We start from the raw sequence: 53,145 nt of genomic DNA, 5'->3' as shown, positions 1-53,145 counted from the left end.
GCCCCACTCGTGTCCTCCCCCGCACACACGCTGCGGCTTCCCCGCGCCCCTTCCCGCCGCGGCAGCGGGAGCGGCGCCTGGAATCAGCCTGCGAACGGCAAAATAATCCTGTTTCCTCAAGAACATACTCGCACATACGAGCGCGTGTATATATGTGCGTGGGCATGTACGCGGCTCGCCAGCTTCGGGGCCTGGCAGGCGATGCCGGGGGCCGCAAGGCTTTGGGGAAACGCCGCGACCCCGGCGCAGCACCCGGAGCGGCGGTGGGCGGGAGAACGGCGCTCGGCGAGGGGAGGGGGCGGCGGGGCCGCGCCGGCCCCTCGGTCCACGGCAGGAGGAGGAGATACCCCGAGCGGCAGCCCAATGGGAATTGTGGCGCTTCCCCTTCTCCCGTTTCCTCTCTCCACCCCCAGCCCCAGGCCGGGGAGGCGGGAGGCGGCAGCGCTGCAGCCCGGCCACCGGCGGGGCACGGGGCCAGCGGCAGCCCCGCACGGCCCCTTCTCCGCCTCCGCAGAAACACCTGCGGGGGGAAGGATGCCGGGAGGCGGCCGCCCCCCTCCGCGGCAGCGCGGGCTGGCTCCGGAGCCGCCCCAACCAGAAGGAGGAGGAAGAGGAGAGGAAGAGAAAGGAGCGGGAGGGAAGTGGGGAAGTTGTGCCTCGGCCGCCCCGCCGAGAGCCGGAGCCATGGGCCCGGCCGGGGGGGCGCGGGCCGCCCCCTCGCTGCTGCTCTCGCTGCTGCTCGGAGCCTCGGCCCCGCTCTGGCTGCGGGCGGAGACGCTGGGTGAGTGCGGGGCCGGGCGGGGAGGCTCGGCGGGCGCGGCCCCGGGGAGCGGGGGGCGAGCGGAGGGCTGCGGCGGGCTGCCCCCGCCGGCCTCGCCTCCTGCTCTGCCCGAGCGTAGCCTGAGCTGCTCTCGGGGCTGTATATAGCTGACCTGGTTAATCCTCGCCGGGTTTATCCCTGTGTCTGAGTAGCTGCGAGATTAAAGTGGTAACCAGCCTTACGGTAAACGTATACTACGACTTTCTTGGTATTTGTTGATTAGGACTTTTTTTTTTTCTTTTACAATAAGTCAGATAAGCGGCGAAAAAGTCTCGGGAAAGTTGCGTGCCGGGGAGGCCACCTGGGCGCCCGGCTGTGGCCGCGCCTCCGCAGCCCCGGCGGGAGCCCCGGGCGCGGCGGGCGGCACTGGGTCAGCGGCAGCTCCGCGTCTGCTCCGGCGGCGCCGGGGCCGGCAGTCCCGTCCCGCAGCCGCAAACGGGCAGCTCTGCTCTCCCGCCGCCTCGGGGAGAAAGTGTAGTGCCCGTACTCGTGTCGGGACAAAGTTTCGTAGGGATCTCGAGGGGATGTTCCGAGCCTTTTTGTGGTAGTGCAGTTTGTTGCGAATAGAGTGCGGGTACCGTTCTCTTTGCCCCGTGTTTCTAAGATTCCTGTGTAAATTACCAGTGCAGCTGACATCTCTGCCCGCGGAGTTGCAGCCCCTTGGCTGTTGCATTGCGTGGCCTGATGCATCCGTCTTAGAGGACTTCACTGGCAGCTACCGATAAAATACTGGCAACTAAGCATCATAATGAGCTTGACAGTGCATTCAGACAACTTAGAAATCCCGTACTAATGTTCCGAGTTGGCTGCAAATTCCAGAACCCCGCGCTGTGCATTAGCTCTATACCGGCATTGGCATTATATACAGGCGTTGGCAGAAAGTACTTCGGTTGATTTATACCTGTTCTTCCCATAACCTCCTATTAACAGAGGTTTCTGATACGGCTCTCCACAAAAGGGAGAAGTTGGTATGAGTCGTGTTGCCACTTGCCAGTTTCTTGGTAGCTTTGCTGTTTTGTCCTCCATGAGCTGGGATTCCAATTTGATATGTTCCATGAAACATACGTAGCAAGGAAAAAACCATTCTCTTAATCCCCTCTTTTCATCAGTATGTTGAGGGGAGGGTTTTTTTGTTTGTTTTCTCTTTCGCCAATGCTTATTCTTCACTCAATGGCACCAGGGAGAAGAAAGTCAAGTGAGTAATAGTAAGTCTGCTGGGATTTCAGGGGTTTTTTGTGCATACAGTGACACAGTAGTACGTATGAATGTCCCATCTTGTCCATATTCCCAAATTAATTGGTAAAAGCACTTTTGTTTTATTCATGTTAAAAATGTTTCTACTATCAAATCAACAGAATGGAAACACAAGTACTATTCTGCCTGGTTCTCTTTGGACCAAACTCAGATTTACAAGATAATCTGTTCAGTGTCTAGAAAGCAGGAAAGATGTTGCTTCTCCCCCACACACTTCATTTCTCCACGGGTGGAAGTTCTTCTGTGTTTGTTTATTAGTATTACCCTGTAAATTAAGGGCTAAGTGTTCTAAAGTCACACCAGTGGAGAAAGGAGATAAGGATAAGTGGATACAAACTTCCTGTTACACAAGCTTCTTGACTTGATTTAGAAGTTGTAATGGAGCAGGAGAAGAAGTGCCAGAGTGAATCAGGCTCGAGTTTCAGATAATTCTGTATCTCGTCACCGCTGGTGTTTCCCACCAGCTGGTTCAAAGAAAGGTTTAAGAATATTGAATTTAAAATATCCATTTTAAAAAATGAAGCATTATATTTTTCTGACACCTCATGAGCTGACTTTACCTTCCTCTTAACTTTTTCTTGAGGGGTGCTACAGAACAAGGATGAAAGGGCTGTTACTGCTTCTGTTCTTTTACTATGGTTTCAAATTAAGGAAAGACCTCTTTTTTTCACTGTGGCTTGGTTATTTCAGAGATTGACTTGTATCTGAGTGTGGCTGTGTAGAGTCCAGATATCAGAACTCTTTCTGTTCTTGAAAACATGTTAAATGTGTATGTTGTCCGAGGCATCTATGAATGTGGAATTTTGTTGTCCATAAAATGATAAGAGATGCTGTGGATCAAAGGAAACTATTTTAATTAAGAAATATTTATAGGCTTAGTAGGTCTCACCTGGGAACAAATATTCCATCTATGACTGTCCATGAGTAACATATAGCTTTGGGATTTATAATAAAAGGTGGTTCTTTTCTCTTTTTATTCTGCTGTACACCAATCTTTTGGGGTTTCAGTTGCCAGTTCTTTACTGACAAGTAAAAAATATACCTTTTTCCTTGTCTGCCAACCTCACACAGCCATCCCATATCCTGGTATCTCTTCTAAAAATCTCCCCCAGCAGTTAAATATCAAGGCAGAAGGGAGCCAAACTTGAACACGTTATCTTGGCCTCTCACCATTCCTTGTCTTTTCTTCTGGTGTTGTTGAGCAAGACCTTGAACCATGTAATTGTGAGCAGCAGAAATCAGAATTTTGACTCATTTTCTATCACATTTCTGGCCAGTAGGACTTAAAACTGACCCGAAGGTTGTTTGGTTGTAGGAAGGCATAAGAGGAACAGGGATTTTAATCTATTAAGTACAAGATTTAAGCCACTGCTCTTGCTGTACCTCATTTATTTTCACTTCAAATAAAACACAGCTATGAAAACTAGTTCATGTGGGATTTGCAGATCAGCATCCAGGAGTGAGCTTTGCTTGCTGTGTTCCTGGGTCTGTTGACAGTGGCACCCAATGCCCAGTTGGAAGGATCGATGGGGAGCAGACTTTTATATGTTTTGAGGGAAGGCTGTTATTCGAAGTGACAACAGTGTATCCAGTAATTACCAGAGATTATGCCTGTTCTCAGGGGCTTGCACAAAACCCTTGCTGAGGAATACTGGTGTGATCATGCTAATCCACTTTGTATGCCCATTTCCAGCAGTTTGAAATGCAGATCAAGATGAGTCTTTCTTGTACCCAAACCCCCGCCCCCCGCTTCAGTTTCTGAATATAAGTGATTGGTAAATTTTCAGTTTGTTTGCATTTTGTCCTTATGTCTGTTTCCTTCCTTGGCTCCCTCTCTCTTGCCTTGGGAATGCTGACTAGAATTGCTAAAGAGGGAGGCAACAGTTTTCCAGTTGCAGTTCATAAGCAATGCAAGTACCCACCACAAGAAAACTGCAATGTTTTCAGTCACACAGCCTTTGCTATAAATAGCTGTAAGCTCTTCATAAGTACTTCACTTTAGGTTATCAGGGGATGTATTTCAGACAAAATCAAAGACAGGGAGGGCAGCAGGAGTCTCTGACAACGCGGGGAGAAAAAGATGCTTTGGGAAAGTTGTTACCTGCATGGCTGTTGAGTCATATTTCATGCAAATTATTTGTTGATTTGCATATGCAAAAATATATTCATTTATATTTATCACATATCAGTGTCACCTTTAGTCCACCTGAGTTTCGTGGGTAGCACAGTAAAAAGCAGCTTGAAAAAATACCAATTTTGAGGACAGTCATACTACTGTATAGAGATGCCTGAGGTACCTTTTCAAAAGTATCTTAGATTCCAGGACTGGTATAGTTTTGAAAGCCCATCTGAGCTCTCACACCATGCTGAGAAGTGTGGTCCTGTGTGGTGGCAGGCACTGAAGTCCTCAGCACAGGCATCGCTGTAGTTTGGGGCTGGCTGTATCGGATCAGATGCTCTCCTGTGGCATGTACTCATCAACATATGGGTTTGCACCATCTGCTAAGAATAAAACAAGCCAGACAAAATCAAAATAAAATCCTTCTGACTGGGTTAAGTGGAATGGTGTTGGATCCCAACTAACTGCAATAAAATGTATTAATAGCAATGCATAAGAATGAGCGCACAACTTCCCCAAAAGGTTTAATTAGTGTTACAACTGGGAGTGGGAAACTTCAAACTGGGACAAGCTAATAGTGATGCTTAAATAAAAAAAGGATAGTGGTTTGACTAGTTTTAAGAGTATACAGATACCTTCATTTTTGCTTTCAAAAGAAATTACAAATTATCTAATTAAACTGATTTTGGCCTGTGAAAATTGTGTGAGTGCTAAAGCCACAACTTTGAGGTTGGCTGTATGCTCGTACATAGAGAGAGGCTGCCAGTAGTTTTGGTTAGGATTGTTGATGCTGTATAATTAGGCCTGGGAGCTGAGTGTTTTGAGGAGAGGAAGCATTTTGGTCTTTCATTGCCGCTCCCTGTCTCTCCTTTTGACAGAGCCAGGACTTGCCTCTCAGCAGTTTCCTTCCAAGACATGAAGGCTTAGTTTGGTGGTGGTGGTACTTTCTCATCCTCTTTGAGCAAGGTTTCCTGTCCCACTGGGACCATATTTGTGATTTCTGTTTCTCTGATGGGATGGGGCTGCTGTCTGATGGCAGCTCCATTCTGCTCCCCCACACAGGCACAAAGAAGGATGAGGGCACCCAAGCTGTGCAGCTTTTGCCCATCTCCAAATAGCTTCAGTGGCGGTGTTTTCCAGCCAACCATAACAGGGACAGGAGAATAAATGGGGAAAGCAGAGCAGGACAAGGCTAGAAACCCAGTCCCCAGGCCTCCTACAGGACCAGGGTGTTCATTTTTTATATTTAGTATCATGCATTTCAGCCTGAGCTGCATCTGTAATTACGTTAGTGTTCATCAGGCATTTAGTTAAGCTCTAAAACATTGTTTCTTCCTTCAGTTGCTGCAGAAACCTCATATCCATCACAGTTTTATTCCATGATGTTTGAGTTTCTGGCATTTCCACCACAAATTGTTGAACAATATTGGATTTCAGTCTAATGCTTTGACATTAAAGTTGAAGTCATGTTGATGTCATCTTCCAGATGTTCCTGTCCACTGAATAAAAATTTTGTTTGTTTGTTTTATTTCAAATTACAAAAACACATGGGGAATTCTGGATGTGATCCCTCATGCTATACAAAGGCCTGTGTGTGTCCTGTCAGAAATCAAACAAAACTTTTCTTCATGGAGTAGCAGGAGCGACTTCAAAAAGCTGGAAGCATAGGTGGATTTCTTCACCCACCCGAACAGAATGGCTTTGTTACGTGCCTGAGCCTTGTTGTTGCAGCTGCACTAACTGTGAAGAAAGGAGATGTGTGGCTTCTGCCTGAAATTCACTCGTGTTTTGCTCTGGTGCCACACCAGTTCTGTGTTGGTATGTTGTTTTGATCTTAATAGTCAGCAATGCTTCACTTGTAAAATGAACTCATAACAACAACAACAACAAAAGTCCGCACTTTGTCCTCCGGGTCTGCAAAAATCTATTTTAACTTGTAAAATAAATTCAGTTATCCTGTGGGTCTCCCTCTGCTGGGATGTTTGAGCAGCGAGGTTCGTGGCTCACATTTGAGCTGTTGCCTCCCCTGTTGTGTCAGCTTCCTCCCAAAGGCAGGGCTTTGTATTAGCCCATGTTTCTTATGTCAGCATGCTGCAGGGGCATTGAAGTTCAATTCCTCTGAGCTACCAAAGGCTTTTTGAGTGGTCATGTTAGCGTTTTCAAATCCAAGGAATTGGTACTTACTGATCCAGGATTTTAGCACAGACAGAAGAGACATGTTTAAACTCATGGTCTTGCTAATGCTTGTGTTTTGAAAATTAAGCCACTATTTTTTTAGATGAAACTAGTTGCTGTGTTTTGTAGGTGGAAAGCAAACTAAAACTATCAAACTAAGCAGTTACGCCGAGACATTCACTCTTGGGTTGAGTGAAAAACTGTTCAGATCTTTCTACATATCCTGTTTCAAAAGTTGAGAATGTGATTGTTTAATACTGCTGCTAATCAGAAAAATCTGGTCACAATGGAATTATGGAGTTTCAGTATAAGTGATGTACACAGGGTGGTAAAAAAATATACTCTGCCGTTTTCCACATCCATAATTTAATACCTTTTATGCAGTCTCATTGATGTGTCACAGAAAGCACAGAAGTGATGCTGTAGGTCACATGTGGTGCCACAACCAACACTGTAGTACTTAAGTAATGATGTAGCTGCTTTCCTTTCTTTTTTTTTTTTTCTTTTTAAATTTAAAACATCTTTCACAGCAACTATATGTAACCACAATGAATTGGGAAGATCACAAAAGCTTATGGAGCTTCTGCATGTACCATTTTGTTTAGTACCTTGAGGATGAGTATCAAAGAGGTTGGTTGTGGGACTATACTGATAAAAGGCATTTCTTGCTTTCAGTGCATCAGGCCAGAGTAGTTCTTTGATTGTTTCTTCATCTTAGTTCAGTAAAATTTTGCTTCCATTTCTCCTGGAGTCACAAAAAACCATTTGTTGTTAGTTAGCAGTAACCATGGAGGAAGTAGTTTCTTAGACATTGGGTTCACTGAGTCAAAAGACATGAATTTTTTTTTTTGTGCTGATAAATGACAATTATTGTTTCCATCACAAACCAGTTTGTTTTCTCTTGACATACTTGTTGATTTACACCTTGGGGATAATGGGGTGTTTGTATAATTCACTTTGAGAAAAGTAGCATCCTTTCTCTGGTCCTTTCTTATTAACAAATGACATATTCCACCTGGGTGTACAGGCATAAAAGGTGGATGTGTGATTTTTCAAGTAAGTCAGGGCAAGTTTGATTTCTAGAAAAAAAAGACCATCCTCCATCATTGATAACTCTCTGTCTTGCTCAACATGTATCACACTAACAAGGTAATTGCATATTAAAATGAGGGGGGTGTGTGGTTTCATTCTATCATGTTCAGCCATTTCCTCTTGCCCAAATTAAAACTGTTTTGAAATCTTGGCTTCCCACCTGCTACTGTAACTGGAACAGCTCTGCTTCAGCCTCTCCTTACCCTGGTGTCTCTGAATTTCCTGTCCCTGTGGGTTTGTCAGTCCTTAGCACTGCTGTGAATATTCCTATTCCTGTGCAACCCAATATTCGAGTCTGGCCTTGAGCTTGCAGCATATGTTTCCCACACAGTCCAAATTTGGTGCAATATACTGTAAGTTAATCTCCAGTAAAGCATAGCGCAGAGAAAAACCTGGGAAGAAAACAGATGGAGAAAGTAGAGCAAACAATTTGCATACATATGATATGACTCTTAGTTAAGATTAGCATTTCCTACTTTGCCTGAAAAGCCCTTAATAAAAATCCAAAATTCCAACTTCATGTTTGCCCCAAGTCAGCAGAACTGGAGGAGATGCCCTGATGGCAAAATGTCCCCCCAACCTAGGGACAGCCCAGCACAGGGTCGAAGGAGCTCCATCTCCTGCTCCAGCCCTGTGTTGTTTGCACATTTCTGGGATGCTGTGGGCAGAGGGGCAGGGAAGAAACTGCTGCCTGTGGGATATTTGCTCCTTATAGCCTTCATAGCTCTGAACCATCACCAGGGTCCTGAGTTACTCTGCACGAGTGGCTGATGGAGAACCGCGGCCATCCATTTATTTATAGTCCTTCACAATTCTTTCTGAACATGCAGCTACAAGAAGTGCTTGGCCGTGGACTCGGTGCCTTCTCTGCACTTGAGGTGTGCAATATGGACGTGTATCTCAGAGTAATCATTTATTTATTTAGAAAACAAAAAATCAGTTTCCCTTTTGCAAAAATGGAACTCTAAGATTCCTCTGAAATTTCCATGCATGTGTAGCTCCATTCTCCTATCTGTTCACACCTGAACAACAATAAGATGTTGAGGTGGTCAGTCACAGCAATATGCCACCTTCATAAAAGGAAAGCATTGAAAAATACTTAAATGAAGCCATGCAATAAATAAATAAATTACAAATCTCTTTTGTTTCAGCAGTTAAAAAGGCATAGAAGTTTTCTCACACCCACAAGCTCAAGAGTGCTGTATTTAGAGTGCTAAAAAGCAAATTCCAGCACTGAAGCTCGCTTCTCTGGCGGGCTACATTTGGGTATAGTGCCTAAGTCCTGGAAGCAGTGACTAAAACATGCTTATTTTTGACATGTGCTCTGGTACTGTCTGTCTTTCACAGATTGCAGTGGAACCAGATCGTGATTCACATTTGTGTTAGTGTAAGAAAGACTTTACTACTTGTTCAGGTTTCAAACCTGCACGCTGAGTGTAAAGTTCTGGCTTGGTGGATGTGTCTTCATGTTGATAGAAGAAGTTGCTTATAAGGAGATATCTGCTTTCTTTTGACCTTTTAGCAGCTAAATAAATAAAGTCTCAGATCTTGGTATGTATTTGTCTTTGAGAACTTCTGCAAAGGTGAGAGGTTTCTGGGGTAGTAAAGGCTGCCCAGTCAGTTGTAGCAATCCTGTGAAGTCACTGCCATGTAGCTGAAAGCATTTCCCTGGCTACTCCCAGATGGCTGTGCTGCAATGGCTAAAAAACTCAAACTTTGAAAAATGGTCATATATATGGATGTAAGCTACACTGCTAGATAAGAGTTCAAAAGGGTTGTCAGGGTTTGTTTTTTTCTTTACCTGATGATGGCAATCCAACTGGTTACCAAAATAACTTTTCATAGTTTGAGGCAGAGCATCTCGTGAGGCTGGCTGCAGGGGACATCCCGAGGAAAGGCAGTTCCCAGCTGAGCCTGAATGGCTGTGGGGTGACTGGGCACGTGGTGGGAATCTGTGATTTATGGAACCGCCGCAGAACCAATTGGAGGTCATTTGCTTCTTTCTCATTTCTGCTTTAAGAGGGACATTACAATAAATACTGCCTGTGAAGAGGAGGGGAAAACATGCTGTGGTTTGTTTGGCCTCCTTCTCCTTTTGCATCCCTTTGAAGTTGGTAAGTAAATAATTTGGGCAATAAAATCAGCACTCCACAGTGTTCCTTTGTTTCTTCTGCTGCTCTACCTTCCCTTCCTGCTCTTAGCCCTCCTGCCAGCCACCACTTGGTTAGCTTGGGCAGCAAAATAAGTGTCCTCAGGAGCTGCTGCAGCACAGAGGATAAAATGTTTTTTGACTTCTTAATGGAGTTAAATTAAAATGCAACTCAAAGAAAAATTTATGTGCTATTTGTTTTTCCTTTTGCAGTAGGGCATACTGTGATGTGGGAGACTTTTTCCCTTAAAAATATATTAATATTAATTTAAGGCCATGGAGGATGACAGTCACTTTGGGTTTTTTTTCATTATAGACTTGCCTTAAATTTTAGTGGCTTCTTTCATTATTTGAAAGTAGTTTTTTCTGCATCCACAAAATATTGTAAAGAACATAAAGCTGGACTTCCAAAAAAATCCTCCTGTGGGTTTATATACTTTTGAAGCAGGGCTCAGCCAGTTGCTTGGCTGGTGTAAATGGCATCTGCCCTGAATCCAGGGGTTTGTGAAATTCCCAAATGTGTGCCCATTTCTCCCTCTACCTTCCCTATGGTGCCTGTGGCTCTGAGCCCAGCATGGCTGGGAAGGAGGACTGGGGGTTCTCACCTGCCCAACAATGCATCAGGGCTGTGGTGTTGCCCTTTGTTTGAGGGCAAATACGAAAAGTATTCACTGTCAGGAAAAGTACAAAGCTCTGACATCTCACCATTCTCTGTGGAAGTGAAGGATTTAGGTCCTGCTTTTGTGGAGGTGTCTCTTCTGTTGTAATGGCACAGTAAAGAGCTGATGCTCTTGACCCAGGTTTGGCAGTGGAGAGGTTAGAGATGAAGCAATTAACTCTGCATTATACTCCACCTCAGAAAGCAGTGAAGATGTGAACCCATTTATGTTTGCAGCATTCATGATTCTGTTAGTGATGAAGGTTAGAGTTGCTGTATGAAAACCAAAGTGTTTTCAGACCACTGCAGTGGATTTGGATGGCATCTGGCAAGAAAACTTGGATTTTTTTCTCTTTTCTCCTATCCCACGTGAGCAGAGAGGGCACAGGTTTGACTGGAAAGAGTTGATTTCCTTCTTGGATACTTATCTGTTCTTATGCATAACTCAAATCTCATTTCAAGATGCAAAACTCCTTGACTCAGTTATTATTGTAGCTTTTAATAAGCTGGAGTTATTACTTCAAGCAAAAGCAATGTGGAAGATGGGAGAAATCTCTTTTCTCCTTGTGGGGCTTCTCATCAGAGCTCTCAGAGCCATAGTTTTGACTCCATGGCATTCTGCTCCCTTTGACTGTGCCCATTTGCTGCAGTGGCTCTTCAGAAAATGCTGATTTTTTGGGCTGGATTCAGAGTTTAGGTATTCAAACGCAGTTTTCTGCTCTCCTCTCAAACGAAGGTGTGGAAAAGGGAGAAGGACAGGCCATGAGCTCCCAATAGCTCTGTTCCCTGTCCTCCATGTGGAGTAGAGGAACTTGCCTTCTCCCAAGCACCACCATGAAGGTGACCTTCAAAAGGATGTCAAACTGGGCGAGAGGAGGACGGGAGGGAAATAAAGTCACTTTGGGGGTCTTCATCCCAGTGGAAAGAGTGGGCAGCCAAGGGACACCAGGCAGCAGCAATCTGTAACCAGGCAGAGCAAGTGGGAAAAGCTGGGGCCCCACGGGACTCCTGCGATGGAATGGAAGAGGGCTGGGAGCCGCGGGCTGGGTGCGTGATCACGCCTAGGTATAACATGTATTTAGCACTGGAGCGAGTCCAAGGCTGCTATGAGTTGCTGCATGAGGGTGAATCAGAAGGATGAAAAAGGCAGCTGTTTGCTGCCAGGATATTGTAGCAGTGCTTTTGAAAATGCTTGATATCATACACTGTAACTGTTTTGTGGTTGGCTGAATCAACATGTTTCTGAAAGGTGCAGCACATGGAAACTTCGTAGAGCACTTATTTGAAAAACTGCAGCCTTTTGCCTGTCACAGAAGGGAATGTGCTGAGTGCACATGAAGGCACTGTGTGCATCCACATGTGTGTGCAGCCAAGGGGTGGAAAAGCCCAGGGAGCAGGGGAGTGAGACACCATGGCTCAGATTTTGTGCTGGGCCTAGGAAGGGATGGCAGGAGAGGGTCAGTCCAGTCAGGTGGTTTTGGGTGACAGGAGGGTACCTGAAGGAACCCAGTACCTGTCAGGGGCTGTGTGCCAGGCAGTTCACAGTCTGGGGCCAGATCTTGTTTGTGGGCATTGATTTCATCACCTCTGTCCCTCCTGGGCAGGTTAGATGCTGCAGGGGCCCTCCTGCCTGTGGGCCAGCAGCCATGGTCAGACCCAGCCCAGACACAGATGCATCTTCACCTTGTCCCACATGCATCCATTACATGTGTGTCTGAGTGTGAGGATACCTGCCAGCCCCTTGGTGTCTCCTCTTGCCCTCTCCACAGCCACATGTGCTGGTGTCGTCTGGTGGGGTCCCAGGTTTGGGGTTACAGACATGCCCTGCTCTTGGCGAGCACCCTGTGAGAGAGGGCAAGGTGTGAGTGGCGTGCCTGCTGCTGTGGTTCTTTCTTCTTGGGGAGTTGTTTCCATCATCTGCCGTGGGAGATAATTTTTATCTCTGGTAAACAGCCTTAATTCCAGTGCTGTGTGATCCCTGGTACAACCTGCAGCTAGGCCAGCAGGTGGTCGCCCACGGCTCAGAGATCATGATCTTGGTCTGGATTCAAGTGCCGATGGGAACTTGTTCTACAAAGCACGTTTGTTGTGTTTTCAATAAGCCCTGGTGCTGGGGAGAGATTTTATTAAATCTGAGTAGGTTTACATTCTCTGGTTTTTTAGTACCTTGTGTCAAATGTGTTGCTTTGCTTCTGTCCAGTGAGAAGTGATGAAACCTGGATGTCTGAGGCAAGGCTGACAGCTTCTTGCCAAATGGGGTGATAGAAAACAGTTCTCAGAAGTAATGATAAGTGAAAATTTAGTGTCAGCAAGAAAGTCTGTGTCAAACTGACTGGTTAAATAAACATATTTCCATCCAGAAGAGCTGTGCCTATAGAAGAGAGTGTGATATCAGGTGTTTAAGCCATAGTTTTCATAAGGACAAGGAGTTGTGTTTTCAGCTCACTGTATTTTAAGTTTGGCCGACATATTTCTACTGAAAATCAAAATTTCCTGTGGAAAATAATAAGAGCAAAACTAATGGCAGTATTTTTCACATTTTACATTTGATAATGTGATTAGGGATATGCTTGAATTCCTTACAACTTGCCTCCTTTTCTGAGCCCTTGTTATATAGTGATGTTATATTTGTGAGTTTTTAACTAATATTTAGTCCTTAATTCACTCTTTGACTTGCTAGATCCTGAGCTTTATTCTACCTGCCCTCTGTACCTTCTGACTCCTTCTATTGGGTGTGTTTTCCAGCAAATTTCCGTGTACCAGAGCAAAGAAAAATCTTAATCTTGCTGAGAAACTCAGAATTCAGAGCTGCAGTCAGCTTTTTCTGTAAGAAGCAGTAGTTACTAGGACTTGGTCTGACTTTTTGAACATTGGAACTTTGGTTCTTGTGGCAAACAAGCTTATATCATTACCTTTTGCTTCATGGCAGGCAGGCAGAACTGAGGCAGCAAGGGATGTTATAGGTGCAGGCTGATAGGCTGATGCTGAGCCTTCCTCTTCTGAGCTTTGGAGTGTTTGGATGGCCACGCTCCACCAGTAAAAAGTCAGAAAATAGCATTGATGCTTTCTTAGCTCAAAAGATGTTCTGGTGTTAATGCTCTCTCTCAAAGACAGATTTAACAAAAAAAAAAGTTTTCCTGGGAACAAGACCTTGTATAACCTCAGCAGAGGAGGATGGCAAGCTGAGGTCTCTCATGCATGGCTTTGCCTGTACACTTCCTGCAGAAATACAAGGCTCTGTGACCTGGACAGTTGTCAGGGTCTTGTCATGATAGCAAGGTCTTTGCAGTTTTTTGAGCAGCATTTTGCACCACAATAGATCCTTGGCATTGTACAAAGGTGACAGAGGCCAGAACATAGCCCGGTAAGATGAAGTCTGTGACTTTCCATTTTAAGGAGTTCATCCCCATGTGATTCCGTAACTTTACCGCTGTTTTTCCCTTTCTTCCCTAATAAGGATATGTTGCAAACAAAGCTCAATATTGTAGTTTCTTTATTCCAGCTAAAATAAATACTCACAGTTAGAAACATGCCGTTTATATTAAAGGCCATGGGCAGTTCTTTTTATACTGTGCAGCAGTTGGCTACACAGGTATCCAGGTTGTCCTCTGTCCTGCTGGAAGTGATCTGGTTTTACACTGCTTAGACCTTTGTGGACCCCTCTCTCTTCAGAAAGTTGACAGCTCATTTACCATATTGTTCTTTATATCTTCGGTCATGTTGCCAATAGTTTCCATTAAAAGGTGATTTGCCCATGAAGCCAGCTTGCCTTTCATCCTGATTTTTTTCCTAGGCATCCTAAAGTCAACAGTGCTTGGTTAAAAACCCTGAACAGCAGATGCTTTTCAAAGCATATGAAAAAGGAGATCTGAAAAAAAAACATATTGAATATGTTCTATGGTGATATGATTTTGGATCTATATCTCCTATTCACCTCTATTTCCAGCATGAACCTATGACAAAAATAAATACTAGGCAACAAAGCTAGTAGTAATGCCAAAGCTTCAAAATAAATGTGATTGCTTGTGAAAGAGCAGTTGAGTGAGTTGGATGAAATGGCAGTGTAATTATATGGTAGCAAGTCAAAGTTTGATAGCTTGGAGCTTATCTTAGCACAGCATGCCACTTCCCCCCCTTCTTGGTATGGCAACACTTCTTTTTCAACACTTCATTCCTAGTTTTTCCTTTTTAAAAAATCCTATCAAACCTTAAGTTTGTTGTTTCTAATGATTTTGGAAGGAAATTCAGATAGTAATTAAAATGGCACAGACCAAAGCCATTTAACCAAAATATCCCCAAAAGGAAAATTTTGAGTAGTTAAAGTGAACATTATGAATTCTCATCTCCTGCAGGATTCTTTATTTTGTTAACACTTCTTGGATTAGCTTCAGTTTTGCCAAGATAAAGGATAACAGAATGCAAGGCTCCTATGGAATGTGTGCCTATGCCCTAAATGACCTGAAACTGAGGACTGACTGTATGTATGTGTATATGACACTAGTCCACTGCCACAAATATTTGCATTATTTGGAAGATTGGGCAGAACAAAATGGCTTAAGCTTTAGTATACAAATTTTAAGTTACTAGTATACTTTTAAATAGTTCAGTAAAAAATTGCTTCCTTTAGTAGTCAAGGTCCCTTATCTGAAACCTGCTTCCTTCCCCCTCTATGGATGCTTCCTGTTTTCCATGTCAGTCCACACATCCCCCTGTGGATTTCCATGTGCCTTTTCCTGTTGTCCTCTGATCAGCTGCAGCTGCTCCTCAGATGCCTCTCCACCAAGGAAAGGTTCCAGAGCTGAGCTGGCTCCTTACATTGCCATGAAGACACACTTTGAGGGCCCCTACCCTCACCTCTTGAGCAGAGAGGCAGCAGCTCGTGCTTTTCTGGGAATGCTGCTCCAAAGTAGCCTGTGTACCATTGACAGTGCACACCTCACTTTGGGAGTCCCTCTTGTGCCTTCACCCTGTGCTGTTAGTACTTTGCAAGTGGCACAAGAAAAACAAGAGGAAAGTAAGATGTGTCAGGTGTGTGATAGTAGGCAGTTAAGTCATGTCTGTGCTTTCATGTATGACTCAGTTACCCTCTCTGAGATGGCTATTGCTGTGGAAATAAAATGCTGACTCATAACTGGGCGAAAATTACTTAAGGAAGGATCCTGCTCTTTACATGTGGAATTGCATCTTCAGGGATTTATTAGGATTTGGCTACAAAGCAGAAAGCCAGAGAGACACTGTCTGTATCTTACTGTCAAATACACCCCAGTTTATGGGGGTTTCCAACCCTTCTTTCTACTGCTTTACAAGAGAAATGTGACTTTGTTTATTTCAGTTACCTCTGTTCCAACAACAGTAGAACTGAGGTGGAGTATTACAAAACACTTATTTAAAAGGGAAGAGTGCACAAGACATGATTATGTAGCAAGAATTTTCTTACATTTTTTTTTATGGAGGAATACATTCTGTTTCTCTTCCTTTCTGCAGGGGATGGATGTGGGCACACAGTGATGTATCAGGACAGTGGGACACTGGCATCCAAGAACTATCCTGGGACATACCCAAACTACACTCTTTGTGAGAAGAAAATCCAAGTGCCTCCAGGAAAACGCCTGATCTTGAAAATTGGAGACCTGGATATTGAATCACAGAAATGCGAGTCCAGCTACCTTAGCATCCAGAGCTCTTCAACACTGCATGGTATGTGAGAGACAAGGCCATGGTCAGTGAATGAACTGGTGAAAGTAAGAGTAAAAAGCAGCTTAGCAAAATGCAAGAAATGTCAGCCTTTGTGCGCTCCTCCTCCTTTCTGTATTCAGGTGTTTCATTCTCTGTGTGGGAAGCCACTGTCCCACCACGTGTGGTTCTGCCAAGGCTGAGGGTGCTGCTGTGCTGTGCTGCAGAGGGGCTGCTGGGGCTCGGGCGCAGCACTCCTGAGGGCTCTGCCTTCACACCTGCACAGCTGGACCATCACAGTTTCATACAGCAAGTCTGTAGATCTGTATCAGCCCTGCTCCCTTCTTGAGCAGGGGAAGAGCTTCCTCACAAACTAGACAAAGATGAGAAATTGGAGTCAGTGATCCTGTGTGTCTCTGTTCCTAGGCAGTCCATGGCTCAGAGAAGAGATAACCTTTACTATTGCTAGCTGTCAGCCACCTTACTAATGTACTTGCAGATATTAAATGCATACAGCCAGACTGCGCTCTTGTAAGAGATTTGCACAGGAAGATAAGCAAATAATCTGCTACAGCTGTGCACGTAAAACAATCATAATGGCAACAGGATTCTCCCCAGGGAGAACATGAGGCCTTCCTCAAAATGATTTTCCCAACCAGTTGTCACAGAAACTTTTGATCTGCACTTTCTAGAAGAGTCAAACTGATTTTCAAGTCATGCACCCTTTTTCAGAAATCCAGTTTAAATTCAAAGCTGCAAGGAGTTATGCAATGTAGGAATTACCTCATGAATTGACAGTTCATAAAATTTTGCCTGCTGGGAGTGGGCTGTGTAGCCCTTCAGTCAGCTGAGGCTAAATGTACTGTCCTGGGCTTAACAAGCAGAATGGATTCGAGGGAAATATGTGATGAAGAAATGAGCTGCACAGAGCCTCTGCACGTTTTCCACCTCACTGCTTGGCTCAGAAAAGTATGTGGTTCTCCAAAGATGAGATCTCATAGGATATCTTAGTAGTAAGGAGGTTTGATTGCCTTTCATTTATCAGCATGATGGGCTTATCACTCATCTGGTAAGAGAAGATCAAGTGAGGTATTAAAGGCTTGCTCACAAAGGAAGGTAAAGGTAATTATTGTTCTCATGGGGGAGGTATTACATTTTGAAACAGCCTTCAGTAAGAGTGGGCAGTGACATGCTGATATCTGAGCCTGCACAGAGCTTGATTTGAGGCATAAGGAGCATCTCTGTTCATGTCTGCTGGAATTCTTAGTGTTATTTATTTCTTTCTTCACTGAGAAGTGAGAAGGGATGCGGCACTGGAACAAGTTGCCCAGAGAAGCTGTGGAGCTCCATCCCTGCAAGTGTTCAAGGCCAGGCTGGATGGGGACCTGACCAACCTAATCTAGTGGAAGATCCCTGCCCATGCCAGGGAGGGTTGGAATTAGATGCTCTTTAAGATCCCTTACAACCCAAGCCATTCCATAGTTTTGTGATCTGTTTTGTAACTAAGTAATGAGTTGTGTTCACCTGAAGCAGTCTGTCTGTACTTGGCAGTAAGAAATAGGTGGTTATTATTGCATTAGCATATCTCTGAATAATTTTTATTGATACTCTCTTGACATTTCTAATCTAAATCTTCTCGGAAACAGGGATAAATCAACATACTGTTTTTTGAAGTGAAAAATGAAGCTTGGATGTTGATTGAAATTCTGGCTCCTTACAGATCAGCCTGAAGGCATCTTCACATCATTTATACTGCAGTTATTCAGCCTATAAGCACAGAATGGCTGTGTATTATGCAACCAAGTCCACATAATTAATTTTTTTAAAGTATTCCCACACCCATTTTTAGATCTGATTAGTAACGTCTGATGCATGTGGACTGTAATTTGCATTCTCAGTAGTGACCTGCACAATTAGCAGATTTTGGTCATATCTGATTAAACCAGTTTTACAGTTTAGGCAGACTTACCATCTGTAATGGTTTTTGTGGTCTGCAGCTCACTGTAGGCTTTCCCACCAGCATACCTACAGAGTGTCTGTTATATGTTCAGGCAAACCCATGCAGAATGGATGTGGAAATAGTTCTATAGGCATACATTCATTATGTTGCTTATGTTTTAAAAGACACGTGAATTCTTAGATGAGATTAGAGCTTCTCTAAGTCATTTTTTCCAACAGTCTTGCTATAGCTTTGGGTTTCAATATGCATTTATTCAAGTGAAAGAAGCCCTATGAATAAGCACTGCTACATTCATTCAGTCTGTTAAGTGTCCTTTTAGACAGCTGTTTCTGAACTCAGATCTCCTCTTTGCAACCCTTCCCTCTTCATGAACATCTACAGGCAGGTCAACATCCTCCCTCTGGCTGAGGAGATACTGACCTTAGACATCAAAATTCTTTCATGGGATGATGGAGTCCTGAAAATATTTTGCAAGCGCTGAAAACATCTGAGCAATTAAAAACTAATCTTGGTGTGTTTTCTGTATTTGACCTGGGTTTAAAAAGGAAAACCTAAAAAGTAAAGTATGAAAGATGACAATGGGAATGCTGCTCATGTTTCAAATTAGTCTGAGCAGCCTTTGCTCTTTATTTGGGAGGTTTGCAATTACAAGACAATGAGGTCCAAAGGGAAATATGTTTTAAATATCATGCTGATTTCTTCAGCTCTACAGAAAACAACAGCATGAATGTCAGTATGAATAAAAACATCTGTTGAGGAGTATATCTAAAGCTTGGAAAATTGGTCAGAGGCAAAATACTAGACTATGTATACAAATATAAAATTAGTGTGAAGAAGGCTCCAGATGATAAAGTATTGTTTTCCTTTCAGATTTCTTCCAGTCTTTACATATAACTGTGATTCATTCATCATTATAACCATCTGCAGGGATTCTTGCAATACAGCAAGGAGTAACTCAATTTGTCTTTGGGGTATTTATGTTCCATGCAGCAAAGGGAATCTGTTAACTACAAATGAAGGAATTAATTGATTTATGTTAGCAGGAATATTGATGCTACTTCAGTAAGGTGGTGACTACAGATTAGAACACCTACCTGCAGATTTTATAGACGTTCTGGACATTCCTTGAATTTTGCAGATGGATAGAAGAGTATGATTCATTCCTAGAGAAGCATGCAGTGGTTCTGTGTGCTGATCTACTGAAGCCTTTCTCAGTCTCAACTCAAACACAAATGTGACACTACAGTTCTTCTCACCTTTGGTACTTCTCAGCTTTGATGGACCTGTGAAAGCAGCTATTGAATTAATATTTCTCCAATATTGCAATTAAAAGATGATAGTTAAATAATTTTAATGAAGCTCTGAAACTGAAGTCATACAGGGTCTTGACAGTATATCTCTGAGTTATTACTCTGCAAATTATTTTCTTTAGTGTTCACTGGAGAAAGGAACCTGTAGCAAGCCTTTTCTTTCAAGCTGTTAGCTCTGTGTTCAGACATAGCTGTGAAAATATTAATCATCAGTCAGCAAAGGGAGTCTAACACCCATTTTGGTGAAACTGAGTCACCTTTGTCTGACAAACATTTAAATATTAGCACAGCTTTGCACACGTTGTGTCTGTGAGAAATAAATAGATGATCGTGGTCTGTTTCAAAGGCACAGTTTTTGACTGGATTAGAATATGGTGTTTTTTTGTCCCACAGAAAATTAATATGAGCATAATCTCACAGTGCAGACAAGGTGCAGCCTTCACCGAAATGCTTTTCTTCTCGAGTTAATTGCATTATCTGAGCATATTAAAAATACTGAGCTCTGAAGTAGAGCTTCTGATTTTTTAATTAGTTAAAGGGATATGTGAAAACAAGATTAACCATGTCAGCCCTGTAGTTCTCAGGAACAAAATTTGCACTACTTATGAAGGTGGATCATAGATGTTTTAAAAGTTTGACAGGAACTGCTTTTAGTCTGCTTCTTTTAATGTCTCTATCAAATTTCTGTACCTCTTTTGACCCCTTTTTTTGCTTTTTTTCTATCTCTTCCCCATCTAATGGCTTGGTATTTTTTCCCTTAATTTTGTGAGATGATCATCAGTCTTGACTGGAGAGAAAGCCAAAAGAAGAGATAAGTGCCTACTTACTTCCTCATTCACTTGCAGTCAGTAGGAGGTTGATGTGTTCCTCTGGGGTGGATGTCAGAGCTGCTGAGTGACTAGTTATAATTTGGAGAGTTAGTGCAGTTGACTTGTTCTTGCATAATTTACAGCTGGTAACTAACGTGAAATAGAGAATTTACTGAAAATGCTTTCTTCTCCCCACACCCCATCACTAAAGGTACAGAGCGCCTTCGGATGCCTCCTGCCTGTCATTATGGCTTGAGGGGATTCACCAAACCAGTTGCTCCTTATTATGTATTGAAATAAATATCTTGCTTGAATAAAGGGTGTGTCCAGATTTCTTTTTCATCCCTCAAAGGAAACTTGTTATTACTGTATTGTTTCTGGTATTTCAGGAAACCCAGAGAAATGCCCAGACAAGTTCTTGCTGAAGATCAAGTTGAGCAGTTTCTTAACAGTCAAAACACTTTTAACAGATGGGTTTCACCTGAGTGGTTGCAGTATCCTGAGTTTCCAGCTTTGGAAGGATTGATGCAACAAAGAATGTCAGCATTTTTTTTATCAAACGCACCTTTTTTCCTGTTAGCTGCATACAGTGTGTTAACCTCTGGTTTCTTTGGTAAAGTACGGTTCTTCACTCGTGATTCCTAGTTGTTGCTGTGTTTCTGTGTTTGGATTTGGCTAAAACCACAACCATGGTAAAAGAGGCAATCTCACCTGAGGTCAAGCAGGCAGACCAGCCTGTGCAGGTGGTGCAGATGCTCCATTTTAAAGTTGTGATTACTTCCCCAACCTAACTCAGATGCCTTTTCCTTTCCTTTGTTGCAGTCTTTGGCAACCCTTTGGAAACTTTAACCGAAAGTTGTGTTTGTTTTTCCTGAAACAAGAAATGCTCACCACTCAGCCTGAGGTCAGACTGTGTTGCAGAGAGTTAAATGTTGAATAACCAGGCTGTCTCATCCTGACTGCTCTGTCATGTCGTATCTGCAGTGTTAAATTGCTAGGAAAGACATAGAGCAGCACTTTCTGTGTCCTTGCAGGGTCCTGCTGGTTCCTACTGCACCATGTGTGTGTCAGGGCTGGAGCAAAGAGAACCTCTCTTAGTAAGGGGGAGAGGAAGAGTTACTGCTTATCAAAGTATTTGTGTGAATGCGGGATGAAGATGGATTTTGAGACTGAAGGTGTTTTCATACAACAGATCCTTGCTGGTTTTGTGAACTATTTGTGAAAGACTTGTACTCTGGATGAGTTTTTAGGTCTGAAGTGAAACAAGTGTAATCCCTGTTCATCTCATCCCCTGTCCTTTCCCAGCTACTGAGGTAGTTCCAAATTGACTAATTTGAGAAAAGGCTACAATTTAAAACATTGTTTTCCCCAAACAAATACATTAAGACATGATAATCGTTTAGAGGCACATCCATGAATTGTTGCTGCCTCTTGCCTGCCAACCATGGCTTACTCTGCAAGTAAAGACTGAAAAAAGGGAGAAGGTTCTCTGTTGAACACAGGACATAATTATTTAATATCCAAACCAAGTTTCTTAAAGACTTGACTTAAAGCAAATGCCAAGCTGCAGATTTCAAATGAAGTTGAGGAATATGAAAGCAGAATGAGCATAGTGAACTGGCCATTCAATAGCTGAAGAGGGAAATAATTGCTTCTAAAAGGAAGCAAAAGCCTTACAGAAGAGGCAGAAAGTATTAAGAATTAGAGAAATAAGCAGCATGTAGGCATTGCCAGCTGGTGTGAAAGAAGAGAGTCCTCTGGGCACAGTACTTCTCAAGGGAAGTGGAAAAAATAAAGGAACATAATTCAACAAGGAAAGCTCAGGAGCTGTGCCAGAGCCTGCTTGACAGTAGAAGTAAACTAGACCTCATAAAACCAGACAATGCTGTAAAGATCATCAGATTTGCAAAACAACACTGTTATGAAAAAGACAAAAGCAGTAGGCTATTGCTAACATTGAAAAAATAAACAAAGTGTAAAATAGTTTCTTCAGTCTCCAGAGGGGCCAGCCAAAGGATATCCACAAGACAATTTACTGTGTGTCTTGCAGGATGTTAATACTGCTTGGAGACAGAAGTGTTTTATTTAAGCCACCTAAACCATACCAACAGATCAGATATTCTATATGAAAGGCATTAAAAGTTAGTTTAATTATGGAGAATATTAAAATGAGTGTGGTTAAAATCCTTAGACCCCTAATATGTCTCCTGCAGAATTTTTATAAATATGTATAAAAGGAATCTGGAGTGAACAGACGGAACCACAGTTGGGTCAAATTCTTAATGAGACACAGGAAGAAGGAAAGGCCCTGGCATCTAGATACAGTAATATTGAAATATGGAGAACACCTACTCAGCTTCATCACATGTAACACATCTGTTTATTAAATCAAACTCTTTCCTTTGTTCTTATAAACAAACCAGATAATCCTGCCTACTTACCCCAGCAGGGCTCCAGCCAAGTCACTTTAACAGGAAGCTGAGAGAGATCAGCATTCATGACTCGTTTTTCAAGCCGAATATGCAAAACAGCCCACCTCACAACTAACATTAGAAGATGAAAAACTGATAACGTGATCTGGCAGTTCTCAAAAGGGATCTTAAAACACTTCTGGCTAAGTCCCAGGTTTAGGAATTAAATATTTATCCAGAGTCAAGTCCAAGTGCTGCAGTAAAAATTAACAGGACCCTATAAGCAAGTTTCTCCTTTTCATACTGGGGCTTTCTCCATCATCTCTCATCTTCACTGTGGTTGTACAGTATTCATGTGGACAGCCCAGGCAAGTCTGAGGACCTGACAGTGTAGTGCTGATAAGGTTTAATTCAATTATCTGAATTGTTGAGAAGAAATATATTGAAATGTTTTGCAAGGCGTCCTCAGTTTGCAACAAAAGAACAAGGGAATATTTCATAGTATTAATAAATTCTACCTGCCCACCCCCCCTTTTTTTTTTGTTACAAATCGTTGCAGAAAACTTATAAACCTTTGGAAAATATTCCTCCCTTAAGTATATATTCTTTCTTACTTCTATATCCTTTAAGGAATTAATCCTAGGCTCCCTTTTTTCTGAGCTACCTATGGGAATCTCGTGGTATGCCAGAACTGCTCTTGGCAGAGGATAACCATAGCCTGGTAACCTTTTTAGATTTATTACTTCATAGTGGACACTTGTCTTTAGACTGAATGTTGGTTTCTTACGCTGATCACTTCTGAATTTCTTGCTTTAATTTGGATTATACAGCTCTGTGTGTCTAGACTATTTTATATTTTATTTTATTTTATTGGTTTTGTCATGATGTAGGATTTGTTTGTATAATTACCTGGAACGCATGTAGACTTGCTACTGGAGGAGACACTCATCCCTGATCCGGCTGATGTGTGGTTGTGTGAATCAGCCATCTAAATTATACCTCCAGAGTAGACAGGTCACTGCCAATGGCTGCGAGGGAGAAATCCAAAGAACACTTGTGAGAAAATATGTAGAGACAGTCCTTGAGAGAAGAAAAGGACTAAAGCTTTCTCAGGTGCTTTATTTTGAAGACGTGCAATGCTCCTTGTCTTTCCCCCATTTCTCTCTCTCTCAGAAAAATATCTAAGTTAGCACTTCTCCCACTGCAACCTGACACAAAAGACCTTCTCAAATAAATCACTCGTGCAGTTGACTGGTATGACATAGTGTCAGATGCTGTCTTTTTGATAAGTTCATTTCCTAAGCAATTTATTTAACCCTTTTTATAGACATTGTTTTCTCTGACTAAGTCGTGAGTCATTTTTCAACACATGAGTACTCCAGGGAAATGTCACACTCGTCGCTTGTTTCTCTGCTTGCCTGCCTGCCTTCACCATACGATTTTTAAGCCAAAAGGACAAGAGTTCCTCCTTTTGTTTGTCCCTTCTGCTGACAGCTGGCTCTGATTGGGCCACTCTATAGGCTGACCTTAAAGTTGTTATAAGGCAAATGAAGCATTTGGAAAAGAGCCCCTTCCCTAACCCAGAGCACCAAGCAAAATGAAGAAGCTTTTAGGAGCCTGTTATGATGGGTATCACTCCTCAGATTTGTGTCATGATGTGAGTGTAATTACTTGTGTCTCAGAAGTCACTTCCAAGTTGCCCTAAAGTAGCCACCACCACCACCAAGATGAGGTTGTCTAGGAAAAATCAAAATGGTTGTTTTTTGTCCCAAAGGCTTGCTTTAGGACACAAAAGCTGTCATTCACCTCAGCAGAACAGATGGGCTGAGGGCTTGTAAAGGGTCATTTGGATTTTTTTTTTCCTCTGGGGAAAAAGTCTCTTTGCCATGTTAAAAAAAACTCTTCTTTGCAGTTTATATTGTACATAGACTCATAAATTTGAACAAGTATATCCAAACTGCTTTGAATTTTCTGTATTATCTGTGCCTGAGGGCAGCTAGGGACAAATGTTTGCACCCAGGTATGGTGACAGAAGGCAAATGCAAAGACTGGCAGTCTCAGAGGAACACTCCCCTTGGGAACTGACTTTCTGAGAAGCAAATGTAATTACTATGAGTCCTGGGCATGCCTGCTGTCACAAGAAAGGAGTGTCCCAAAGACTGTTCCAAGATACTGCAGTTGGTAGCTATAAAACTCTCATCTAATTCACTGTAAGCACAAGGCTGTTGTCTCCCTGTCCCACTCCCTTCACCTTCCCCTTTCTCTCCCTCTCTTTTTTGTTTAAAACTCTAGAGACTTGAACTGTATATTACCATGTGCTTTTACATGGAAAAAGCTTAGGAAATTTTCTAAGGGAAGTGTTACTGCCTTGGAGCACAATCTGGCTTGTGGCATGCAGGTCCTTGAAAACCAGGTGCTCTATATCTGATCTTAATCCTTTCTGACTGGCTGCTGTGCCACAATGGCATGAGCTGTGTGTGTTTGGAGGGTTTATCTCAGGGACCCTGCCTAGATCCCTTGGATTGCTTTTGAATGTAGTGTCATTTTCTCTAATGAGTTACTGCTGGTTGTGAGCGCATTGTACTTCAAAGGTTGAAGGGCATTAATCCTTCTCTTCAGGCTTATGTGAAGAGAAATGTGGATGCTGGAATTGCTGCCATGCAGAGACAACTGGATCCTGGCCACTGCTTGTCAGGGTAGCTTTAGAGCTCATACCCATAAAGAACTGAAGCCAAAACCCTTTTGTCAACATTTGGGTTGATACTGAAAGAGAATGAGTGTGTTATGAAATTCTCTGCTAATCATGAGACTTTCCCAGCCTAATTACGTCATCTAAACTTTTGAAACCTTCTTTGTTCTGTCTCTAGGGCCCTACTGTGGTAATGTGATGCCTGTCCCCAAAGAAATCATTCTAGATAGCAACGAGGCAACTATTCACTTTGAGAGTGGATCCCACGTGTCAGGACGAGGATTTTTGTTGTCCTATGCCAGCAGTGATCATCCAGGTAAGGTGATGTCCAAAAACAGTAGATTAGTGGCATGGCTCCCCCTATTTAATTGCAATCTTTACAGACATAAAGCTTTAGCCTTAAAGTTTGTACCTAAATATTTCCAGATTAGCATGAGCCATGGTATTTTTAATAGCATGTGTGTAAAAAACAGTTGTAACATTAACCAGATACAATAGCTGCTGAAATCCTACCTAGACTATTTGCAATACAGGGCCAGTAGAGGGGAAAATAGTGCCTTCTCCTTGCAGCTCAACTGTGTTTTGAGCTCCAGCACCCAGCACACTGTGATAGAAGGGAGCAGTAAGAGGGATTAAAGTTTTCATTCCCACATTTAATGTTCTGGAGGTCTGTTCAACTTTGAAGAAGGTGTAAAGCATAAGAATAGAAGGGGAAGTTGAAAAGAATGAAAGAAAACCATAGCTATTGCTTCCAGTCTAATAAAATTGCTAAAGTATTATACAAAGAGGTCTTTAAATGTAATTTCATGTTCTGGCAAATATTTGTCTGTAATTTTATATCCCACAATTGGAATTGACATTTGTAAATTTTCACAGATCTGATCACGTGTTTGGAACGAGCAAACCACTACACAAAGGCTGAATTCAGGTAAAGAGGGTTTCCAGCTCTGCATTCTGGCTTGCTTTGCAGTATCTGTCAACTTATTCAATTGTTAGAAAATGTTAAAGTGTTTTGGTTTTCTGGAGAAGTGAATTTTTTTGAGTAATAGTCTAATGGCTGGTTGTGAGAAGCACTAGTGCAGAATGGAAGACTGTGGCCCAGAAAAATGATGGAATGGAGTTGCAGAGCTCTCAGGAATTCTCATTAAGTCCATACATATACATGGTATATGTAAAAACAGTTTCCACTTTGAAATTCAAAGTAGCCTCAAATTCCAGTGCTTCCTCTGGGAGCAGATCACGTCCCAGCTGATACAAGATTATCTGAGGACAAGCTAGAATTTCTCGGTTCCTTGAACTTTGTGATAGGTTTGAAATGGTAATAAATTGTGCTCTTTTGGCTGCTGTCTGGATGTGCATATAGGCTTCTTATCTTACTCTGAAAACTTGTGTGGTAGCATTTCTAGAACAAGAGAATTAAATAGAAATAAATGCCCTTGCTAAACTGCTTTTCTAGGTCTTTGTGTGCTACTGTGTTCAGTCCACCTATGAACTCAAAGGCCCATTTATTTAGGTCCTAGACTCACTAACAGAGCATCAGTAATTTAGAGAAATTACTGCTAAAATATTTATTGGTTTGAGAGCATCTCTTTTATAGGAGTTTGTTTGTGTGTATTGTCACTACAGTTCATGCCTTAAACAAGCCTTTCTTCTCTCACTGCAGTAGATACTGTCCTGCTGGCTGCAGAGACATAGCAGGTGACATTTCTGGGAATATTGGAGAAGGATACAGAGATGTAAGTACACAGGGTAATGGGGGCAAATTTATAAAGACAAAAGAAACAAGAATAGAACAACTCGGTTTCAACTTTTGCTGCTTGACTTTTGTTAGTAATTCTTCTGGGCTGTTTTGCTATACCTTTTATTATCAGTATATAAGTTAAGTTATCAGTATATAAGCACACAGAGACGCTTTTCAAACAGACAAATCAATTGTGTGAGAACAAAGTCCACTGATCGTCAAATATACCTACTGACTTGTGGTTTCTGGCTTTCTGGAAAAAGCCTGCCCCAGTGTTTGTCCTTCTTGAGGCAGTGCTCATCCATGTATGAAATATTTCTATGATTTTAGCCTTTACTTGTTTGGTGTCCACATGTGAAAAAGATACATTTCAGTAACATGTGGGCTTTCTTTAAGATCATGCCTGCACTATTCCTAGCATATGCTCTGAGATGAAATAAATATTAAACACTGCCTAACCACATCCCACTGGTAACTACCAACCTCCTGGGTTGTTTTAACTTCTTGTTCTTCAAACTGAGAAAGTTGAAGTGGTTGCATTTATCTGCAGTTCATATGGCTCAGAGCTCTGCCCTCTCTGTGTCCCTCACCCTGGACTCTTCTCCTGTCATGTCTGTGAAATCTTTACCTCTCTCACAGAGGAGTAAGCCTAATCACACCACTGAAGAAAAATCCCACCCTATCACAGTCACTGAGTTTCTGAAAAGTCAGTGCTCATGTTTAACCTGTTCATCCAGTTATTCAAGCGTGCTGGCTCCAGCCTGGAAAGTGGCAGAGCTGAAGAAACAAAGAAATGCCACATTACATTCTCATTAGCTGAAGTTATTCTGCCCTTGGTTCCAATGATTAGGGCAGAAAAGTAGCACATGGCATGACCTCATGCAGATTTTATCTATACTAAGGAATTTGCAAAAGAAATTTCCCCTCCACCATTAAGGAGGATTTTCTGATGGGAAGAACCTGCAGGGCTCCCCTGGAGATGTGCTGCCTTTGTGCCTCCGCTCTCCCCACCCCTCCCTGGAGGGGACAGCCCAGCACCCCAGCTTGTCCAGTAGCACAGCCCAAACTGGGCCAGTAAGAATTTCACCTGCCTCTGCCTGCAGCCCCTAGGAAAGTCTCTTTTTTACCTTTCTCTGTCTCTTTCCTGCTCTGCCCTGGCCCTGTTATTGCCACCTGGTTGGCAATAGTTCCTGTATTTTTCTATCTATCTAGCACTATCCCACCTGAGATAATGGAAATGGGCTGCACTTAAAACCCAGCAGCAGCTACTCAACACATAGCCAAACCCCTAATGTGCACCATAATTCAAATCCTAAAGTGCAGTAATAGATGGGTCTGTCTTCAGGCAAGAGCACCAAGGAATTATTAATTTATCTTCCCAAGGAAGTGTTGCCTTGCCTTTGAATGCTTTTTTCCTGAGGAGTGACAATCTTGCAGCTTCTTCTCAGAAGCAGACCATTTGTTTTTTCATTTGAAAAGAAAAATTACTTTGGGAGACGTATATTTTTCAAAGATTACTCCTCTTTCTCCCACCCCTGCCTCTTACTCCTCGTGAGCTTTTGCTGGAGTTTATGAGCTGTAACACCTGTATGCTTGGGAGGGAAGGCATTAGCAGCGTGTCAGATTGATTTCCTGAGCGGTGGCTCCTGCCTTGCAGACGTCTCTGCTGTGCAAGTCAGCGATCCACGCGGGCGTGCTGGCGGACGAGCTGGGCGGGCAGATCAGCGTCACGCAGCACAAGGGCATCAGCCGCTACCAGGGCGCCGTCGCCAATGGCGTCCCCTCCCTCGAGTGAGTACCACGGCTGGGCCGGGCTGGCACCGGGCACAGGGCACTGCTGCCACCTGCACATGTGGGTTGGGATGCCATTTTGGGGAGCAAAAGATGTTAGGTGCGTTTCTAGAGCTTTATTAAAATGGTGTTGGCAATGGAGGTAGGAAGAGGTTTCAGGTTTTCAGTGGCCCAATGTAGGATGGTATTTTCATTTTTTTTTCCTTCTGTTCCTTCCAAAAGATATTTACAAATTGCTTTGTTAGCAGATACTTGAGAGTATGATGTTCTGCAACAAACAGCTTTAATCGATGAGCTAATAAATCATGATAAATTCATGTTGAAGTTTAAAGAAAGCTAGGAAAAATGAGTAAGTAAAAAGTGCCATTGAGCCATAGGGGATTTAATGAACAACTTCTTAAACATTGTGCTTTTGACATGTTCAGAGTTTTTCTCTTTTAGAATATTTATAGCAAGGGTGTTATATTTACCGCTTATCTTCTGACTTTTAATTGTACTGCTGTTGAAGTAGAAATAAATCCTCTAATCTCTATCCAGCACAGTAAGACCTTCCAGCAACTGCTTCTGTCATTCCTGTTGGTTTATAGTTTTTAATTTTCAAATGTTATCTGGATTTTACATGGGGCCTTTTTTTTTTCTTTTTTAAGAAGGGAAATTTCCATCCCATAACCTATGAGAGCTAAGGCAATATGTAATTTTTATACTATTTTCCTGTTTTCTCCATGATTTCTGACACCCTCCTGACAATTTTACAATCATGGTTTCATTCATTAAAAAAAAAGGCATTCTTGTGCTCTGTTGCTGTGCTTAAACTTCAGCAGAGACTGAAATGCTTTATATACAATGGCACTGGAGTATACAAAACTGGGTAGTATGTAGATCATAGCCAAAGAACTGTACAGCCTAAATATTTTCCATTTTTTTTTGAAAGTTAGTTGCCAGAGAAAATGAATATAAACTTGTCTCAAGCAAAGCAGGACTGAGAGCTCTGGTCAGGCACCGAGCCCCTCCATTAAACAAATAATACAAATTCTTTCCATCACACGTGCCAGCTTAGTGAAACCCTAAATTAAATATTTTGTACCTTACATAAAGATGTTACAGAACTGTTCACATACATTCGTATGCTTGTGACCCTTGATAATCCCAGTGGAGTAACTCGGACAGTAGTACATAAAATTTTATAATGAAAGGGTGTTGTGATTCCCATTGGTATTTTTTTTCCCCAGTACAAGAGCCAGTGAAATGAAGTATGTAATTCTGCAAGTGTACACGTGCACATTTAATATGAGGGCCTGAGAGAGAACCCTGAGGAGGAGCAGAGCCCCTGTAGCTCTCCTGCCTACAGGGACAGGCAGAGGCACTCCTCGAGCACGATGCACATCTCCAAGGGACAGAATTGCCCTGAGGAGACAACAGAAGTTTTCTGCAGGTTCTACAGGAAGCCACAGGCTCACTGCCTGCAAACTAGAGGGCACAGAGTTTGGGAAAATGGGAATGTCAGCACAGCCCTTCCTAGGACGTTTGTGCCACACCTGGCAGCTGGGACAGTCTCTGGAGCAGATGAACTGTTGGTGTGAGCCCAGGAGAGGAGATTGGAGTATGTAGGGAAATGCTTTTGTTCCAAAACATGAAAAAGGGCTCCTCGAAACAGTAGGCCTGTTTACTAAGAAAATGAACCAATGCATTTTGTGCTTTAAAAAATCTTTTTTAAGCGGTATCTACAAAGCTGCATGGCTTCCCTGTTCTGCAGTGCCTACATGCTGAAAGAAAATCCTGCAGATGAGCCAGTGTCTGCATGGAAAAACTGGTGCTTGAGCAGCAGTGCCTTAAGAGCTTTTTAGATGCCCTTAAATAAGAGCTTGCTCAAGCTTTTAAAATCTCATTTATAGTGGATTTCAGTATTAAAGGTTTAAATTATTTAGCGACTTTAGCCGAAATTGACCTCATCAAAAGCTGCTGCTGGAGTGCATCGAGCTGTTAAGTGTTGTGTTGTTAACATGGAGTTATGTCTTGCTCGCCCAGCACCCTGCAAGAGCTGACCTTGGCCTCCCCACTCCATGTCTCAGTGTGTTTGTTACGCTCCAGCATGTGTGAGGTTGTCGCTTCCCATGATCCTTGTGCAGACCTGCACCCCCAGATGCTGTAAGGAAGCCCAATTGCTGGGTTTATTGGGCAGTTCTGATACCCCAGTGCAAATACACAGGTGCTGTAGCATGGCCTGGCCTGTGGCTGTACCTCTGCACATGTGGAATCATTTGCCTTTGAAAATGCAAGAGGCTGTATGCTTGTCAACAGTGAAAGATGAGATTTGGGGTTAACCTACACTGCTTAGGAGAAGTTTGCTTGAGACTAGCTAAGAACAAAAAAAGAAAGGCAGGATCCTGAAGCTTGTCAGGCAAATGAGGAACATGGAGTGATTCCGTCCCTTAAGAGGACAAAGTGGAACCTGTGTGACAAAATTCCAGCAGTCACATTAGGAAACTGATGAATTACCACTTACTGAATTGGCTTGTTCTCTTTAGTGAATTGCAGTAGAAATTTATCAGCTTGATTTCATAGTTTTGTAGACCTTAGAAGTGCTAACCTTGATTTGCTAAATTTGCAGTCCTCTATTTGCTAAATTTGCAGTGCTCTATTTGAAAGGGTTCTGGTAGACTTTTTTTCATTTTAAGTATTCAAGGAGCACTGTGATTGCTGTTTTGGGTAGGTTTTTAGGTATTTATTTTCTTCTTTTCCCTTGAAATGAATTGCTTTGCCTTCACTAAGAAATCAACAACTGTTTTGGCTGTGATGTCGAACTGGTTTGAAGTGAGCAGAGTGCATCTGATTGCCCCCAAGGATTGCCTGGGGGGAAGATGTGGGAGGGAGGGCTTGTGTTTCCCCTTCTAGCTACTCAGCTGCCTACATGCCCAAATAAATCAGCTCCCACCCAGAGCTCTGAAGGGCTTCGTTTGCCTGTAGTCATTAGTTTTCCCTCAGTGACAAAAAAAGACAGTGTTTTTATTGACCTTGACATGGGACTACTTTCCTATTCCCCATTTGCAGTGCTCTCAAAACATATAGCCCTGCAAAACATATAACACCGTGGTGAGGCTGCAGACAGTAGCTTGGGGGAAATTTTCCTGGCCAAAAACAAAGAAAGAGCAGCCTAAAAGGGAACTGTCTCCATGCTTGGTGCAGAAGTTGTTTTACTGCTTAGTCACGCTAGCCAAGGCTTTTCAAAAGGGGCCAGTGATGCATGCAGCCAATTGAAGTGACAGTGGAGGGGGCAGATTTTCAAGAAATCCAAACTAATTTCATGTTAAAGCCCTGGCTTTTCTTTTTATTAAGCAGCCAGTTGGATTCATTGCTTCTGGAATAAAACCTCAGGGTTTCATCTCCTTGGGAATTAGAAAGCGGCTCCCCGAGAGGCCAAGGAAAACTCAGCTCTCCCTTAGAGTGGTGATTTTATCTTGTCCTGCATTGTGCAGGGCTGTGTGGAGTGGCCCAAGAAATGGCTTTTCCCCTGAAGCAAAACAATCCCTGTCAGAAGGAGGAAGAAAAAGGGAGCTATAGATGTGTTTAATGGAGCATAAAGAACCATTCCTGATGGGAGATGTTGGCTGTGGTTATAACAGAACTGGTTCCCACCCAGATTAAAACAAGGAGCAGTTTTGATCCCATTTTCATCCTATGACACACCTGTAACCCAAGTAGGAATGGCCAGAGCTGGTGTGGTTTTGTCTCCATCGAGTGTAGCTCTTTCACAAGCAGCAGGAGTAACAGGGTGAGGCAATGGGAAATCACTCTAAAGCTTTAAAAAATGCTCAAAACCATGAAAAAATTACCTGAATTCAGTCACAGTGAGAGACGCACTTGGGTGCTCTTACAGGGGTCAGTATCCAGCAGAGAAAGTGGCTGTCTGGCCAGAGATATTTTACTGGATAAACAGTGATTGTGCAGCTCTACCTCAGCACTCCTGTGACCACCTCATGAGAGGCTGAATTACCTTTTTCTTCTCTTACAGTGGTTCTCTGTCTGATAAGAGATTTACGTTTACTTCAAATGGTAAGAAAAATTGCTTTGTTTTGAGCTATTTAAATATTTTCTGTAAAAGTTTTAAAAAATAATCAGGAGAATGTCAGGCTGTGTCTAGGAAGGATATTTTAGGACAACAGTTTTTTAAAATTGGCAAGTGAATAAAAAAATTGAAGGGATCTGAAGTGAGCTAGGAAAAAACACAGAATATGTGCGGTCATACGCACATAGATGAGAAACAGAAATAGTATTCTGCTGTTACATTTCTGGTGCCAGCATATGAAAAATGACAATCAGATAATCCCATTTTTATGTACTTTAGGCTACAGAAAATGAAAGCAGTTTTTCTTCAGATATTTGTAATTTCCATCTTCATCATACAAGCGGAGAAAGAAAACATAGGAGAGAAATGAAAATATATTTATATTGCACTGATACAGAAGGCGTTTTTGTTTATGGCTTTCCAAGATGCAAAAGCCTCTTTTAATCTGTCAAGCCGTTCATTTCCATAAAACACAGCAAAGAGGGGGGGGAAAGTTCGCATTCGTTCATTTGAATTATATTTCACTCATTTGAGATAAAATCATTTACTATTCTACTGAAAACTGTAGAGCATGTACAGGTCTTTGAATCTGCCAAGGAATTATTTTTAACTTCATTGAACCATATTCCACTGGCCTGTTTTCTCTGAAGAACCTTGATGTGCAGAGACTTTGTGGGTTCTTTGGTGGAGTTTGTAGTGCTTACCCACAGATATTATCTTCATGATATCACATCTTGGCAGCTGTATCAAGGAGCTTCTCTAATGAGTAACTTTCCTAGCCCTAATTGCAGGTGGGAATCATGAAATATTTACAGTAAAGTATTCCTCTCAGTACAGTGCCTTCATCTGTGAAATGTTTTGTACAGCAGAATTAGTTAATGCCAATCTCAAAACATAAATATTATGTTTCAGAAGGAAAAATTTAAAAATAAAATATGTCTTCACAGGAATGAGACAAAAGTGCAGAGATTAAAAAACTAAATGGCAAAAATAGCAGATGTAGTCAGAAGGTGTCATGTATGTAGGAGTTAGACTGGTAAAGGATTGGGACTGCAGCACTCCGGTACTGGATCATACGCTACAAATTGACTGGTAAACACCACAGCTAATGGGGAGCATCAGGCTAGCACTAGATTCAGCAATGTCTGACTTTGCTGTTGTGGGTGGTCTTCAAATGTTGCTAGCCTAATATAAAAATATCCTGTGAAAATGCAAAATAACTCCTTCTGCCTGTCTGTGTGGGGACTCCTAGGCTGCAACAAATCTCTCAGTCTGGAAGAGGGATTCCTCTCCAAGAGCCAGGTTACTGCATCTTCCTACTGGGAGGAGACCAATGAATTTGGGCAACTGCTCCTGTGGTCCCCAGACAAGGCTTGGCTACAAGTCCCGGGATGGTCTTGGGCCTCCAACCACAGCAGCAACCGGGAATGGCTGGAGATAGACCTGGGAGAGAAGAAGAGAATCACGGGTATGTCGCTCTCTGGGAATCGGAGGGTTTCAGCTGGAGAAGAAACTGAATGCAGCTGGAAAGCTGATAGTGCACTAATGCAACGTTTCTTTTGTTAAATGTAATTAAGTGTTCTGCACTTTCTGCGCTCAGGAATATAATTTTCCTGTTTAAAACAAGAAACTATTTGCAAGACTGGTGTTCCTACGAGGATATAGGATTGAACTCAGCTATACATATCTGATCTGTAAACATGCTGACAGGACAAAATACTTTACACACGGAGCAGTGGAGTCTGGGTGGATGATCTGAAATCAATAAGAAACGTGAAAGTCACAGCCTTTGGAACAAGGCCTAGGTGAAAGAAATTCCTGTTTCCATCTCCTGGTTTAGTTGTAAAAATGTAAATTACAGTTGCTGCTAAAGATGTAAAGATGGCTGATACAGACCATAATATCAAAAAGCAGTTTTCATTTTGGAGTCACAGAATCACAGAATGATTAAAACTGGAAGGCACCACAGTGGGTCATATGGTCCAGCCTCAAGCAGGGTCATCCTAGAGCGCACAGCCCAGGATTGTGTCCAGGTAATTCTTGGATATCTGCAGTGAGAGAGACTCCACAACCACTTTGGGCAGCCTGTTCCAGTGTTTGGCCACAGTAAAGAAGTTCTTCCTCATGTTCAGGTGGAACTTCTGTGCATCACTTTCATTGCCTCTTGTCCTAGTGCTTGGCACCACTGAGCAGAGCCTGGCTCCATCCTCTTGGCACACTCCTTTTAGGTACTGACAGACATTGATGAGGTCCCCTCAGACATCTCTCCTCAAGGCTGAACAGACCCAGCTCCCAGAGCCTTTTGTGCTCTGTTAAAAATATCTATTTGTCTAAGTTCACAATGTAAAACAGATTTCCATTCTTCACCCAACTTTTAAACTCAATTCCAACATGGTTTGAAAAATAAACTAACACCTTGAATATCAAGTTTTCCAAATTGATTTGGCTTCTGTGTTTGCATATGGAAATGTTCCCTTGAAACAGGCACATAGCAAATGAAAATGTTTCTTGCATTTTCTTAAAAGGGATTAAGACCACTGGTTCTGGATCCATGCATTTCAACTTTTATGTGAAGACATTTACAATGAACTATAAAAATAACAACTCAAAATGGAGAACTTACAAAGGGATTCTGAGCAATGAAGAAAAGGTAAGGGAAAGTGGGAAGGGTAGGAAAACACAAAACAATAATGCCTATGCTGTCTTGACATTGAAGGGCAAGCTTTCACTGTCAAGAATGATTAGGAGTTTCAAACTTGTCTAGACTTGGGCTGTCTTCACCAGTGTAATTTATGGCTGCAGAGCAGATAGTGAGCTTGTTGAAACAAGGAAGTTATCCAGGGATTGGTGGAGCTGTGGGACACACACAGGGAGGCATGTGTATGTCTGCACCCTTCTTTTAAAAGAGTGCTGTAACTGGAGCTGTACAGCAGCTGTTGGGGCAAGTTAGCTCAGCTCAGTGTTTGCCCGTGCCAGGGATGCTGTTGGTGTGGCACCAGCAAAGCTGAGGGTCAGCTCCAAATGCATTGGGATGGTCAATCCGCCTCCCCCTGCCAAATGGAACAACCCCTCCAGTGAAGGGCAGAGCTGCTGGTGGAGTTTGTCTGGGAACATGTTCCCCTGAAACCTTCATGTTTCCTTTCAAACAAAAGAATTCCCAAAAGCCTTCCTCCCTCTTCTCACAGTGTTCAAAGTCAGACCCATCCTTCCTGAGGGATCTCAGCTGGCCTCAAGAGAAGGCTCTACTGTCCTCAGCGCTGATGGCAGTTTTTGAAAACTTGGCAGAGCTGAAGAGAGATTTCCTGCTGGCTCTGCTTTTCTTAGCTTGCATGGCAAGGAATTTCCAACATTAATGGTGTTAATATTTTTTAAAATGTTAAACTCAGGGGATGCTGGCCCAAAGAGTGACAAATCTGCCTAGCAGTGGGTGAACTGCAAAGGCTTAGCTATTTAAAATATGCAGGCTTGCAGTTTCCCACAGTGACTTGTTATATACAAATATCCTTTGAAAGTATTATATACAGTCTTCGTTTCAGCTAAGGTGCATGACAGAACCTGCCCCATCAGAACCCTATATGGCCTGGCAATTTATCTAAGATATGCTGAGCTCACTTCTCTGTCTCATCAGGCTTTTAAGTTTTCCTAGATCATGCTGAAGCATCTCCAAGAACTAATATTGCAAGGATGATTGTTCTGCACAAGGGGCTGAGCTGATTCTGGGTAATAATATATAAATGCAGTGACAACTGTGTAGTTAATAGTCATTCTTCAGGTTTGATATAGAAAACTGACCATTTTATTAAAATGTCTAGAAATGGTTCACTTCAGATTTTTCCATTTTATGTTTCTATCTGCTATTTCCAAGAAAGGGTGCTGCAGTGCTCTTAAATAAAAAATTATAGCATTATACCAGCATACATTAACTGGGAATTCCACAGTATTGAAACGGTGATAATCTTTCTCCTCCAAGGTAACAGAAAAGTGTGATCATCTGGCACAACTGAAACGATTATTTCTTTCCAGAACTCTCAATTCCTGAAATCTTGTGGCTGAATCCCAGGTTATCAGTGTGTTAGTCTTAGGATGGAAATCTTTGAAGCTGGATGTCAGGAGCACTTTGAGGAAGGAGGCTTTTAAAGCAAGGCAGACAATGTGTGTGCCCCTTCCGTTGCAGGTGTTCCAGGGCAACTCCAACGCTGGTGACGTGGTGCGCAATAACTTCATCCCTCCCATCGTGGCCCGTTACGTGCGGATCATCCCTCAGAGCTGGAACCAAAGGATAGCCCTGAAGCTGGAGCTGATGGGCTGTAGAATAATGCCAGGTATGGGGTCAGCAGCAGTGCATGGTGCCTCTGAAGCCCCCTGTGCTGCCCAGTGCCACTGATGTCCCCTCCTCTCTTGCAGCTAACAGCTCCTTCACCCATTCCATGTGGCAGAAACCGAGTCAGAGCACAGAAACCTCCCTTGGGAAAGAAGACAGGACTGTTACAGAGCCCATCCCCTCTGAAGAAACTAGCTTGGGTAACACTACCTAGTGCTGCATTTTCTCTGGGATGCATCATGTCTTCAGCCCAGTCTGAGTGAACTTTAAACTTTCTCACAAATCAAAAATTTTATTTTCCTTTCAGACTTTAATAATGACAGAGAGAAGAGGGAGGAGCAATAGGTTCTTTTTGTCTTAAGGCACAGAAAGAGATTGAAAGCCTTAATTTTCCTTGATGTGTTAAACATTGGGCTTTGGTTTCCCTGTCATATTGGTTGATTTGCCATGCTTGGTGGGTGGCTCAAGGGAATACAGTGAGCACTCAGCAGCAATTTTTGGGAGAGTTCTTCCTCACTCTCATCCTGTATTTTAGAATTTTTTAGTATGTGAAGTAGTTGTCTCACTAAAGTGTTATCTTCTCTCCACACAACCATGACTCCTTCCAGAGTGAGTTCACAGCTGAAAGCAGCATACAGCAGTGCCTGATTGTGTAATTAAACACTCTTCCATAATGCCTGTGTTTATGGGGGCTCAGACAACCTTAATTTGTGTAATTCTCCCCGAATTTGCAGTCTTCATCCTTTAATGTTGTGGAGCTAACTTCATAGACTTTAAAAAGCAAACAAACAAAATTTGGTGCTCATACTAACTGTTTGGTGGGCTCATAGCCAGGCAGGAATTGCCAGACCCACTGTACCAAATGCTACTACCCATTAGGTAGCTGATAGTTGTAGAAATGCCTCTGTGAAAAAAACTAGTTGTAAGAAGCAATCAGTGGAAGAAAAAAAAATCTGAAACTGCTTGCCAAGAGCAAGCAAGCTCTGTTCATCTGTGCAGCGGTAGGAGCAAACCATATCCATGTTCACTGAAAATGAAATCCACTGAGATTTTATCTGCTAAATTGTAAATACCCTGTGGACTTGTACTGCCTTATTCTCCCAGCTGGCAAGTGTCTGTGGAAACAGGGAACAGCACGCTCCTGACACAAGAGCCACCCCACTTCTAATTTTCAAATCCCCGCTCTAAAGCATTTTGTGTTAGAATTTAACAGTGGCTAAACAGGTTTTCCCTAGGTTCCCTCTTGGAAATCTTTGAGCTATTTTGACTGAAATGTTTCAGCCAGTTCAGCATGAGCCAGATACTTGGCATGTAAAATTGCAGTCTCCTTTGGCAGATATATAAGCAACTGCAAACAGAGTGTGTATGAGTGGCTTTTTTAAAGTCATCTAGTGTGTAATAAGAAAGAGCTGCTCTTTGTAAGGATGCATATAGCTGCCAAGTCAAGTGTAACTCTTGAGAAAGTATATTCACCTATTTTGTTTCAACATTGTTCCACACGGGTCCATGGCATCCAACCATGGCTGAGGATTGTCTTTTAGTTTTACTGTTGTATATTTTCATGCTCTCCTCAAGAAGCATTCCTGCAACATTATCTACCTCTTGCTGTAGTAAAAATTGCCATCTTTGGAGTAATTTACCTTTTAAACTTTTATGCCTTCTTTTTTTCTCATGCAGGTTTAAAGCTCACAGCTATAATTGTCCCCATCTTCATCGTGCTGTTTCTGTTCCTGTTCTCTGGAATTTGTATCTGCACAGCCCTTCGCAAGTAAGATACTGGTGTTTGTGAAAGGAGGCATTGGTGGGTACCTAGCTAGCCTGTCCAACTCCATGCCCTTTTTGCAGAGCCTCCTAACCAGAGAGCTGGGAATTGATCCTGTCAGTCATTCTTTTAAGTAGAACTCAGCGCTGAGGGCACCCACTGCACAGTTTAAATTGTAGCACGCATGGGGAATCCCTTCTGACAGAACCACAGGCCACCATGCAGATTATAAATTAAACCAGGAGGAGCTGGTGCATTCATGGACATTGTAAATTATATTTCTTACTGTATGCCTCCCCTAGTCAAGAGAAAAATGAAGGTAAAGCAGGTCAGAACTGTGCATAACCAGCTACTCTCTTCACCCTACATATACCCACATGCATTGAGGTGTAAAGCAGTCAAAGATAGGGTACTTACCACATCAAAACCAAATAAAAATGCAGTGAAGGGAAGGAAGATTTGAGCTATCTATCTGGATCATTTTCTTTTATTTCCCTCCTGTTGTGTTTCTGCTCCCAGTCCCTTAAGTTAGAGCACTTACCCTAGCAGGCTGGAAGCAGAGCTCTGCTCTGTGGAGTCACATATACACTGGTGCAAGCAGCTAAAACAAAGCTATTTCATCTCACAAGACTGAGGACTGGAAGAATCACTGATAGCTGTGCTTCCTGCTAGATGCCCATTCCTATGAACCTGCGCTTGCATGTTGAACCAGGAAATGCTTCTGTCAGCAGATGGGATTTGGAAGTGTAAGCAGTGCTCTGGTGTTGCTGCATCATCACCAGTGATACTCAGCTCTGCCCTGGATCTATAAAATAGCCAGTAAATCTATAAAATAGCCCAAGAGGTCAGAAGAGCAGACCCAAACATAGCCCAGAGTGACACATCTAGACATAGACACATCAAACTGGTGAGTGCCAGCCCTGGAAATTTGAACACCAGCACTCACAACTTGCACATAGATGGAGAAAAGAAAATGTCAAAGTGCTGGTTTGCATGCCTAGTTCTAGTGAACAACAACATCCAGGAACTCAAAGTGAAGCCTTGTCCTCAGCCACTAAATAAAAAGGCTCTGCTGGAGCTAAGGCATGAAGCTGAAATGCTGTAAGTACTGATGTTTATAAACCCTTTCCTCTCCTCACAGGCGAGAAGCCAAAGGACTTTCTTATGGATTATCCAGTACTCAGAAATCAGGTTAGTGGAGAATCATACACTTTGTCTTGTCCTGTCCGCTGGGCCAGCAGGAAGGGGTTTAGGCAGCTAAGCATTTCATGCTTGTGAAATAGCATCCACATTTCCTCATTCAAATTCACCTCTTCATACAAGGGAAACAGCAAATGATAGTCCCACTTGTGTCATCCTAGCACAGCACCCTGAGAAACAATATAATTTGGTTTCTATGACAGAAAGGCAATTAACAAAAGATCTATTATACAGAGTGCATAAATTAGCATGTAAGAGTGCTCCCAGGTGCCCTCCTTTTCCTTCCCACTTCCAAAATACGTATTTTGCAGAAAATTGCTGCTTTTCTTTTCTTTTCCCCACAGCAGAGGGGAATGCCTTTCTCTAAGAGAGCAAGAGGTAATCATTTTTTGTGGCTTGAATATTTTCTTCTCACTGCCCTCCCTGGCTGAAAGTGTATTTATAAAGCCCAAGAACAGTGAGCTGTATTGAATGAGGGATTGGCTTGAGCACACTGCTTTAGGAGATGACTGCAAAAATATTTTCTTTGTCTTGCTCAATAACATTTTCTAGAGTGAGATTCCCATCAGCTTGGCAGTTGGGGTGATTTTCCTGGCCAACCAGTTCCGTCAAGGAATATCCTTCTGAAACTCGGCTTTCCACAAAAAACCCAAACCACTGAGCACTTCATATGTCTCTTGACAAGTCTCTTGCAATAGCTCAGCTCCAAAATTTCATCCCTCAGTAGGTGCTGACGTCAGTGAAAGGAATGCTGTTACCCACTGCAGCTCGCCCTCATTAGAAAATTAATTTGTACTTAACATCATATTTGCTAATATGATTTTTCAAGGTCACATCATAATCCTTTCTCACTTGCTAATGAGGACAAATCCCAAGAAATTGGAGATAGCCTCTTACCCAGTCAGTTCATTTGTTGTGTGTCTGCTTCATAAATCAAGCTCCTAAGCCCTTGTGAGCCAGGCTTGGGGCTTGCAAAGCTGTGAGTCAAGCTCACCTCTCCCCAGACCTCCTGGCACAGGCTCCAGCAAGTCCCTGACACTGTGGATTTTTTCTTTTCTGTCTCACAAGGATGTTGTGAGAACAAGTTAATTGATGAGTGCAGGTGCTCAGATACCCATGAATCAGAAGCCACACTAATCCACTGCAAAAGGAGAAATTTTAAGCATTATTTTTGCCACATATTCAATGCCTAAACATAACTGACTTAAAGTTGGTATTGTATCAATATACTTTGTTAAGGCATCACTGTAGGCACCTACAGAGTTTGAGCCCTTCTTGCCAAAAAATCTTATATAAACTTGGAAATCCCAGTTGATGATTCACTTCTTCCTTCACCCTCCATATTCAGGGGGCTTTTTTTGAACAAACAGCCCATTTTAGTCATGTTTTTAAACTATTTCAATATATTGACAGCAATGAGTATACCAAAAATTAAACTTACTGGTATGTCTTCTGATTCCAAGCATTTAACTTGCTGATAAGCCTTCTATTTTAATTTCTTTTTCACAGGTTGTTGGAAACAAATCAAGCAGCCCTTTACCAGACATCAGTCAACCGAATTTACCATCAGCTATAATAATGAGAAGGAGACACCACAAAAGCTGGATCTGGTCACCAGTGACATGGCAGGTTAGAGCTCTCCCCCTCAGATCCATCCCTTTTGCTCTGTGTGCTGAGCCAGTAACAGGCAAAGGGATGGCCCAGCAGTGTGACAAACTTCAGCTCTTATGCAAACTGAGTCTCAGGAACAGATTTATTTATGTTCATCCCAAATGTATAGTGAAGCAGCTATAAATATATTAGGGAGGGAAAGGCCCACTGTTTTGGAATTTTGTTTTCGTGGAGTTGTTGGAAAAATTTCCTGACTCTGACATAGTTGCAGCTGAAGGTACTGATGGAAGGCACTCAGGCATGGATGAAGTGCAAGAATGTGCCTAGGATAGGATTGCTTCCCTTTGCTGACTAATTTTTGTGTTTCTATTTAAACACAAGTGTCTCTGGAAATGGAACAGAATATGATGCCCCTTGCTGCTGATCAAATAGAAAAATTATTTAGTTGGTTTATGGTGGGATTTCATGCCTAGCTGGAAGTTGTGCGCAGATCCCTGTGCAGCTTTCCTGAACTATCTGGGAGGTGAGGCCTCCTGAAGAGGAGGCAGGTAGATGAGAGGGAAGAAGTGAGCCAACCACAGCACTTCTTCCTGTGCTACTTTGGCTCCACGTCACTGTTTGGATAGAGCAAATCCCAATGAAAGAGCATCAGTACTATTTGCATCCCAAAGGGATGATTTTTTAATTCATCCTCTTAGCACATCTTATCCCTGCCTAGTCTAGTCTGTCTGGTAAGGCTAGCGAGACCAGCCATTTCATGGGATCAGTGATCAGCACTCTTGAAGAAAGATTAGTTTCCTGTTTCCAGCCTCCAGACCTTAGAAATTCCTTAGAATTTCTTCGTTGTGTTTGGCAGAGAAATACATTTAAAAAACAAATGGATGGTTACTGTAATTCCATATGGTGCTGCTCTCAGTATCTTTCAAAGACAGTTTCAATCCTTTGTAGGAACTTTCAATATAAATGTGCAGAGACCTATAAAACAGCTTTAAGGAAAAAGAACGAATAAAGGTTGCTCACAAAATATGGTTTTTTGGTTCCCTGGCCATGTCTGGGAAGTCTTTGCTCTCTCCACCATCCCCTCCTGCTGTGTTTATGGGAAGCCTGAACTCTCAGCCTGGCTCAGGCATATTCCCAGCCTTAGCATTTCACCTGCAGTCTCCTTAAAATTAAAAAGCCATGAAATAAGAAGGTGGATGCAACCTAGAAATGTGCCATTTAATAAATTAATTGCAGGGAGCACACAGTTTGCATATAGGTTTTCATGCTACATGGAATTCCCTCGCTTCAGACTGCCTGCTGGTTCCCAGAGGCAGCCAGGAGGAAGCCGAGATGCTCCATCCTGAGCGAGAGAGATTTCTGGGGATGGCGGCAGCGATGCTGGGGAGAGCTGCACTACTTACTTAGAGAAATATCATAACACCTTCACCCTACATGCTGAAGTTTGGGACCCAGCCAGAAGCTGCCAAAAAGATTCACAGGACATATGGGATCGAATTCGACGCTCATGTCAGCTGAACCGCGATGCCAGAACAGAAACCGAGCTAACTTCTTCACGCCTGCGTGCAAACACCACACTTTAGCAGTGTCATTTACTAGAGCTGTTCAGGCCACCCTTGGTATCTGTACGAGATTGTCACCAGCGCCAAAGCGAGAAAGTTAGAACGTTCACTTTCCTCATAACAGTGTTGCTTGTTTTTTCAGAAAACCTTCTCGTTCAGACCTCCTCACACGGCAGCCTGGCACCTACCTTAGCTAGAGGCACAAACACGCGCTTCTTGTGGCCGTGTTTCCTCCATCTCGCTCCTTGCTCCTGCTCAGCCCTTAGGCCAGCTCTGTCCCTGCCCTCCCCCTTGACTGGGTGACTGCCCAGTCCCTCCAGCAGCACCATTCCCGCTTCTCCCCCCAAGCTCATCCCCCCTGGCATGCCTGCAGCCGTGCTGAGCTGGCTTAGCACATTTCACACTTCCATTGACTCTCTTGGCTGCCGTTTTGCCTAACTTCATCCTTCTTGTCAGTCAGCTGCTGTGAGATGCCTTTTAAATAAAGCCAGCTCGTTAAGAATCCTCTGGGCATTTTAATTATTCCAAAAGTGGAACACTCATTTTGGAGAACTTCTCGCTTGTGGATCTTCATGCAGTGTCCTTTGTCCAGTTTCTTGTTAATGTTTTGTTGACCTCACTCTTTTTTAGGGCTTTCAAGTATACTCCAGAAAGGTTAATTTATTTGGGGGGGTAGGTAGGGAAAGGGAGGGAGAGAGTAGAAAAAGAGGTGGCAGATTGGAGCTTCTCTGTGGAAAAGCTTCTGCCATGTTCTGCAACTCTTGCTCGCCTGAAGGAGGTTACAGGATCAGTGTTGGGGAAAGGTTTCCTCACATCCCCAATAATCACACTTTCAAAACACTAACAGAGTAGCTTTTCACCATAAAATACCTATCTGTGCATAAGTATTATATACATAAGATAACCAATCTGTGCCTTACTGAGCATTTCATGCTTCCTTTTAGATTATCAGCAGCCTCTCATGATCGGAACTGGGACGGTAACACGTAAAGGATCTACTTTTCGCCCCATGGACACCAAAGAGGAGGGAAGAAGGGGAAGTTCTGAGTTTGAAAATCACTATCACTGCCCTCACAGAGCTAACAGGCACGAATATGCTCTGCCCCTGACCAGCCAGGAGCCCGAGTACGCCACCCCCATCATAGAGCGGCACATAGCAAGAGAAGGTAATTTCCCCCCTGAGAATGGCTACAACGTTCCTGTCGCCTCGTCTCAGCTACATTCCCTTTCTGCTGGCAGCTTCTCCAGTTCCTGCAAAACCGACACCAGGAACGGAGACTATCAGACACCCCAGAGTGTCATAAACTACGACAAACCCAAAGTTAATGGTGTTGTGACCTCCGTGAGCTACAGCACAGACTACCAGAAGCCCCAGCAAACTGCTCTGGGGGGCGAGGGGTACTCCACGCCCAGAGACTGCCTGAAGCCCATCAGCCAGACAGCAATGACAGCTCTCTTGTGATCTGCCGAGCAGCAGCGGCACGGTGCGCAGGAGCGTCGCTGCACAGCTTTCTGAAGTGAAAACAGAGTTTGGAGGGGCTCTGCTGTGGGAGGCAGAAGGCAAACAAGCCCTGTGTACATAATATTGCTGTCTTGCTGGGTTCTGACATCTGAAGAAAGCATATGCTGTTTATCACTGTTTATAGCAAGAGAGATGTTATCAGTGAAGACTGTACATCTTATTTTCTGTAACTGATCTCAGTGCTCCGTTTGCAATGTGTGCAATTTGTACATAGCTTTTATTTAAGGAGAATTTCTTAGGTTTCCTTTTCACCTGGGGGTTTGAAAGGATTGCAGGAATGACTATTTAAGAAAAACAGTCCTCTTTTTCTGTCTTTATCTTACCTGCTGCTGTACTGGCAGCTGTAAATGGTGTATCTTATGGTTGTGTTGATTTATCTCCTTTCCTATGATAACTAAAGATAGGGCTGTAGTTCTAATTGGGAGGATAGAAGTTAAACTTCTTGCTGCATAATGTGCATGAGAGAAAGCAGCTGAGTATTTAAATACTATGCTCAAACACAACTTCCCAGCTGCTTTTTTAGCAGCAATTCTCACATGCTTGAATTTGATCTAGCATACAAGCTGAGCCCATCGAACTTGCAATTCATGTTAGAAAACAGGCAGAAAGGCTGAAACTGGTTTTGGGTTCAAGCCATGGTTATCACTCCACAACAGGAAAAAAAAAAGAAAAAAAAAACCAAACCAAAAAAACAGAACCAAACAACATATCCAATACCAATTAATCTGGAGAAGTTATTTTAATTTTTTTTTATTTAGGGAGTGTGTGTGCAACCAAAATGTGAATTTACAGCTGAGAACTCAGTGCTGTTCAAGCCCTAGCCGATTCTTTTGCTGCTAAAACTTTAAGGAAATTTGTTCCTTGGCACAAAGCAGCAAACTTCCAAACTTCTTCATTTCTCCACTAGGTATTTTTCTGTCTTTGGGTTACTGTTGCAGTTAAATTTGCAAGACAGCACATCAGCACTGTTGTTTTTGAACAGATTTTCTTTTGCAGCTAATGTTTCCCTTAGTTGTGTTTTCAGACAAACTTGAAAAAGCTTGGGATTGGGTGCAATGTGTCGCACAGTAGCTGGTTCCTCTTTCAGCAGGGGCAGCTTTGGAGCAGAGCAGCTTCTGGTCATGACTGGGACCGTCCACTGCCCCTCTACCTCCAGTGCTTGGGGCATTTCTTTGTATTCAAAAGCTTGTCCTAAAATGCCAAGAAGTAATATACTTCTGTGAAGAAAGAATGGTGCTATGCTTAAAGCACAAGGTTGGGAAACGAGACCAGTAAAACCTGAGCTCTGGGAAAGCCGCTCTTTGAAGGCCCTCCCTTTATTTCCTTGTACATAAACGGGATGATTTGCAAAGGATGCGACGAAGATTGCTCAGTCTGTTCGCAGAGTGCTTTCAGACCTCTGGGTGGGAAGTGCTGTCAGAGGACAGACTGGCTGCAGTGGTACTGCTCACAAATACTGCTGACTCCGGCCAGACCCGAACTTCAGGCCAGCTCTGGGTGGGTTCCTTGCATACCCCTGTTTGCAGCCTCAGGCGGTGCCGTTCCCCCGCGCTGCCGCACCGTGCATGCGATTCCCGTGCAGAGAGAAAGAGTCAAGGTAACCTCGTAGCCTTCCTGTGTTTGCTGTCAATACAGTTTCTGTGAAATGTCTAAAACACCTCAGGTCCTGAAGTGAAACAGCAGCAGCCTGTTTGTTAGACCGAGCTGGGCGGCGTTGTTTACCTTCTGTTGTTTACATGTCTGTGTAAATAAAGAACACTGGTATTTGTAAATCAGCCACACAGGCCTGCCGCTTCACTCGGTGACTCGATTATCGCTGCACGCCCACTCCCGCCACACACCCTGCAGGGTGACAAGGAAGTGTTCCTCATGCCCTGCAAAAGTGCCAGTTGCGCTGCTGCAATCCACGGCTCCAGTGTGACAGGCTAAAAAAAGATCCTCTCAGTGCCCCATTTAGCCCAGATTTTCTGTCCATGAGCTCTAGAGAAGAAGAACCCACAAACAAACTCCTGCGGCAAACCCCGCTGCAGGACGCGTATGATTGAGGAAAGGATGAGGGTGCCCTCCTGATGAGCTTGAAACCAATCCTCTGCCCACACAACTAATTAGCCTGGCTTGTCACTTGACAAACAAGTCAGTAATCAGGCCTGCTCCCCACCTAATGAGGCAGCTAAGGAACACAGCAATGCAAAGGGACCAGGCAGCAGATGACACTACTTGTATTATAATGAACTTTTTGCATATTTCTGCCACATGCTTGGCACACCTGCAGCATGGTACAAGTGTCAAAAGCTTCTTAGCAGCATCTGCCCATTTCTGCTGTTTCAAACCCTGATTTAGCCTAATGGAAAGTTTGGTCTCAATTTACACCTTGCCTTCATCCCCACCCTTGTCAAAAGTAACCCAACAAACCTGCAAAGCTGAGTTAAAATAGATCCCCAAACATCATCAGCCTCCTTTCACAGTGGCTTAGTGCTTACAGGGACAGAGGCAGCACATCTTCTGGTCACTGCCATGGTGCTTCATGGTTCACATCTGAGTGAATGCTGAGTGTGGTTAACACTAAAAGCCTTGGGCTTAGGAAATTTTTAGCAACCGTTGCAGCAGATATGTGAGGGAACTTCCTACCCTACGTATCTCTATCCTAATCGTAGAGAGGTCGTAGAGATTTGGTCGTAGAGATACCAAATCCTGGTGAAGGAATGAAAGAGGATTGCCTGAATCTTACCAGTGCCAGTGCCCATCCTCGTGTGCATCCTCTGGATGGCTTTTTACATGCTAATACATCAAACTCCAGCTTGTCTACATCAGCCTGTCCTCACTGCCAAAGCCAGATGCAGGTATGGCACAGGCAGTCTTATAAAACATCACAGGTTTAAAAACCTTTTGTTCCACAGTGAAGGTTAGAGTATGCACTATTCTGGGATATTTCCACACTCAGAAGGCCAGTTAGCTCTGGACCTCTCTCCAGCATCTGTGGAGATTCTGTGAGAGCAGAGTCTGATCCTCTGGTGAGGGGAGACTTTCAGTGGTGTTTTGATACCAAACTTCTTCCCTGAGCTGGCACTCCCAGTGGGTTGGAACAGAAAAGCCAAGCCAGAGTCCACAAGAAGGTTAAATATTAACTGCTCCTGGCACTTAGCACCTGCCTGTGCCATTGCTATTGAGAGCAAATCTCTGACTTTGCTGGGAACAGGGGCAGCCCTGTAACTGCACATCTGACTGAGGGAACTGAAGGAGGTGGCTCTTGAGGTAAGAAAGTGTAAAAAATGGTGTCAGCTACCTACAACTCAAACCAAAAAATGACAACATGCATTTCCAGCTGGTGCCTTATATTTAAAACACAAAAAAAATTTCCAAATTAAATACAGGCAGCTGGATTCTAATCATTAGAAGCAGCTTGTGAATCCCATGGCTGGTCTGTATCATTGGCATGGCTAAAACCTGGGAAGATTAAGTTTTTAATACAGACTTCCTTCAGATTTTTCCCACTGACTGCCAGAGAACTGGCAGTCCTTCACTCCATGGGCAGATTTTAATGGAACCCTGTCTGAAGCACAAAACATTCCCTACACATGATGGGAATATCAGGCTATAGGTCCCATTACAGGAGAAGATACCTAACTGTACTTACCTGATTGGTAGATCACTATCATTAAAACCAAAAGTGAAAAAATGAAGAGAGTTCTAAGAAGGGAGTCTGTCTTCTCAAAGCAGTCCTGCAGGATCAGATATCCACTGAAAAGTAACCTTGTAGAAATCCATCTGTGTTTTTCTGTCCACCCTCTCTCTGAAATCTGGTAAGCTTTGCTCAGCAACTGGGCTTGTTAAAGGCTCCTCAGCCTGTAATCAGGCCAGACCAAAGGAATTACAAGGTTATGTTGTTGCATTCCTTTTTCCTTAATTTTTTCCATAATAAAAATTGTGTACTGCCCTTTTCTTTCCAATGTCAGCTATGATGTAAGTTTGTACTGACCTCCAGCCTGCACTGTGATTAGTACAGTGTGAAAGCAGAATTTACCATTTCATTTAAAACTCATCAGTGTTGTTGATACCTGCACTGAAAATTACCCTGCCATGGCTGTGTGGGGTTAACAAGACTACCAGTGCAATGCCTGTGAATTATTGAAGATAGGGTGAATTTCACAGAACATACTTATTTAAAAGGAAGGTGCCATTTCTGCACAATCTGTTTCAAACTTAAAATAGGAATCTCTCTTGAGGGCTTCCTTTTTTTGAAGCCCCCTTCCTCCCCCCGGTACAGTCCTACAATCCATTAAGGACACGCAACAAGGAGTCAGATAAAGTCTTTCTAAACTAGATAAAGACAAGAGGGAAGGCATCCTTAGTTGGAGAAAATTCCTGCTACCCATGATAAGGAGGATGCCTCACATCTAACTTTCTGTGCTATCTCATTGTATAGTCTGGACATGAGAATTTGGAGACCTTCATTCAAACGTCACCAATTAGATTGGGCTTTGCCTCACATTAAGTGCCTGTAAGTCCTGAGAAACCTTTGCCACCTTCAGTAGGCAAAGGTTATTTAGTAACCTCTTGTCCTGGGCTGAGTTAATTCATTACTTTGACACTCACAGCACAGCTACTGCTCTGCCATGTGACATCCAAGAGATTATCATCCTGTTTATTTTTGTACAGTCACAAGTATGAAAAAGAGAAATCCAGGAAGGAGACAATCAAGTTAAAGCACAACATTTTTTGCCATGGTAAAAAATGAAAGTCAACAAATATGACATTGTAGTGTTACTAAGGCATTTGTGCCCTGAATAATTACCCTGAACTGACCTCAAGAATCCATAATTTTGATTAGACACAGAATTTTTAACAGACTTTATTGGAAAAGTTCCCTTGTATTATTAATGTATTAATAATCTGCATTATTGGCTAACCCAAAGAGGAACAGTACCCTGAATATCCAGCCCTTCCTCCTACTAAATCAGAGCTCCAAAAAAAAAAAAGAGAAAACTTACAAGCATAACAAATTATTCAAAGCTTGTAACAGTCTCTCAGCCAAATCAGATGACAACAGACAATAATAGACTTTGAAAACACATGTATGTTGCCTACTAGAAGGCAGGCAAAAAGGTAGGGAGGCAGCCAAAATTGTAGGCTGAAGAGAAACACCAAGACCAACTTAAAACAAACAATTTAGAAACACACAGCAATGGGTGATGCCTGAGCTGTGACAGGGAAGTCACCAGAAGTCTTCCTCCATGAGGAGTGGCAGATCGCAGAGAAGATGGTGATGCTTGCCATAAAACAAGGGGAGAAAAGACCCAGACAGTAATATTACCCACCACCCTGCCCATGGTCTGGACAATTTAACCCTCTGAGCATATCCTAGAAACCAGTCTTTACAAATGTGTTTTGTGCATCTTAATTTCTCTGGCCCAGGCAAACACCATTTTGCAGATGGGCGAACTGAGATAGACAGATATGCTGCCACCTGTCCAGAGCTGTAGCAACAAATCAAACCTATCCAAAAATGCCAAGGCCTCTGAAAACACCAACCACAAACCTGTGAAAAGTCCTCTGTCAAGCAGGGAAAGACAGGGGCGATAAAGACTAAGACGAGCTAGCAGACCTCACTTGAAGAGGCAGCTTTTCTTCACATCTATGGCTAAGCTTTTTATCCTTAAGTGACACCATCTGTTCTGACAGACAGTTTTATAAAATTTGAATAAGGTGACCTGGATAAAGCATGCCTGTTATATGGAAATGCCGGTGTCATGTGTGGATGTGGAAAGGTTGTGGATGGTTCATGCATGAAGCGCTTTCAGCGTCTCATCATAAAAGGCCACACAGCCTTTTCTGACACGCCACAACACAAAGTGAGCCATGCTTTTGATAACAATGCTGCAATGAGTTGTCTACTATCTTACAAAGACCTTGCAGATGGCATTCACACTCCTGTAAGTATTCATGTATATAGGTAACTTTTTAACATATGAAGTCATGGTCCATCCTGCTGCTTTTATAATACAACTGCATGACTGCACAAAGACCAGCACCAAGGAGATATTTATGTCTCTGCTGACAGGTCTAGTGATCACCTGGCTAATGACAACAAACAAGGCCTGCAGGCTGGACTATCATTGGGTGGTCTCTGGAAAGGAACACCAGTAAAGAAAAGACAATGGTGGGTCAATGTGAACTGACCTTCCTCTTTCTCCAACCAAGAGGCTTATTTCTGGACTAGAGCAAAACACAATTGTCATCTCCTTTTTTCCCTGCTTCTCCTCACCTGTCATTACCATAGGCAAAGATTCCAGGAATGTGACAAGGCTGGTTCTGTATCATGGTTGAAGGGCACTGGTGAAGCACAGGCAGGAGTATTTACAAACCTACTTGGCATCACACTTCATGTTTTATCAGTGCATTCAGTCCTTTCTTTTGGAAAGCCTCAACCCATCCACAAACAAGAGATAAAACATTTCACTGCTTGTCTCTGAGTTTGTAAGAGAGCAGAGCACTCATTTTTTAAAGCAATTGATGGGGAAAATCAAGTGGTTTTTAGCAAGTCATGAATGCAGAGCTGTATGTAATTATACTTGTCTGTGTTTATGAGTGCTTGGACATGCACTTCACTGATATATAGAGAGGACAATATTTAAGTATAGTATGTGCCATCTGCAAACGACCTGCTACAGGATGTCAATTAGACTGGATGTTAAGTATTTTAAGATTACATGTTTCTAGAAATAGTTCTAATGAATTAAGTTGAATAAAGTTGGGTTTTTTTAATTAAAAAACCACAACCAACCAACCAAACCACAAAAAAACCCAACCCATGAAACACTAGGTTCTGTTTCTCAAAGGTTCGTTAATGCTGAAGATTGGAAGGAAGCTGCTGCCCCCTCTTGGCACCACACACAAATGCAAGTACTTTGCACGGAAAAAGAAGATACTAGTCACAAATTGAAATTACTAAGTAATAGACAAGTTTGGAAGGGGAAAACAGCATAAAAACGGACACAGCCCCAAGTACACTTGCTTACATACCCAGACCATTCAGGATAACTTAGTAAGACGTGGGAGTCACAATACATAGAATAGCCATGTCTTTCATTTTAAAATAAAAGTAAGTAATATGTGACCTGGAGTTAAAACACCACTTCAAATAATACTTAAAGGAGCACCCTAATTCTGCTGGCTTCCTGAATTGCCTTGTAACACCCCACATCTCTCACAACTTAGGAGAGCACCTAAACTGCCACACTGGACAAAAAAGGAAGATCAAATAAACAGGAAAGCCTGCAGCAGCACTCATTTGACAACTATACAGAAATCCCCCTTTATCATATATAGAAATTCAATTTCTCTGTTCCATGCCCAATCCTGCCACCCTCAGAAGCTGAAGGTACCCACTGCAGGGTTTAAATTGTAGCACACATGGGGAATCCCTTCTGACAGAACCACAGACTACCATGCAAATTATAGATTAAACCAAGAGGAGCTGGTGCATTTATGGACATAACTCAAAGGCTTCACTTCTACAAGAGGACCAGCATGGGCAACCTCTAGCAACCTTCTTCCCTGACCTTCAGCAGAAGAAGAGTCAACAGTGGCAAACTCTCCACAGGTTGTTCCAGCAGGGATTGAATAGGGACGCTCCATTTCCTATTGGAAGGGAAAGCATTCAAGTCAAGGACAGTTCCAGCAGTGTAAGCCCAGTGGACCAAATATGTGACTATTCCAGTTCAGCAATATGAATTTTAATGCTTCCATTCCCTAAAGAAATTGATGACAGACTGTTGGAGAATTTTGTTCAAACATGGCTTATAGAAAGGCCACGAACATATACAGCTGATTGAAAAGTAAAAGGCAGCTGTAAGCAGCAAGTTCTCAGGCTTGCTTTTTAAATACCTTGTCTTTGGATAGTGATGGCAAAGCAGGATGACAAACATGGAGGCCTTGAGAACAGTCAATAACAGGATGAGAAAAACAAGTTTTGGTCTCAATAAGAAACCACAGGTATTGAAAACGAGAGGAGGGGTTGGTGTGTAATCTGTAGCCAATGATGAGCTCAGGTTTTGCCATATGTATGAACTTAATTAACACGGTTATAAAAATGTGCATGCTGGATCAATAAATCGGAGTTCGATGCTGATCAATTAGGATGGGTCGACTCCCTTCGCTTCCTCAACAGACAGAAACACTTGGACAACAGCAAGTGAAGTAACATTAGAAAAAATATTTTCATGGGAATCTGACTTACTTCATTTGACAGAAGTAATATCTATGCAAATATTTAGACAGTTCAGGCAAATTAAGATTTAATCAACAGGATTTACAGAGATATTTGAAGACTTGCAGTTCTAACAGAAAAGTTACCAGCTGTCTCCCAAGCACCCCTGACTTCCAGCACTACAGACAATCAAAACATGTCTGTGAATGCCTGTACTTTCACTCTACTTGTATTTACATCTTCCTAA

The 53,145-nt window shown here is 42.8% G+C and overlaps 1 protein-coding gene across 1 annotated transcript; it reads left to right on the top strand.

Annotated features, from left to right (window-relative positions):
- Nucleotides 1–363: 363 nt before the first annotated feature.
- Nucleotides 364–46,467, top strand: DCBLD1 (discoidin, CUB and LCCL domain containing 1). Its single transcript, XM_054279841.1, has 15 exons — nucleotides 364–781; nucleotides 15,752–15,964; nucleotides 25,298–25,435; nucleotides 25,996–26,047; nucleotides 26,783–26,855; nucleotides 28,518–28,651; nucleotides 32,661–32,701; nucleotides 33,967–34,182; nucleotides 35,240–35,364; nucleotides 36,889–37,036; nucleotides 37,119–37,235; nucleotides 38,713–38,803; nucleotides 39,939–39,988; nucleotides 41,507–41,626; nucleotides 44,115–46,467. Exons 1-15 carry the CDS (start codon nucleotides 364–366, stop codon nucleotides 44,630–44,632), a joined length of 2,454 nt encoding a protein of 817 aa, XP_054135816.1. The 3' UTR covers nucleotides 44,633–46,467.
- Nucleotides 46,468–53,145: the final 6,678 nt, after the last annotated feature.

This window comes from Melozone crissalis, unplaced genomic scaffold (assembly GCF_028551555.1).
Source record: "Melozone crissalis strain CALT ecotype California unplaced genomic scaffold, PUWL_Pcris_2 ptg000027l_1, whole genome shotgun sequence".
Taxonomy (NCBI): Eukaryota; Metazoa; Chordata; class Aves; order Passeriformes; family Passerellidae; genus Melozone; species Melozone crissalis.
This window is presented reverse-complemented; position numbering and strand designations above follow the sequence as displayed.

Bases quoted from the DNA above. Each gene is read 5' to 3' on its own strand.
- DCBLD1 (XM_054279841.1), top strand. From the start codon at position 364: ATGGGAATTGTGGCGCTTCCCCTTCTCCCGTTTCCTCTCTCCACCCCC. The intron at 25,436-25,995 runs GTAAGGTGATGT...AAATTTTCACAG, and splicing joins TGCCAGCAGTGATCATCCAG to ATCTGATCACGTGTTTGGAA. The intron at 26,856-28,517 runs GTAAGTACACAG...CCTGCCTTGCAG, and splicing joins TTGGAGAAGGATACAGAGAT to ACGTCTCTGCTGTGCAAGTC.